This window comes from Epargyreus clarus, unplaced genomic scaffold (genome assembly GCF_041222505.1).
Source record: "Epargyreus clarus isolate Ecla_fem2 unplaced genomic scaffold, WU_Ecla_fem_2.2 ptg000031l, whole genome shotgun sequence".
Lineage (NCBI taxonomy): Eukaryota > Metazoa > Arthropoda > Insecta > Lepidoptera > Hesperiidae > Epargyreus > Epargyreus clarus.
In genome coordinates, this window is record NW_027332236.1 from 3,772,133 (window position 1) to 3,826,198 (window position 54,066).

Below are 54,066 nucleotides of genomic sequence, written 5' to 3' on the forward strand. Positions count from 1 at the left end.
CGGCACCCGTGCGCTGCCCGCTCTCGCCCGCGGGTACATAGTTGCGTTATTATACCCTTAGGTAGCTATGGAATATATGCTTGTAGTTGTGCGCAACAACTCCAAACCGGTCTAGCAGTTTAGCGCGGAGAATACCTGCCTGCACTTTGCTAGTACAAAGCTGCTGCTGAGGTTACTACACACTATAAATCACACTTAGAAAATGGATGGGAACAAAAAAAACCACTATATTTTCAAAGTTTCTTTGCAAAAATACACAATCCACTTCACGTGTGTTCATATTGTTTCTTACACAAGGAACCGTCACAGCGTTCATACGTTTGTATTATATATTATTATGAAACTTAATATTCTTTATTAATTATGTCATTATTCACAATTTTTTTAGGTTTTTATTATGAGATTATTCATCTGGAGGACTTTGATATCCTCGAAGTATTCGTTAGAAGCTGATGAGTCCTGGCGGCGGCTCCGGCGGCATGAAGCCTCCGTGTGGCATTCCCGGATCTGTAATTGAAAAAAATGTGAAATCGGAGCAGGACAATATGTTTGTCCTGTATGTATTACTACATCACAGATACATTCTCGAAGTTATTCAGTACACTCCCTACGTAGGTTTCTGGCATAGTACATGTATTTTATTATAGGTGTTATGTTATATAAATTACAATGGAATTGAAACAAAGAAATTCTTTAAAATATTTCACTTTACTACTTAATTGACATAAGGGTAGTAGGATACTTTTCATATTCAGGATATTAGCATGATCTGTCGCGTCTGGAGCTGTCAGTACCGGGCGGGCGGACTGAATGGGTACGTAGCGGGCGGGTGGCAGAAGGCTGCAGGTCTCCTGTATGTACTGGGCAAGCGGCGCAGCGCCTGGCGATAGGAGACGGAGGGTCGCCAGGAGGGAGGTACGACGTAAGCACCGGACGGGTAGCAGGAGGAGGGGGCCGTTATATACCTGGCTACAGGAGGCGGGCGGGTCGCCCGGGGGAAGGGCACGGGGCGGGGCGGGGGGCCGCTACGTACCTGGCGGGCGGCGCAGCGCCTGGCGGCAGGAGGCGGGCGGGGGGCCGCTACGTACCTGGCGGGCGGCGCAGCGCCTGGCGGCAGGAGGCGGGCGGGGGGCCGCTACGTACCTGGCGGGCGGCGCAGCGCCTGGCGGCAGGAGGCGGGCGGGGGGCCGCTACGTACCTGGCGGGCGGCGCAGCGCCTGGCGGCAGGAGGCGGGCGGGGGGCCGCTACGTACCTGGCGGGCGGCGCAGCGCCTGGCGGCAGGAGGCGGGCGGGGGGCCGCTACGTACCTGGCGGGCGGCGCAGCGCCTGGCGGCAGGAGGCGGGCGGGGGGCCGCTACGTACCTGGCGGGCGGCGCAGCGCCTGGCGGCAGGAGGCGGGCGGGGGGCCGCTACGTACCTGGCGGGCGGCGCAGCGCCTGGCGGCAGGAGGCGGGCGGGGGGCCGCTACGTACCTGGCGGGCGGCGCAGCGCCTGGCGGCAGGAGGCGGGCGGGGGGCCGCTACGTACCTGGCGGGCGGCGCAGCGCCTGGCGGCAGGAGGCGGGCGGGGGGCCGCTACGTACCTGGCGGGCGGCGCAGCGCCTGGCGGCAGGAGGCGGGCGGGGGGCCGCTACGTACCTGGCGGGCGGCGCAGCGCCTGGCGGCAGGAGGCGGGCGGGGGGCCGCTACGTACCTGGCGGGCGGCGCAGCGCCTGGCGGCAGGAGGCGGGCGGGGGGCCGCTACGTACCTGGCGGGCGGCGCAGCGCCTGGCGGCAGGAGGCGGGCGGGGGGCCGCTACGTACCTGGCGGGCGGCGCAGCGCCTGGCGGCAGGAGGCGGGCGGGGGGCCGCTACGTACCTGGCGGGCGGCGCAGCGCCTGGCGGCAGGAGGCGGGCGGGGGGCCGCTACGTACCTGGCGGGCGGCGCAGCGCCTGGCGGCAGGAGGCGGGCGGGGGGCCGCTACGTACCTGGCGGGCGGCGCAGCGCCTGGCGGCAGGAGGCGGGCGGGGGGCCGCTACGTACCTGGCGGGCGGCGCAGCGCCTGGCGGCAGGAGGCGGGCGGGTCGCCGGGCGGCGGCGGCGGCGGCGGCAGCGCGTCCCACAGCGGCACGTGGTCGGCGTGCGACGCGGGGCACGGCCACGCGCAACCCACGCGGCGAGGACGACGACGCTGCAACACAACATTGCATTAGGCAACGTGCACGCTTATCAACTTTAGGCAAGATGTTGATGAGTTTCGCTCAACATGTTAACAAATATCTCCAGTCAACATTGACATAATTTTGGCAACAATTGGTTACGTATTTTGAACTATTTATAAGGTTGGCCATAGAGTGGACGAGTAATAAAATTTTGCCTTATTTAATTGCCTAATATAGCTACCTATTTCTCTTTTTTTTTTCAAAATTAATTACTGAGTTTTACACGTGTTAATAAAAACAAAGAATACTGCGCAAAATACGAACCTTTTTAATAGGCGGCTCTTCGACATCGGAGTCCTGTCCGGGCTTGTAGCCGTCCGCGAAGCTCACGCGCTTGCCGCCGCGCCCCACTTCGCCCGTACACACGTTGCTACGGAACATTTGTTGTTGCATCAACATTCGCTATAGTTACATTCACATTTTATATCATACAAAAATTACACTCATATATTGTATATGTTGATATTAAAAGATCATTGAAGATTATACCAACAAAGGTTTTAAAATAGAACCCTATTTGTTTTGTTTGTTGCTGCTTTACCGCTACACCTATTTTTCTTTAGCAACGTTTGAAAAAATTCTAGTATCTGTTCTTTCTAGTATTCAGTCGAGTAGACACACACATATACTTATATGCTTTGCTACACTTCTATATTGGTAGATGGGATGCAGAAAAGTTTTTTACTTCCATTATTTATTTGCTTCATCCTCAGTACAAAGACAGTCAGCCAGTCAAATGCAGCGATGCATTGACGATTCCTCTGGTGTTGCAAATGTCCATAGGCGACGTTGACTACTTTCCATCAGGTAGCACGTGTGCTTTATCATTAAAAAAATGAAATGGATATGGCCTCTATATTATTATTTTTAATCTTAAAATAATACCCATCATACAATGGTTCATTTTTTTTCTTTCTTAGTATGTAAACTTACGTGATCAGTATGCCCTTCTCAGGTACATCCTTCTGCTCCTCTGTAGTCTCAGCCTCCTTCGCTACTTCACCAAGAACTGCACAAAATCATTCAATTCAATCAATCAAATCATTCACTCATAATGTTTACAAGATATGTCTTATTTCTATTATAATTTATTGATTATTGCCTTTATTCGACAGATCAGGGTCATTGCGATATGGAAATAAGGATATACACATAGTTTTTTAGGTGGTAGGTTAGATTATTTATTATAATTAGTCCTAACACCTAACATCAGTTTTACATTAACAAGAAATATTCACTCATTTTAAACTAGGATTATTTAGAAAATACTTATGTTACATTATATTCAATAACATTCGATGACAATTTTTTGATAAAAAATCAGTGCATTCCCGTATGAAACAATCAGGAGGCACGGCAGTGCCTCCGCCAAGTCGAGCCTACTTTTTTCTCTCATAGATTTTTAGATTTTTTTCTCTCATAGATTACCTAAAAAATACTAGGAATATCAAAAATTGATAACATACCAGTTTCCCTCAAAGCCTGATCGATCCTGGCATCGAGTGTACTCCTCGCAGTCTCTGCATGGTCTGGAGACACTTCCTTTGGGGGCGAGGCGGATGGGAGCGGCACCATCTCGATGTTCGTGATGCATTGCATGGAGGTTGGCGCCATGCTGGTCATACTGGTCATGCTGCCCATGCTGTCGGCCGTCATGGAGTCGGTGGCGAAACAGTCGCCGTACTGGAGACGGTCGGAGGCGCCGTACATATCCATGTAGGCTTCGTCGTAGCTGTTGAAAGCCAAAATTAGTCAGTAAATCTGATGTGTTTTGGTTGTAGGGTCAGAAGGCAAACCTTTGAGCAAACATATTAAGTCGGCTACAGACTCACGCGAGAAGTCTCGCCGAGAAATTGCGCGGGAACCGAGAAGGTTTTTACACTCTCTACCTTTACTTTACCGTTCTCTTTTCTCGTCCGAGAAACCCTTTGAGGCGGGCAAAATCGGACACCGATCCAAGAACAGGCGAGCGCGAGAACGGGAACGAAAAGGCAAGAAAGCGTTCACATTCACGTTTCTCGGGTGTTCTCGGGGTGAGTCTGTAGCCGCTATTAATCCGCTATTTAATATTCTTCTTCGATATGAGTGCGAGCGTGACATTGTATGTAGTTGTGTAGGTAGGTAGAGCCGCCGCACTGTCGTCCATTCCGGATAATGGTCGAGAATGCGAATGAAAAGGTCGCATGAGTGTAGATGTATTCTTGGTTTTGCGCGCAATTTCTCGGCAAGTACACACACAATAATCATTTTGATTTCTTGTTTTGTATTGTTTGTGAGTGTTGTTGAGTGTTAAAGTGATGAAAAGTGTATGTCTCACTCAGTGGGCAGGTCGGTCCTGTTGGCGAGGCTCTGTATGCGGTAGACGGGCTGCGGAGAGCCTTGCGCAGGGTACTGCTCGCCGCCCGTCAGCACTATGTTCACCTCGTTCGGCTTCAGACCTGGAAATATTTTGAAAAATGTTATATTGACAATTGATATTCATACGATTTTGGATATAGAGTGAATTGAGATGAATTATGTGCAGTAACTTGATAGTATTTAACAATTGAGTAAGTTTATAAAACTAAGGTACGATTTTGGATTGTTTGAGCTTGAATTGCCACTGGTTCTAGGGATGGCGATGTCAGATTGGTTAATAGAAAAATCCATTTTTTGGACTAAAAAAGTCGATTATGTTAATCGATCTCCAGTAATGCATCGATTCAGTGAACCGATCTTTCACCCAAGCAAATTAAAACTCAATTTTTTTAACTTGATTAATTTCGTTTTTTGTTAAGTTTGTTAAAGTTTATGTTTCTGGTTAATTTTGACAGTGACATTTGTTTGTTTACATTTTCTATCGAATCAGACTATAGTGTCTGTTACGTATATTCCGGGGGTCGTACGTACCCCAGCGCGAGGGTCGGTTGGCGGGCGGTGCGGCGGGGGGGTGGTCTGCGCGCCAGTCGCACTTGATCTCGCCGCGCGCTCGCAGCCGCACCACCGTCTCGATGCGCTGCTGAGCGCCCGCGCCGTCTGCACCGCCTGCGTCCTGGCTCGTTGACGCCTGGACGAACATAACAGGAAAACATGTTACCAAAATTACAATGTTTTTAGTAATATTCATAATTCCATTAACATTCATATTATTAACACATCAGCAACGCATTTTTGATGTGAAACATCTATAGCCGCACGTAAAACCGATTTCTGACGTGGCGACGCATGCCGTGGCGACGCGTCGCCACGCTATACGATGGTATATATATACAGTCTATATGCAGTAGTGTGTACGGTGTGGCGACGCGTCGCCATGCGCAAAAATCGTAATATTTTATTTTATCATTATGACATATTTAGTTCCTATCACAATATGTTCTTTTCTGCATATTACTTTTACAAAATAATGTCGATGTTTCACATCTGCCAGGCGTCCCGTGACGGCTCACATTGTTTTTTTTTTTTTAATCTCTTCGAGCATTGACTCGTCATTATAATCTTAAATCTCTTCATTAATTAATTATAATCATAATTAATTATCTCTTCATTAATTATAATCTCGTCATTGAATCTTAGTTCTAACGATGATGAGATGATGACTGATATCGTCAATACGCACTCAATCGGCACACCAACAACATGACGACGATCATGCAGCTTCTCTTAATTACGATACAAATAGAATGGAATGCTACAACATAAAGTTTTCAATATTTATTGATAATGTAATGAGAACTGAACATGGATAAATATTGAAGTGAAAATTACGTTATTTTATCATACAATTTGTTGGTCTTATAACCCTAAAAGTTATAAGTATAACTATAATTAGAGATTTGAAATTTAACAAATACCCCAAAATAAATGATTAGCAAACGGCAGTCTGAAATAAAAGAAACTTTTATCGTCGAATTTTTTTTCAAATATGTTACAGCCCTCCAAACGAAATACAAATTTTTAAACTTTAACAAACACAACTCACCTGACTGGCCACATCGCTCTGATAGGCCATCGCGAGCTGCTCGTACATCTCGTAGTTGCCGGCCACGTGCTCGTAGCTCTCCGCGTACTTCTCCTGGCTGTCCACTATCGTCTCTATGCTCTTCTGGTAGAGCCCCCCTTGGCTCGCGATCACGTCGTTGAAGCTGTAGTTAGAGTTCTGGGAGGACGGGCGGAGGTGGCTCTCGTCTTTCTCGTACATTGGCGCTTCCTAAACGATAAACATTTATTTATAGATAGCAAAATAGCAAGAAAAGCCAAGTCGTAATGTTTAGGGTCACTTTAAATTATGATAATTTACGCCGGGGGTCAGTATACAATTAGATATGTTTTTAATTTGATTTGAAAATGAAAATTTATCTATCAAATATTATTTGCCACAATGGATGTAGATTACGATTTTTACGTGGATATATCCTAAAGAATACCTTAAAAAATTAAAGTATGAGAAGTACTAGTCAGTTTATTGGGATATAACCAAAACACTCTATTATAAAAGGAGCCCCATAACCATCAGTAGGACAATAATGTTTTTTTTGTGTAGAACATTGAGGTAATTAACAGAAAATTGAAATAGTTACCTTAATACTACATACAGATTCTTGTGATGAGCACTGAGATAAATTGGACTCATCCAGCATTCTCATCGGAATAATGCCTTTGGTGTCCTGTGGTTCCTGATAAACAAAATAACAGATGTTAGTGACATAAAGGTCCGTAACAAAACAAATGTGTAGTGACCTCATGAGTATCTGTAGCAAATTCCAAATTGAAAAAAAACTTTGAACTTCTTTTTTAATAGTAATATCAAACTAGCATGCAACGAATTTGATGTTAAGTGCTCTGCAGTCAATGAATAGTCAACTTCATATAGAATATGTGTACGTACTATTAATATTGATTGGTATTGCCAACTCTGGTCAATAAGTCAGAAGGCCTATGTTACTTATGTTACCTGTTATAAGGTAAAAATATATGTAGTAATGAGTCCTCCATAGTCCAAAGACAAATGCTTCTATTATATTTAAATAATTATACATTTATATTCAATACACTTCTGACACGCAATGACGTTATCAACTTATACGAAGAACCTAATTACGAGGTGTTTGAAAATAAATTTAAACTCGCCTTAAATTCCATAATTTCTTCTTTTTCAACGACCATAACTGTTGGCGGTGCGACCGGTTGCGGCGGCAACGCAGTCACATTTCTCTCAACCTGTTCATCTTCTACGATCTTCTCTATCTGACTCTTCTGTTCTACGCTCTCTGCTTCTACGCTCTCAACTTCTACCTTCTGTACATTGAGCTCCACAGCTTCCTTCTTTATGTGTATATTGTTACCAACAAAATCATTTTGCAACTCCTTCACGTTGATTATTTCCCGGGGTTTGTGCTGGATCCTCGGCGAGAATTCTAGAAGCTTCTGTGCTTTTTCATCATCAGTTAACCGTTCCGTTTTGATGTTGTTTAAGATGTTAACATCGAAGATATCCTCGCTGTTCGCGTCAGATGACGATCTATTTCGCTTCTCCCGCTTCTCGCGCTTCTCCCGCTTCTCTCGCTTCTGCTTCTTCTCTATTCTGCTTCGCTTCTTGGCCCTGACCGCGGTATCGGTCTCAGAACTGCTGCTACTGGAAGAGCTAGTGCTCGTGGAAGATTCCTTCCGTTTACGCTTTTGACCTTTCTTTTGCTTCTGTTGCTTTTTATTCTTCTTCACTCTTTTCAGTTCTTTCTTCTTCTCTAAATATTTAATGGAATACAATTTATAGTAAAACTATACTTACATATTATGTAATTAAAAAAATATACAAGTATTGACAGCAAAACAAAAAAAATACAACAAGAGAACATTTAAAATGTAATAAAAATATCCCTATTGAATTAAAATTTATTATTTCATTCATCTTTTATAAGTTACTTAATTTTCTGCGCCTATGGACCAGGTTTCCAATTACATGTACTTTTGATTTTTTGCCATTGTAGAAAAGTAATTCAAAGGCACTATAATAATATTCTCACCTTCTTGAAGCTCCAGCTCCTCCGATTCCTCTTTCTCCGCTTTCTTCTTCTGTTTCTGCTTTTCTTTCAACTTCTTGAGTAGCTTCTTGCCTATACGACGGCGCTTGGCTTCTTTTGACTTTGCTTTTTTGAGTGCCTGCAAAAATGTGTTCTAAGTTACATGGAAGCAGTGATAGCGCAGTGGTTGATAAGTGGGTCCTCGCTCAGGATCAAATCACTTTAGAGTTTTAGAAGATTTGTGTATTAGAATTAAATTATCAATTCCTTTAACGGCGAAGAAGAATATCGCGATCAAACCTGCATACATGAGAGATTTTTTAACGGAATAGTTCACAGAGATATGTGAAGTTTACCAATTTCTTACTTAGCTAGCGCGGTGAAATATGGCCTAATCCTTCTCATTATGAAAGGAGACCTGAGCCCAGCAGTGGGGAGAAATAACGGATTGATGATAAAGATATATCATTTCAAGAGACTACCCGTGACCAGCAGTAGGACAATAATAGGATAAAGGTACATACAAAAGATATGAGCAAAGTGAATAAGTAAAGTTCTTCACGAGTACCTTCTTCTTCATTAGCTTCCGCTTCTTCTTGGCGCTGGCGTCGCTGTCCGACATCGAGGACAATGTGGATGTAGATCGTTTTCTTTTGCGGGTTTTCTCTTTTTCCTTGACTATTTTCATTTTTTTCCTGGAAAAGGAAATTGCGCAAATAAACATTTGACCACCTACGTGGCGGAGCGGTCACCATATCGGTCTGACGCGCAGAGGGTCCCGGGTTCGATCCTAGTATGAGGATCTGTGAGTGTAGACAGCGAAACATAATATGTAGTTCATTTTTGAAAAACATTTTTCTCTATAATTATTTTAAGTTTCGAAACGCATCAACAGGCATCAACGTAAGTATCGTGTAATAAAGCATCAAAGAGAATTTTGTCTATAACAATAAATTGTGACGTCACAGATCGCAATGTTATCGACTGTGTGATCGACTGTTTTCGTGCGACGTTTTTTTTAATTACAAACTAAATACGCATTTTCACTATTCAATACATCTTTTAAGAAATAGATATAAAATCATAAATTTTAAACACTTTTCCAAAACTGCTAAATAAACAATTCTCTTAATAATTTAAAGCAACAAAACAATTTTCCATATATTATTAGTAAAGTTACAGTGTACAAAAATTAATCGGTTAACCTTTTATCGGTGTCTTCTTCTATATCAGACTCCTGGCTCCATCCTTCGCTGCTGAGCTTAATCTTCTTCTTATCTTCCTTCTTATCTTCTGTCTCCTTCTGAAATTCTTCTTCCTTCTTCTTCTGGACGGTTTCCTGCTGCACGGGAGTCATACACCGCGGTGATTCGGACACCTTCGCTTCAGCAACTTCAGGCCATACTGCTGCCATGAACCTAAAGATAATAAAGTAATGTTACTTGCTTACTTTACAATTTCTTTCTTTTTCTAAGGGCACGCTAAGCTGTTAGTCCTAATAATCATACACTGCAAAGTTATAGAGGCCTTATGGACATTTGGTACGGTGAGATAATTTACCAAGTAAGATGGTAATACCGGAAGTGGTTTGTGATTATTTACTTTAATTAGGAAGATTGTATATATTTAAGATGAATGACTTAGAAAACTTCGCTAGTGTCATTTAGGAGAAGAAGAACGATCTGGCGACATTTCTTGCATACGTTAACCGGCATTTCATCAAAATATGCTTCACGCGATCTCTAGTTGTGCAAAGTTATATGCATCCAGCAGTGGGACAAAAAATGGTGAGGTGGTGCACTTCTCCACTGTCCCGTGCTGCAGTTCTATTTAAATATAGTCTAGGTTTTACGTGGGCATTAAAAAAATGGGTTGTTGTCCAGACCTACTTCTGCAGTACCGTCGTTGCATAGCGACCGTCACTGTCACTAGCCCTATACCCAGTATGTACTCGCGCCTCGGTGAGGCACTGCCACTAGCGCTATACCCAGCAGGGGGTGACGTCACACCTACCGCTGGTACTCCCTGTCGAGCAGCACCTCGTCGTTGCGCAGCGGCGTGAGGGCGCGGCGCGGCTGGCTGTCGTCGGCCTCCCACTCGCTGGCCACCGGCTGTACTCGCGCCTCGGTGAGGCACTGCCACTAGCGCTATACCCAGCAGGGGGTGACGTCACACCTACCGCTGGTACTCCCTGTCGAGCAGCACCTCGTCGTTGCGCAGCGGCGTGAGGGCGCGGCGCGGCTGGCTGTCGTCGGCCTCCCACTCGCTGGCCACCGGCTGTACTCGCGCCTCGGTGAGGCACTGCCACTAGCGCTATACCCAGCAGGGGGTGACGTCACACCTACCGCTGGTACTCCCTGTCGAGCAGCACCTCGTCGTTGCGCAGCGGCGTGAGGGCGCGGCGCGGCTGGCTGTCGTCGGCCTCCCACTCGCTGGCCACCGGCTGTACTCGCGCCTCGGTGAGGGACGCCGCGCTACGGGGGTACCACGCGCGGGCGAGCACCGACGGTGTGTCTGTTATCCTGGTGGGATATTGTATTGGTTATTCTGGAGCAATGACGTGTAAAGGAGGGAGGGGTTGACCGAAATGTCACACACTTTCACATATTATTTCACCAAGAAACAGTGTAAAATTGCGAATTCACTCGATTAAATTAACTTTTTCACCCAAAACTCAATCACGCCCAAATTAAGTTTTACAATTATATAAAAAAGTCGAGACAAATCTCACGACATCTCACCAAGAGGGCAAGAGAATTTCAAAAAAAATCTAAAATAAATGAATAATTTACGGACGCCCCCTTTTAACTTTATAACGAGAAATTCCTCCATATGCCTCTAAGTGAAAAAGTAAAAAACTTAGGTATCCAGATGGATTGCTATCTGTCATGGGGCCCTCAGGTCAACGAGGTGAGCAAGAAAGTGTTTTCGGCCATGGGATCCCTCCGGAGGCTTCGCAACTTCCTACCAATTGCGACCAAAATCTCACTTTCATTATGTCTACTGCATCCTGTCCTTGACTATGCAGAAATTTTCTATCTAGATCTAACCGAGGAGCAATTAAATAAGCTTGAGCGCATCCAAAACTTATTTATCCGATTCATATTTGGAATTCGTAAATCACGTCTCTGAGTATCGTAAAAAACTCAAGTGGCTCCCAATTCGTCTTCGTCGGAATACTCATATACTTGCTGCTTTACACTGCATCTTGTTTAACCCTAACACACCTAATTATTTAAAAGAGCGTTTTCATTACTTGCATCTGTCTCACGATACGCATTTACTGCGCTCCAATAAAAACCTTTCCCTATTAACTCCTTCTTCTTCTTCACCATTCTTTAGCAAATCTTTTACTGCAGTGGCTGTGCGCCTATGGAATGCCTTACCGGTTGTTATCCGACGTGCGCAGTCACTGGAATCTTTTAAAAATCAAGTAAAAGAATTTTATCTATCATTATAATCTGCTTCCTAGCTACCCTGTTATTTTTATACTATTCTATTATTTCCTACTTTATGTATTCTCCTCTTTTTCTCCTTTCCTTCTATTCCTAAGTACTCTAGCTGCTGATATATTTAAAATATGACTCTCATGTACACACCTACCCTGGATCTCTTTAATATAATTCTCTCTTTCTTGCAATAAGTAAATGGTTGCCTGGAAGAGATCGCTATTTAGTGATAAGGCCGCCAGTTGAACCTTTAATTATTGTAAATATTTTGTATTTGTTACCATAAATTTGGTGTACAATAAAGAGGTTTTTTATTGTATTGTATTGTATTTCCTTATGCGTTTACGTGTACGTGCCGTGCATACATGTGCGGGCGCGTGTTACATATATGCGTTTGTACATGGATAATTATATTCATATGAATGTAAATGTTTCAAGTGATATTTTCTAATTTTCCAATTAGAAGTAGAATATCTTATATATAAAATTCTCGTGCCACAAAGTTAGTTACCGTACTCCTCCGAAACAGCTTTACCGATTTTCACCAAATTTTATATGCATACTAGTTTTTGCCCGCGGCTTCGCCCGCGTTTAAAAGAAAATAATATGACATACTAACATATATAAAACTGAAAATTCGTACTTTCATTGGAATGGCAGTGGCGAGAATTGTTCGTACCAACTCTGAAACCTTCGTGGGCTCGTGGACATCAACTTTGCTAAAGATCATCACTTGATCAAATGCAAAGTTTACGATTCAATCCTTACCAATATCGATTAAAATAATCGATTTGTTTGGTTCAAAAGATCGATTCTCCGATTAATCGATCTTAGATCGCCATCCCTAGATCCCGTGGGATTTCGGGTCTCAGACTATCTTTGTACAAAATTTCATTAAAATCAGTTCAGTGGTTTAGGCGTGATGAAGAGACAAACCAGACAGACAGACAGAGTTACTTTCGGATTTATAATATTAGTAAGGATAAGGATTAGTAAGGATTTAGTAGGTCTGAGAATCGGCTACTATCTAATTTTCATACTCTTAAGTAATAAGGGTTGTTCGCCCTTAAAAATTTTTTATGTATATGGCAACACAACGGTTGCCGCGTCAGCTAATATAAATATATGTATGTCACAAGAACAGAAAAAAAAATTCAAGACAAATTAATAAAGAAATTATAACGAGAGGAATATTTAATTCTGTATGATTTGAATAGAATGCTTTAGCGATAGAATACATTTTTATATCACGGCGTGCGTAAATTGACGTTTTACGCACGCTTCGCGTGCGCAAAACCCCCATTTCCGACCCCGTAATATAAAATTTTATACAACACGCGGACGAAAAATGTTTTTCTGACTCGTGTGATTGCAGTCCTCGCCTGCGGCTCGGCCTGCAAACTCACACTTGTCAGAAAAAAATTTTTCGTCCTCGTATTGTAATGTACTATTTTCATCAATATTTAATATTCAAAGAATGTTTTAGCAAATAAATGAATTATAATAATTTGATTTGTACTCACTGGTCACACCCATACAGACGATCAACCAAGCCCATTTTCAACATCTCCAATTCCTCATAAACAATAGCTCTGTCTTTGACACAGAAACACCCCCTTGGATTCTCGGTATACCATATTTTAGGGGTGGTGCGAGTTTCCCTAAAAAAAAAACAAAATATTCACCACAAAAAAATTTCGAAATTAAAAATCTATGCCTTATTTATGAAATAAAGTCTTACTCAAAGCTTGAATCACACAATGGTATTATATTATTAAAAAACTGACGGTGATGCTGTTAATCCATAGAGAGATCTTAAAAGAAGGTTTATAAAAGCGTAAAAAGAACCAACTTATACCATACCTATAACATTTATTCTTGTCATGTCTAAACAGCAATGGTTGGCAGATCTTCAGCACAAAACTCCAAGTCTCAAGCGATTCCATTGTTGACTTATTCATACTCTTCTCCAACGCTTCGTCGAGTTCCCTCTCAATCGACAACCGAAAATCTTCTGCATATTTTGTATTAGTCTCATTAGTATCACTAGTTTTGTAACCACTTTCAGAGGATCGGCCACCATCAGAATAGTCACTTCTTCGACGAATGCGTTGTTTACTATCTAAAATTTCGTCCAGTTGTTTTGTCCGTTCCTTTCTGTCATGGGCAATCTTCTCCATCGTTCGCTCTCTCATTCTGTCGTCTAATTCCGGCGTCACTGACTCTCGCTTTATCTCGGTCACTACTTTTGCTATATTCACCACTGGACTTCCATAGTCATCTTTCATTGGAGACTCGTCGTACTCTACTAAACGCTTATCTTGGCTCGTTTCTTCACACATATTGTCATCTGCTTTGATTTCGTTTATAACAGATTCTAAGAATGTGTCGTCATTCATCCCGTCCATCGACATATCCTTAGTATCCTGCTCATATATGGGAACTAGTTCAGGTGAATTGTGTGACGGCGTTTTTGGCTTCACTTGTGAATATTTCTCTAAATTAGAGTCTTCATCGAATATGTCTAAAACTTCTTCATCATTAGGATCTATTTCGAACTTAAAACAATCTATAACTGGTTGAAGTTTTTCAACTTTAATTGCCTTATCAACAGGACTGCTAATGATACATTCGTTTATGACGTCATTTTTCTTATGGAGACTCTCTTTGAGCTGCTGTGATGGATCTTTGGAAACTTTCATAAGTATTTTTTCTGTCACTTTTTCCTGCGGCTTTACTTCTATCTCTTTAATCTCAGGAGATTTAGGAGCAGGAGGATATGGTATCTTTTCGTTTTTGGGACTGCAGCTGTTTGTTTTATCATCATGTTCTAGGGACCAACTGTCACAAACAAAAAAGTCCTTAAGATTGACATCGGTTTCTCTTTCGGTACTTTTTTCTACATCCTTTCTGTCCTCCTTTTCATCTTTAATTTTATGTCTATCTTTGTCTCTTTCTCTAGATTTCTCTTTATCTCTATCTTTGTACTTATCCCTGTCTCCTTTTCTGTAATCAGAGTATCTCCTGGAATCATGCTTGTCAGATTTCTTATCCCGTTTCTGTGAGATACTCCTGCGACGGTTAGATTTTTGATGATGTTCCTTCTCCTGATCATCTCGTTTTCTTTGAAATGGGTTGTCATAATCGGGCAATAGCTTCTGGTAATCGAACTTAAACTCCCTTCCCTCAAATCTTGCTTTCTTAGCTTCACGAATGATTTCATCTACTTTAGCTGGATCTAAAATTAATATTTTACATTACTAATTAGATTCTATAATTAATTCACTACTTTGCCTCATTACAATCTATTTACTTATTCTACACAGACTTCTAATATAATCAGATGATAATAATATGAAGTACTTTTTTCACCAAAGGATATTCCTCTTTTATAATGTAAAGCTTTAAATATTATCCTTATATTAATTCAACAGGTTACCTCTCAAAATCTCCCGCTGTTTACACTACGTTACGTATCTACTACGTTATACTTACACATAGACAGGATCGAAATAATAACTCAATGGTAATCTACCAAGGAAGAAAGAAAATTACACAAAAGCTTGAGAAGAAGCCTGTCTTAAAAGATCAACAAATCTAAATACTAACTCCGTCTAACCCCACCTTACTTGTTACGTAATATGAGTAGAGAATGGGCATACAGTTCACATTCCCGCACACTTATTCATAATTATATCATACATATCAAAGCACCTACTTATTTATAAGATTGGAGTACCAAATGAGCTTGGAGACCGTATGGAAAGTATCACTGCACCATATGTACAAAAAATCTTTCCAATTCCTCGGCAAAGTACCCTTATCTCCCTTACGACACCCTTCAAACCATAACACAGCAGTGCTTAAGCACTGCTATTTTTAGGCAGGAATAGGTGTGGCGGTGGTTTTAAAGTTTTATAGTCAACTAATCTCAGGTGAATTATATGCATATTCACTACTCATCACACAAACAACAAATACCCTTGCGTTGAGGAACTTACGATACTCCTTTCTTTTTGCACGTTTCTTACTACTGACGTGTTGTTTCTGAGATTTAAACACTCTGAAGCGTCGACCTACATGCAAACAGGCAAACACGGGGGCAAGCAATGTTAGAAGTGCAAGGTGGAAAAATATACAGATGATTTTTTTAATATGATTTTGAAGTTTTTAAGTCAGGTTTATAGAACTTCCAATATTCGATACAAACTACGTTTTTGTTGTTTGTAGATCGATTTTGATATACAATATATAAATGTGTACATGGACATAGCTATAGGTTCAATAGTAGTCCTATAGTCGCATATTCGAGATCAGCTAAAAACGGGCGACACAAAATGTCTGTGTAATAAAATGTTTGCTTTTTGGTTTGATAAAAATGACAATCATAAAGTTTCTTCAAAAATTTTATAAAATGACCTCATTTGGAATATATGGTTTTGAAGAACATAAAACCGCAATTTGTAAAGAATATTTGAACTTCAGGTGAGAATAAAGTTGAAAATACTGTTCATAAAATAAAGTTCGAAATTTTTAATAAATGTATAGAGGGTACATCTAACATTTTTGGCATGTAGTATTTACAAATCCATCATTTTATTACAGACCTTTTTTTTAAATAGTGTTATGCCAAAGAGGTTAGTAGTAACTAGCAGATATTACATATGAGATACATGCAAGAATTTATTTATTTTTGCATGTAAGACATAGATGTAAGCCAACTTGATATTCGAAAGCATTAGAAAAATAAATAAAACTTGAATCAATACAAAATGGCGGATTTGGTATATGTTTCTCGCTTACACACTGACTCGTATTAACGTCGAATAGTTATATTTTAATATTATACAAATGTGAACTCACCCAGAAAAGATTTTATGGGCGGCATCGCCTTAGTGGGCATTGCCTTCTCGCTGGTGGATGATGGGCAGATGAGGCCTAGTGGAATGCCCAGCTCAACCAGCTCCATTTTGCGTTTCATGTCTTCTATCTCCTTAAGAGTACGCCTCTGTTGTTCCGGATAAGATTCTGTAAAAAATAAAAAATAAGTGAGCATTTGAAGGTAGTAGAACAGTTTGTGGTTTGACTACCGTGGTTCCACCGCCATGCCTATTTCTGTCTCATAGCAGCAGCATAAGCTCTGCTGTGTTCTGGTTTGAAGTGTGTGGTAAGGGAGATATACTTTTCCGAGGCTTTCCAGCTTAGTGCTCAGGGGTAGCGGCGCATCTGTGGCCGACCTCAAGTAGGAATAAATAATCGTATCTGAGGTTGATTACAGATATCCATGAGCAGCAGTAGCCACTTACCATCTGGTGAACTGCATCCAACTGATGATGATGACCACCTGTGTGGCAAAGTATTCACCATACTGATATGACATGCAATGGGTTCCGGGTTTGATCCCTGGTCAGATAAATGCCTAAATTGTATTCTGGGTGATTATAATATAATTTAGATATTTGTGTGTTTATAAATAAAAAGATTGATCATATAATTTAGATAAACTATCTTTGTGTGTGATTATTACACCCAAGACAAAGTAAAAAACCTACTTTAAGTAATAATGTATATCTAATAATGAACTAGTATTACCTGGCAAACACTTCCTGATAGATCCTGGTTTTGGTGGCTTTGGTGGTTTCTTTTGCTCTTCCTCCACCTTGGGTGTTGTCTTCACGCTGCTGAGCTTCCCGATCAGTACTGTGGTATCTGGTAGAAAACACATAAAAGAACTTCGTAATACATAATATTGTAGTCGACAGTCATACTCCATTTACCAATGTTAACATCATGCCTGTATCAATGTAGACACAAGCAGTGAATGTATTACAAATACAAAAAAAATGGTTTCAAAATGGTATATAAAAATTAATAAATGTAATAATTTGATATTGTAGGCTCATATGTGTGTCAGCTTTTATCACATCTTTAATGAAACACAGGACTGTTTCACACTAGAAATTGGTTTGGTCGTAATACCTCAGGAAGTCAGTGGGTCTGACTTCCTGACCTTTCAATCATAAGTTGATAGAAGTCATGAAGTCAAACACATAAATATGTATTATTTCTGAAGTATTTATTCCTGAAGTTGTAATTCTTGCTACACAAGAGAGGAATTCAAATACAGCTAAACTTTGACAAGAATGTTATGGACTTACTTCCAGTGCTGAGTGGCTTAGGAATTATCGGTGACAAAGGAGTTGATTTCTTCTGAATGGAGAAGGCTCGCAGTCTCTTCTTTGCATTCTCCACACCTTTAGCCGATGCCAGGGATTTGGGAGTCTCAGGGGTTGGTGCGATCAGACTATTGGTAAACTGCAAAGAAATATATGCTACAGTGCTTTATTTGGTCTTATATTATACTACAAATTCAACATAAATATCAATAATAAAAACATATACACATAAACTGTATATAGGGCTTTTTCGTAGGTTTAAAGAAATGTGGTTTATCTAGTAGCAGTAGCAGCAGTCTTTTCAGCTATGCAAGTTTTACAACTGTGACCTAAGACTTGACATGATGTCCAAAGCACTAATAACATTAAAATTCGAAATAATCGAAACTCAAAAAATATATGAAATAAAAAGTCCCTAAAGATAAGTTATCAGTTAAAAAAGAAATGTTTTTGTCCTTCAACAAATTTTGATACAGGGCCCTACAACACTTTGCCACTAGCTACCAACAACAGTATTAACAAATCAACAGTCCATTGTCTAAGGTTTGTATTGATGCATAAACTACAAATAGACGCTGAGCAGTTTCACAGCAATATTACTGGTTGTATTAACCAATATTTGATCACTATCAGCTGCTTAAGAGGGAAGAGTCAATGAGCAGTCAACCTGAAGTCACCTTATGACCAACTCTTACTACAGTCAGCCCATTGGGGTTGATTACATTTATAATATAGGATAAGATTGCAGACCTGAACTTGGCCATAGATGCATTGCTATCCAAAAATATGATGCTTACATAATTGATACATACATCTTAATTATATAAGTATACCAGCATTCACTCCCATCCACTAATATGCAAGGACTACTTCATGCTAGAAACAAATAGCAAACTATTCTATTCTACCACCTTACAGTTATGATGCAAAATATACTTATCAATAACACCATTTCGCAAGGCATACAGCAAGGAATTTCCATGATACAATCATAGATTAGTTAAGATACTTCGCCGCCTTCAAATTCAATGAAGCCACAAATGGCTTATTATCATAAGTTCTTTTTTTGAATTCTTGACAAATAAAAACATTTTTAGAGAAAATTTACGAATAAATAACTAATACTGCGTAATTTACATGAATTTACGTAATAAATAAATAATTATTTCAAATATTTTAAGGATATTTTAGCACGTAGACGTGGCAAAACTTTTTTACGCAAGTATTTCAATTCTCAAAACTGGGCACATTTTCTAGTTAGGAGTGAGTAATCTTTACTAATCTATGGACACAATGTAATATTCCTTTTGAAAAGTAGTTGATGTTAACATTTATCTAGAATTGTTTTTTTCTTTTATTTTTCATTTTACCCATATTGAAATATATGATTGATCTTACCTATATGATTGGTTTTACCTATATGCTTAAATATGGTGCACAAAGGATTAGTATAACAGGTGGTTGTCCTATACAAACATATGTAGAACACTTCAAATAACATTACGTTATGCAAGTGAATACAAGATTGTCTGTCCTGCACTTCTCAGTTTTAAAGTAGGAATAGATAGGAACAGACAGGAAATATTAAAAAGTCCGACATCATGTATGCTGCACCGGACCCTACCAACATTTTAATCTGCGCAAGCGTATTAATTTACCAATGGCATCGAATACGATTTAAAATCTACAGCGCTAGTAGCAATAGCACTAGTGCAGATACATTACCTACACAATTATCGAAAATACATTAAGTTTGTTATAGTAAGTATTCAATTGTATTTACCAGTGGCGGCGAAGTCCCAGGGGGAGCCGGTTCGTCATAATTTGACGATATAAAGCGATTTCCATCCATGATCACAAACAAATACACTCACAATAATATTATTAGTTAATCCACACAATTATAACATTGTAGCTAAGAGATTTTGTCTATTTGTAAACGTAAAAGAATATGATTGTGATGTAGGAAAAACCGATTCAATTATAGTTAAGCGCTAAAATAGAAATAACACTATTTCACATAAGATGAGTGCATTTTGTGAACTCTGTAATAAAACCTTGACTTGCATTGAATGAATTGAATCTGAAATGAATGACACCGGTAATGTTGCTAGTTTACCACCTTGCCACATTTAGTTTGAGTTTACAACTATAAAAAAAATAATAGAAAAATATTAAAATATCGTACAATTTTGTAAAATATATATTATTAATTGTAATTGTGAGCTTTCTGTGATTTTTTATGCAAGATCTAAGTTATAAAAGGCTCTATGTGAAATATTATACTATATTTACTGGAAATGTTTAGTACTGCCTACGATGCTTCTAGTTCTTTCTCCGCGACTTTCGGCGCAAATCAATGGAACATCTTTGTATATAACGCATATTGTATAATCTTATGTGGCGATTACATATTTATTCGTCATTACTCAAGCATATTTCAGAATGTAGGACAGATTTCATAGAGCCATTTGTTGTTTATTTAAAAAAGTATAATTATCTACGATTCCACACTACAGTTGATGTTAGGCGGGCTCTTCTGTTCAAAGCAGATAGCTTCTTTATGCTAATAAGTTCTTAAAATTTACAAATATTCGGAAAAATTGGAAACAATTTTATTGGCATAGAAGAAAATAAAACTTCAATTTGTGTCATGAGTCAACATATTATATTTTATATTAGCCGGACCCATGAAGTTATAGGTAAATATGGAGAACACACTTCGAATACCTACTTGAAGCAAAACCTATGTATCACCATCTCGCTCTCTGTGGGCAGACCCTCTCTGTCTAAGTAGGGTAACCTTTATTTATTTTGGCACATAGGGCCAATGTTGCCACATTACCGAATCCTTAAGAAATGGGATTATAATTCGTTGAATTGCCAACCCAGATATGCATACGTGACCTACGATTTTGGGATTTTCAATTGAACTAATCATAGTTCAAGTATTTATTTAAAGGTAAATTATTTGACAGTGTTTAACTTCTGGTTAGGCTAGTGTGGTGACTAATTCTAAGAATTTTCTAGGAGATTTAAAGAAGAAGATAGCAATACTATAGTCCACACTAGAAAGAGAGGTCGGCCCACAGAAAGCGGGATGGAGATACGTAGGTATTTGCCTCAAGATTTTGTTCTAAGTGTGGCCTCCATATTTACCTATAACTTCATGGCCGGACCCGGCAAACGTTGTGTTGCCATATTAATAAAAAAATGTTAAGGGTGAACAACCCTTATCACTTAGGGGTATGAAAAATAGATGGTAGCCGATTCTCAGACAGAGTACGGTAACTAATATGTGACACGAGAATTTTGTATATAAGAAGATAAAAAATCGAGTTCATGATTCCGTTGCATACCCAGATACACATACATACAGGTCAAAAAATCATTTTCATTAGTCATTACAGTTAAGTTAACATCAAACATACTTTTAAATCTTCGATCACTAATAGTGATCGAAGTTTTAAATACTTATATAATGACTTTAAGTTTGAATCATTGGAGCGAATTTAAACTATATTAAATATTTATTTTTCCTTTGACTACTTCTCAATATAGAAATCGAATTGTAATATATGTGTTACATAAATAACAATCATAATATTTTCAACCAATATTCAATACCATAACATAAATTTACTAGATTTACCAAGTCATTGACGACATCTACCCAAGTCTTCCTAAGCTTTTAACTTAGCTTACAAAATGATATCAGAATTTTGTAAATCACACGATGGCACGATTGTTTCGTGTTTAATAACCTTATCCAGCTTTATATCACCGACATCAGCAAAAGCCAATTCTTGTACTTGATTTAAAAGTGAGTCTGCTTCCTCAATATTGCTTGATCCTTCTGTCCTCAATCTTTTACTAGTTTTATTACTTTCTGAAGGCCTCTTTTTAGATGGTTCTTTTTGTTTTTTAACAGCTTTTATGACTCTATCAACTTCTTTCCGAATTGATCGTTTTATATCATCAGATAGATCGACTCCGCTATCATATGACTTTGCATATTTAGTGATGGGCTCATCATCACTTGACTGGTAGCCGTTGTCATTATCGCTGGCATTGTCATCAGATATATCTGCAGCTTTCAGCTGATCGCGCAACTTGGTAATTATGTTGTCTGCTTTTTTCTGTGAAGTAATTTTGTCGTGTTCATTTATATTTACTAGCAAATTCAAGTTAGAGATAACATATTTTGAAGTTTTGTTAGTAGAATGATTAAATAACCTTCCAGAACCTAGTAAGTAATCAATGGGAGACAAAGAATTCAACAATAACCAACCCATAGAACACAAATCTTACTATTTTATGAAATTTAGAAGTATAGTCTGCGCTAAACTGCTAGTCTGCTCTGAAGTTGTTGTGAGCAAGTGTAGTCACACAATTTGCTATGGTGACGCGATTCATTTCTATATTCAGACCGGACTAGCAGTTTAGCGCAGACTATACTACCATTACTGTTACATTTTAGTACAAGTTTAGAAATACATCAGAAGGTCTATCTGACATCATTCACAGACTTATTGCTACCTCCAACAACTGATTTGGAAAGCCTCTTCCTTTCCGCACACAGCAAACAGTAGATCTCAACACTCCTGTTATTAGGCAGAAATAAGTGTGACAATTGTACCAATTGTACCACAGTTTACAGAGTTACCTAATCAGAACACAGCAATACTTGAGACTATAGTTATCAGACCAAAATATTTGTTACATTAGCTGTAGAGTTTTACTCCTAAGTTTTTGAGCAATGTTTATTTTGTTGGTGAAGTAATACTTTGATGTAATAAATATAATTAAACACTTACAAATTTCTTAGGCTTGGCTATCCGCATCATGAGATGATTGGGATGCACCTCGAGCTTCTCACATTTGTGGCACAGATCAAAGTCGGGGCACACAACACACTTGTATCTGAAGCCGATTATACCCTCTGAACAGCTGTTACAAACAACACCATCATGTTTTTCTGGTTCTAAGTCATTAATATCTGAAAGAATAGGAAATTGTCATCTATATTAATTATTCCCCTGAACCCTGCTAATTGTGCCGAAATAAAAACATAGTTTTCTTTATAATATAGGAGTATCCCCGGTCAGAGTGGTGCAGATTAGGGGAGGCCTATGTCCAGCAGTGGACTAGTAAAGGCTGATGGATGGATGGAGGAGTACCACCAACTGCATGCTGATGATGAAGTGCTACTTCCACCAGTGGACATCTATATTCAAACCCAGATAGTAATACGTTTTTGCCTAAGGTTGGCAAACCAGACCACAGCAGCTCTTAACACCACTGTTATATAGCGTAATTAGAAATGATTTTGGTACTGGTGCCGCTGGAGATGAATTAGAAAGGGTACTACCACTTCAACTTTGTTTATATGTAGCAAACTGCGATCTACAGTTGATGTTGTTGACGCAGCTTTAATAAAGTGCTCTAAAGTTGACAGTCTGCTTTTAATTGCACATTATATGTGACCGCAAATCAATTATTCACACTGGGTAGGCACCTATGGTGGGCTTATAGGTCCATACTAGGATATACCGTTTATAGTGCCTAGTACATACAGTAAAATAAACAAACATCAAGATGCAGACCCTAAATTCATCAAACAAACATCTGTTAAAACCAGTGGCGGATAAAGATCGTCAGAGGCCCGAGCTGGAAACTTGAATGGACGCCCCCAAAAGTGTAAAAAGTTTATTTGATTTTACAAAATCACAAATGTGTCTAAGAATTATTTGCCTATGATTTGGTGACTTTTTTTTTGCTAATTGATACACATTTCATAGATTGTTTGGTTCTCACAACCTTTAGCAACTGTGTTTAGAGGCCCCCCAAGATCATAGGCCCGGGGCGGACCGCCCCCTCCTCAAGCCGCTAGAGCTGCCATCTATAGTTGTTGTTGACGCTGCTTTTAAGGAAGACATAAAATAGAACATGTTCAGTCAATCACATCTGTAATAAATTGCTGTAATAGTTGACAGTCTGCTTTTAACTGCACATTATCACACATCAATTACTTACACTGGGTAGGCAGGCACCTTTGGTGGGTGTATAGATCCACACTATGATATACCGCTTATAGTGCTTAGTATATACACTAAAATAAACAAGCATCAAGATGCAGAACTTAAATTCATCACACTAACATCTGTTAAAACATAACAGTCATTACCATAATTCATAGATCCTGGGAGGTACAGAGAAGGGACAGCATCAGGGGTTAGGTTCTTCTTTCTAATCTGTGCAGGGGGAAAGTGGATAGAGCAGAATCTCGCCGAGCTGTATTGAGCCCTCTCCAGAAGATCAAGCCTCCCAGCAGCAAGAAGCCATTGCTTCCGACTGAAACATCGATAAATGAATCTGATAATAATTGCTGCATGATTAGAACTTTACTATTTTTTTTTTTAAAAAAGGTGGCAAAATAGCAGGGCTTAAACATCATTTGCTGCTGATTTTGTAGGTACTTTGTGCAGAAAAATGTATATATTACCATAATAACAAAAAATAAAATTAGGTTCATATGAATTTGTAATAAATTCTGGATGAAACCCTACCGTTCTATCCCCTTAGGAAGACTGTAGTAAGTCAAATTCTTATTCACTCTGCTATTCCGGCCACACGCATATACACAACAATAATTTACCATTTTATTTAGAACCTGACATTAAAAATGTTTCAAATGTAAACAACTAAACAAACAAATCTGCATTATACCAAAAAAATTACACAAATAATAATTATATTGTCTATGTCATATTCTGTCAATTGACAGTGACACATTATGCGCATCCAAAACTTTCGTTCTTTTCTTTTGCAAAGATATCATACGTGAACATCCAAACAGTTCAATATATCTAATTTATTTTAGGTACATAGGTGAAAAGAAATTTGTTTAAATCTGGATTTTGTAAATCACGTGAGAGCGAAATTGTTTCTCACTTTATAATCTTATCTAGTTTCCCCATTATGACTATCAGCAGCCAAATCTTATACTTGGGATTTTAAATATTGGTTTATTTTGACTTGATTTCTTCAATATTGTTAGATAACAGATTCCTCAGACTTCAATCTCTTACTAGTTTTCTTACTTTCTGGAAAAGTCTTTGTACAGTTGCTACACCTATTTATCCAACCATGGAGGTAAATGTAGGACGGAGCCATCTGTTGTTTATTTAAAAAAGTATAATCACACGACAATGCTCCTTTATTCTATTAAGTTCTTAAAATTTACAAAGAATTCTAAAAAATAAGGGATACATATTGGATATAATTTTATTGGCATAGAAAAAAATAAAACTTAAATTTGTGTCATGAGCCAACATAATATTTTATATTAAAGGAACAGAGTTCAAAGATAATGTGACATACCCTTATACACACAGGTCAGAAATGCAGTTTAATTACAAAAGTAGACATACTTTTAAACACATAATGATAACTATTATAAATTATTTAATTATTTATTTTTCTCAATATAGAAATGGAATTGTAATATGTATTACATAAAAAACAATCACAATATTTTCAACCAATATCCAATCTCGTAACATAAATGAAAGTAATAAAATTAAATGTAAGTCATTGATGAGATCTACCTCCAGTCTTCCTAAGCTTTTAACTTAGCTCACAAAATGATATCAGAATTTTGTAAATCACACGATGGCACGATTGTTTCGTGTTTAATAACCTTATCCAGCTTTATGTCACCGACATCAGCAAAAGCCAATTCTTGTACTGGATTTAAAAGTGAGTCTGCTTCCTCAATATTGCTTGATCCTTCTGTCCTCAATCTCTTACTAGGTTTATTACTTTCTGAAGGCCTCTTTTTAGATAGTTCCTTTTGTTTATTAACAACTTTTATGACTCTATCAACTTCGTTCCGAATTATTCTTTTCATATCATCAGATAGATCTACTCCGCTATCATATGTTTTGGCGTATTTAGTGATGGGTTCATCGTCACTTGACTGGTAGTCGTTGTCATTATCGCTGTTATTGTCATCAGATGGGTCTTCAGCGTTCAGTAGATCGCGCAACTTGACGATTATGCTGTCTACTTTTTTCTGTGAAGATTAATAATTCTGTGTTAATCTTATTTACAAGCAAATTCAGGTTAGAGATAACAAGTATATCTATTGCTCGTTTAATTGTCACTTTCTAAAACCACACACATTAAGTGAACACTGGGACCCAGGCTTCAGTAACCAACCCATAGAACATAAATGCTTTTTATTTTATGAAACTTAGAAGTGCCACTGTCATTGGTAGTTTTTTAGTGAATGTAAAGTGGCCAGCGAATGTGTAGACTGCGTAACAATTAAATCATTACCATCTAAGAACATCTGTAGCCAACCACAAATAGAACTGAAGGTATATCTGAGGTCATTCACCACCGCATTGCTACCTCCAAGAACTTATTTGGAAAGTCTCTTCAATGCCAGTCTTTAGAACATAGCAAGTTTCGAAACTATTATTGTTAGGCGGATATAAATATAAAGTAAATTATAGGACTACACCTGCTCACAACAACTTCAGAGCGAGCTAGCAGTTTGACGCGGACTATACCCCTAATGAGAACACAGCAGAACAGTATTTTCAGACCAAAATATTTGTGATGTAGCCCCTAGAATTTAATTCCTATGTATTTTAACTTGTTTTATTTCATTGGTGAAGTGATATGATGATGCAATAAATACAATAATTAAACACTTACAAACTCCTTAGGCCTGGCTATCCGAATCATGAGATGATTGAGGTGATGTACTTCGAGCATCTCACATTTCTGGCACAGATCAACATCGGGGCACATAATACACTTGTATCTGAAGCCAACTATACTATCTGAACAGCTGTTACACACAATACCATTATGTTTTTCCGGTGCTAAGTTTTTAATATCTGAAAAAACAGGAAATTGTCATCTATATTAATTGTTCCCTGTGAAGCCTGCTAATTGAAGACATTTTTTTATAAGTAAAAAGACTTTTTATCATAATATAGGAGTAGCACATGAGCATGTAAGCCACTATAATGGTAAGTGGCTACTGCTGCCCATTTGCACATCTGTAATCAACCCCAGATAGATTCCTAACTGAGGTTGACAACATATGTGCCACTAGCCCTGAGGACTAAGCTAAAATGCCTCACGACCTGCCTTGACGCCAATTTTAAAGAAGACATAAAATAGAACATGTTACCACAAGTAACAGATCCTGCGAGGTACAGAGAAGGTGCAGCGTCAGGGCTTAAGTTCTTCCCCCGTATCTGTGCAGGGGGAAAGTGGATAGAGCAGAATCTAGCCGTGCTGGTTAGAGCCCCCTCCAGTAGATCAACCCGCCCAGCAGCAAGAAGCCATTGCTTCCGACTGAAACATCGATAACGGATAAATTAATCTCTTAATAATTGCTGCAAGATTAGAGATTGGAAAAAGGTGGCAAAATAGCAGGACATTATCATCACTTGCTGCAAATTTTTAGTACTTTAAGCAGGAAAAGGTATACATTACCATAATAATAAAATCACAATTAGGTTCATATAAATTTGTAATAAATTCTTAATGAAACCCTACCGTTCTATCCCCTTAGGAAGACTGTAGAAAGTTAAATTCTGATTCTCTCTGCTATTCCGGCCACACGGCCATACACAACAATAATTAACCATTTTATTGAGAAAGTAACATTAAAAATGTTTTAATATTTAAAATATAAACAAACAAAACGAAAAAATTGACACAAATAATAACTATATTGTCTATGCCATATTCGGATTCTGTCATTTGACAGTGACACATTATGCGCATCCAAAACTTTCGTTCTTTTGTTTTGCAAAGATATCATAAGTGAACATCCAAATAATTCAATATATTATCTTATTTATTTCAGATCTTCGATCACTAATAAGAACTAGATACACAATCCCATACAAAAAAGAACTTAAAAAGTGGCGTCAAATTGACGTCAAAAACAAAGAAAAAAAAAAATTTACGACCGTGGTTTGTCACTTGGACAAGGAATTAGTGGAGACGAACTGTCATTACTTTTAATATTTTTATTAGGTTGAAGTAATTAATTTTAATGAACATAATAATAATTTATCAATGAAAGTAAGTAATATGCAGTCACAATTTATTATAATAAAAATATAATAAGTTTAAAATTAAAATATAACCAAATACAAGTAATTTAATTAAAAAATCAACAAGCTGTTTACGCCGTTATCCAACGAAATGGACTAAATAAATATGTAGTAAACCAACATTTATTTCAATTATTTTTACCGACTGCCAAGGAAGGGTTATGTTTTTCGCGCGTATCTTGTATATTTCTCTTTATTTATTTGATCGGATCTAACAAACGGCTGGATGAATGTCGACAATTAAGGTGTCATTATATTCGTCTCAATGACCCGAGTGTCCTTAGATAGGGGTTAGAAAAAAAAATCAAAATGGCGGGTTTTTGGCGCGTAATAGTAATATTATTATATTTGTATATATATAAAATAGCAAGGTGACTGACTGATTGACGGACTAAATTATTTTTTAATTTTTCAGAAATCAACGTACAGCCAAAACCGCTTAATTTAGAGTTCTGAAATTTTGCACATGGGTTTGCTATATAGCGTAAATAAGTACTAAGAAAGCCCTTTTGGAAATTCTACCCTTAAGAGGGTAAAACATATGACAGTTTTTTTCAAATCCTTTAATTTTGAAGCAACTACTGTAAAATTTAGTATTTGGCTTTCTGGATAGAAATAAAGACACACCTATTCATCCCTTTCCGAAAAATCAACCCCATAGAGGGCAAAATAAGGGTTAAAAGTTAATTTGAACAACCGTCAATTTTGACGCAAACACTATGAAATTTTGTATCTGGCTTGTTGGATAAAAATAATGAAATTCTACCCCTAACGATATAAAATAATTACCAGAACTTTGAATTACTGAAGTTATATATTTTATAAAGCGTGGATGTTTTTCCGAAATAGTAACACGTTTTTAAAAAAAGTTAACCAAAACTATGAGGTGGGGTCTTCGATCACTAATAAGAAGTCTGTTGTCTATATTTTGTTAAAAATTTTGTTTTTTTTTCAACACCTATCTAAGGACACTTTGGTATTTGAGACGGATATAATGACAACTTAACTGTCGAAATTCAATATCTTTGAAGATATAGATATTGAAAAAAGACTGTAAAATATTATCGTCGAAACTCAATGAATCCGAATGTAGATCTGAATAGTGAATATATAGTGGGATATGGAGCTGGAGATTTAGTACGTTATGTAGTCAAAGCTACGAAATGTGACGCATGTGTAAGTAGTTTGTTAGCCCACGATAAATTGTTCTTTCACAAGCTTATTGATGTGAAATATTTAGGCGGTCTGTTTTATTCATCTCTAGACGTTTTTGTGTTTGCAAAAAAACAGAAGTTACAATTAGGCTGTACCAGATGTGTCCTAAAAAGAATTTAGTTTCTATAATTTCCACCAAAGTATTATCATCATTTTTGGGTGATGATGTCTTTTCATCCAACTGCCACGACAATAATCATAGAATTATTACAATAAAGTCTATTGTTGAACGATACACTAAAATAAGATTGCATTACATAACCAAAAACGAAAAAATAAAAATCCATCGATATTATATTTTGTGCTCATATTGTGTTGTGCTGTATATTGTGTTGTGTATGTTGTGTTGAGCTCATATTGGACTTTACGCTGTTTATGTCGTTATCCAACGAAATATATTGCCGCCGACTTCAGAAATATGTACTAAATCAACAATTATTTGTATTTTTTTTACTTTGTAGTGACATAGAAGTCGGAAGTATATGTTTTGTTGAAAAAATTGATTTTCCAACACCTATCTAAAGACACTTGGGTATTTGAGACGAATATAATGACACTTTAACTGTCGGAATTCACACAGCCGTTTGTTGAATTCGAGGGAATAAAATGCAGTGCAGCTAAAGTCAGCTTATAAAGATACATACAAGATACGCGCGAAATACATAACCCTTTCTTGGCAGTCGGGTAAAAATAAAAATACGGAATCAAGAGGATGTCATTAATTTCCTTGAAATAAAATGAGTTTATTGTATAACAGTCTTTTCGATGGATTTTTATTTTTTTCCGTATCTTTTTTGGCTATATAATGCATTCTTATTTTAGTGTACCGTTCGACAATAGACTTTATTATAATAATTCTATGATAATTGTCACGGCAGTTAAGTGAAAAGACATCATCACCCAAAAATGATGATAATACTTTGGTGGAAATTATAGAAACTAAATTCTTGTTAGAACACGTCTGGTACAGCCTAATTGTAACTTCTGTTTTTTTGCAAACACGAAAAACGTCTAGAGATGAATAAAACAGACCGCCTAAATTTTTTACATCAATAAGATTGTGAAAGAACAATCTATCGTGGGCTAACAAACTACTTACACATGCATCACATTTCATAACTTTGACTAAATAACGTACTACATCTCCAGCTATATATCCCACGATTTGATCAACATATTCAGACCTACATTCGGAATCATTAAGTTTCGACGATAATATTTCACAGTTTTTTTCAATATTTATATCTTCAAAGGTATTGCTGGAGTTGATTATTTCGTTTTCATTTTCTGCGCGATATCCTACTGAAGTATAGTTAAGGCTGGGTATTGTATTTTTACCACTTAAAATCGGAATATTTTCCAGGGGTATAGTATTTCCTGTAAATTTATTACTAAGTTCTAAATGCATTAGCATTTTTTTATAAGCGGACTTTAGCTGCACTGCATTAGGGTTATTGTTATGACCTCCATGACTTCGTAAGTGGCTAAAAAACAATTCGATATGATCTTGGCTAAATTTGTAACTTAGAAGAAAAGAAAGGGTATCAGATTCAACTAGAGTCCTAAATAGATATATCAAGCTTTCAATGCAGACTAAAAGTCCAATCACACCAGTATTGGCTTGACATTTCCATAACGGAGTATTTTCCGAACTGTATACAACCCTCGTTTCGTTTTTTGTTTTAACAGTTTTTTTCCTACGGATATCAACACTTAAAGATATTAAATATTGCTTAGCTTTAATTAAATATGGAATAATTTGGTCAGCGTTACTAGCACTTAGTGGTTTTTTATATCCATGATGTTTTAGATTCCTAGTATTTAATATATCAAAAATATTATTTAAAATTAAAATGAACTCTACTGTTGCACTAACGTCTTTAAAATCGGTAAGTTTAAGGCTTTTTTCACAAAACTCAATAGCTTTAGCCACACTTCGACTCAAGACCTGAGTAGCTAATTTTACCTTCATTATTTCATTTCTGAATGCTATATGACGATGAGATAATTTGTTGGCAAGATGTAGTCCTTTTTCTTCCTGTAAGTTGTGAAGGCGACGGATAAAATCCCATTTTATAAGATTCTGATTGGCATCCTTGATATTTTTTTTGGACTCAAATGTGTTGCGCATTAGTTTTATCATGTGGCATGCATCTAGAAACACTGCTACTTCGTAGTTGCTTGAAGGATGTTTGAAATGGGTTTTCATGTTTGAACAATTGTCTATTTTACAACCGAGGATTCTCATACAAGAAATATTTGTTTTACACCCATCAAAAGTTAACGATATCACTTTTACACCAACAGAATGACATTTTTCCAAAGCAATTTTAAGTAAATTTGCCTTTACTTCAGCTGTCAGGCTCGATATAAAAAAATATGCTAAAGGAATTTTAAATGAATCATTTACTCCTACTAACATTATGACATACACTTGACTGGCTATATCATTTGTGTCATCAATGTTGCCAAAACCCATGTCAATCAAACCTTCATAGCGTTTACCAGTCCATATCTTTTGTTGCCGAATCGACATTTCGTCAGCGATAATAGCACCTATTATTACCTTATTTGTTACTTGTGCTTTTTCTTTGAGTCTGTCAAATGATTCTCCTGTAAATCCAGGCTCTGCGTTTATACTTCTGTACCAGTTACATAAAGTATTTGGGTGGGGTAGACAAGTGTCAAACATTTTTCGTATGTATTTATATGCTGCGGGCGAATAAAAGTGTAGCGTAATTGCGAATTTTCTTGCAGCTGGAGGATATTGAGCAAAAGGTCGTTTCTTCCCTTTTACGTTCTTTAAATACATAGCATTAAATGTCTCTGTTACTTCTATGTGTTTTGATAGATCATGAAGTAAAGACTGATCTACTGTTTGACGTTTATTTAATTTAGTCATGATACCCTTCAAACTACTATATTTTTTCTTTAGTCTACTATTTTGCTTTCGTAAACTAGATAACTTAATGTCTTTTATTTTTATAAGTTTTTTGCAAGCAAAGAGTTCCTTTTTTATACGACTTTTTCTTGGTGTGTCCAGAATCGAGCCAATGCTTAGTGATGAAGTTGGACTTTTCGAAGTGACAGCAACTGTTGTTTCATTTTTTTTCTGAAAATAAATAAACTATAATAAAATATGCGATAAAATATTATCTTGTAAAATATACAAAATATTTTTTGCAGATTGATATTATGATTACATTTTTAAAACACATACATGTACTTGCAAGCAACAATGTTCATTTTCTGGTTTTTTGTCAACAGAAGACTCATCTCCATGATTATCAGTTCCTTCCTATGAACAAAAAATCATAAATACTAATCCATGTTAAAGGCTAATAAGTGAACACAATATGTATATTATAATTTTACATACTATTTGAGGGACAGCGGTTTTGTGTAGCCTTTTGATTCCTTTATTGGTAATATATCCATCACTTTCTAGAAAATGTTTCGAACATATAACGCTGTATTGAGATGGCTTAAAGAATTCCTCGCATCTTTGTTGTGCTACAATAGATATCCATTCTTCACAACGCAAGGGATCTCGAGGAAAGCTAAAAATATATTATATAATATTTTACTTAATAATTTAATTTTACTCATTTCCTATTTACATTTGGTATCTAAAACCGCTGCTTAACCTTTTAGGTAAACCAGGCATATATTTGATTATTATACAAAACAAATATTTTTATAAAACAAAAAAAAGAAAAAAATAATTAAAGAAAAAAATATAAAACAATAGCGACTCCATTCAAAATAGAACAGAGTCACCATGTTATCCGAACAAATCAAGTGGGCATGCAATAGTAATAATTGTACGCTTAGTAACAGACTTTACAATTTACATGGTTTATACATTCTGTTGACAATTTCGAAAACTTAAAAATAAATTAATTACGCACGATATAGCAGTATTTATAATTAAGTGATAGCAATTACATACTTATAATAATAATACTTACCGAAAATACGATATTCCATCCTTTTTTAACGTCCTAGACGTGTGATTTTTGCAGTTTTTAAACGAGCACTGAGGCATGTTTATTCTCCGATCGTTCAAACACTACTAACCTAAAATCGCGCCCAAATGTCAAATTGGGCGCGCTTTTCGTCGCGTCATTCTGTCGTCGCTGATTGTGTATCTAGTTCCTATTAGTGATCGAAGTTTCAGATATAGGGAGAAAAATAAAATTGATCTCTTGAAATCTTAAAAATAAAGTTGATATTATCAAGTCTCGAATCAACAGTTTTATTTTATAACGAAAATATAGTAGTTATTTCGATTATGTTAGATGAAGTTTTAATTCTTTTCTACATCAACTATGTACACAGTACACATTTTCATAACATTAATAAAATTCGCAGATATTCTGATCAACAAATTCAAGATTTTTTTTGTAAAATTAATAAATAATTAGTTTTACCTTATTATAATAAAGAATTTAATAAATTCTATGTTATTTATGTTAATAGGCTTACAAAATAATCTCGATTTTATGAATCGCACGGCTCGCGTTTAATAATAATTTCTAGCATATTATCAACATCATTGCAAGCTGCTTCTTGTCCTTTCAGTTTTAAATCTGGATTTTGTAAATAACATGAGGGCGAAATTGTTTCGCATTTTATAATTTTATCCAGTTTTATATGTCCATTATGAGTAGCAGCCAAATCTTGTACTTGGGATTTTAAATATTGGTTAACTGATGTTTCTTCAATATTGTTACATTCCTCAGACTTTATTTTTTTACTAGTATTCTTAATTTTTGTAAGCCTCTTTGTACATCTTTTTGTGCGATTCGTTTTTTAACTGTCTTTATTAGTCTTTCACCTCTGTTGCAAATTATTGCGTTATATGCATTTTCATTTTGGTAATCATTATCATTATCATTAGCTTCTTTTGTGCCTTCAGCTTTTAGTTGATCACGCCATTTAGTTATTATATTGTCTGCTTGTGTCTGTAAGATTTATTTACACTAGTTAATTCTATGTATTGTCTTACATCCTTTATTAATAATCAATTTATCATATTTTTACCTACCAAAGATTAAACCAATATCTGATATTATCTGATTGAAAGAATTGTTAAATGGTAGGTAAAACACCTATTTCAAATTATCATTTAATAAATGGCATATATCTAACAGCATAATTAAATAATAATCTTAGTGTATTGATCTTGAATACTACCAGAGGCAATAAGTGTACAGTCCACACAAAATTTAAGTTATCACTTAAATAACAGATACAAATACCTACAAATTTATGACTCCTGGATATGCGAATCACAAGGTGATTGGGATGTACTTCGAGCATCTCACATTTCTGGCACAGATCAAAGTCAGGGCATATGATACATCTGTATCTGAATCCAACTATATCATCGGAGCAGCTGTTACATATAACATTATGTTTCTCTGCTTCTAAGTTGTGATCGTCTGAAAAAAGGAGATTCATTAAGATTTCCAATTCACACTTAGAATATTTTTTAGTAAGATTGAAATAGTAGTTTAAATTTAGTAGTAGTAGCTTAAGTTTCAAGGAAATTGTCACTCTTGAGAACTAATATGGTTGTTTTATGTGTAAGTTAGATGGCATTCATACCTTACTATAGTTATCATAAAACTGCAAGTGCGCTCTGAATAGAGAAATGAATCGCGTCGCCATAACAAATTGCATGACTACACCTGCTCGCAACAACTTCAGAGCGGACAAGCAGTTTGGCACGTACTATACCAAATTATAAGAATTTTTCACATTACAATTAGGTGTAAAATCTCCTCGATCATATCATTGTTCTACTACCCTTACTGATGTGTTGGCAAAGCATAATTACTGTAAATTACAAATCCTGGGAGATAGAGAGAAGGTATGGCTTTAGGAATTAAGTCCTTTCCGACCTGTGCAGCAGGGAAGTGGAGCGAGCAGAATTTGATGGAGCTGGACTGAGCCTCTTCCAGTAGATCATCTCGCCCAGCAGCAAGAAGCCATAGCTCCCGACTGAAACAACGACAAATGAATCTGTTAATAATTGCTGCATGATTAGAGCTTTTTTATATTTTTTATAAAAAAGGTGGCAAAATACCAGGACTCGAACATCACTTGCTGCTAATTTTGTTGGTTATTTGTGCAGGAAAAGGTATATATTACCATAATATCAAAAGTTAAAATTAGGTTTATATGAATTTGTAATAAATTCCGGATGAAACGACTAAGAAATAAATTATTGTTATTTATTACTGGTTTTTAAAAAGGACTAAATTTAAAAGTGGTATCTGTATAGCGTATACAGTCTTTTTTCCTTAGAATTAGGACTATTTCCAGGGTTTTGTAGTTGTATTTTCAGATAGTAGATCCCAGAGAGTAGATATTTCCATAATAACACGAGCCTAAATTACATTGTACTTTTTTATAGTCTCAGTATAAAATCCTACCGTTCTTTACCCTGAGGAAGACTGTAGTAAGTCAAATCCTCATTAACTCTGCTATTCCGGCCACACGCGTATACACAACAAAAATCAATCATTTTTGTTATGAATAAAATTTTAAAATGTAAACAAACACAACTCCATACCGAAAAATAGTGAATGACAAAAAAAATGTGTATGATTTTGACAATGACACTTTAAAGCTTGCGGTGTAAGGGCCAGTTTACACTAGGTCGATTGGTAGTAGCATGTAGTTTTACAGGGACGATAACATATATCATAATACATGTTTAAAAAATATTGCCATTGGCTAAGGCCTTATTAGCTTGAGTCGTAATTAATTGATGGCATTGAGTAAGTATAGATATTGATGTCGATTTTAGATTTCGATATGGTGTGCGTGCGCATTACATTATTTTTATTCTCATAATTTCACTGCTCAAGTGCAAGTCATATTACAAAGATCCATTAAAATCGTTCTAATGTGAATTTTGTGATATTTTTTCCTGTATAGGCTACTATACTCTTTGAATATATTTCATTATACCTGTACAGGGCCGGATTTAGAGGTCTAGAGGCCTTGGGGCAACAAAGGAGTGGAGGCCCCCTGGCCCCAAATTATTTTCCGAATAAAATGAACAATTTTTTCAGTTGAGTTTTTCAATAAATATTTTATTGTGAAACGCAGGTAGATTCTTCTAGTATTCATGTTTGTACAAAGTACTGTAGATAAAGGTAAAACAGCGAAAAAAAATATCAAAGGAAAAGATATATTTTTTTACTAGTGTTTACTAGTCGGAATTTAAAAAAAAATCCGACGTCTCTATTGTGGGGGCCCCGGGGCTGCCGCCCCGGTTGCCCTCCCTTAAATCCGGCCCTGTACCTGTATTAAATGTCGGGCCTACATGATGTGATAATGTGAACTCGCCCGAAGACTTATTCCTCCAAAGACTCGTTCAAGAACTAATCTATGTTCAAGAAATGTCTACAATATTCCTCGGGAAGAATATAAATGAATTCTTGAAGTTGAATGAATTGAAGTTAAGATGTTAAATTTTATAAAAACAGTAAATATTCGAGAAAAGTTGGAGATTAATTTAGATAAGAGCTTACTGTAATATCGATAAACAATCTCAGTGTAAGTAGTAATATCGTAAAAAAGATTATTTTTAACAATGACATAGGTAATACGTCTATGATTATTAAGAACAGAATATAATTTTAATAAGTAAGTAGTTAAAATAAAACAAAAGTACCTTTGTTTTTAAAATTTATTGTAGAACTCAGTCTTTTAAAATGAAAGTAATTTCACTGTGTAGTTTAGATTGTGACAAAAATAGCACGAATCACCTTAAATACACCTATTTAAAAAATCATACATGAGAATCACGGCACAACTTACAGTTCTTATAGTAAAGCGGTTAAAAATTTAAGCATGAACTAGTTTAACACTGACTTCAGAATTGTGAGATTATGCGTTGCAAGTTTGGCACGACCCTTCAGGATCTTCCTTTGCCTCTTTCCGGACGGGTCCAGTTTGAGTGATTGGCACCACCCTTTCGCCTTTATCATCTATTTCCTTCCTCGGCGCTGTTACGGTCAGAATGCCATCGCTGGATAACTGAGACACTACATTTTCAGATTCGGCGCCTTCAGGCAAAGCATAACGTCTCACGAAACTCCTAGAAACAAAGCCATGCTCGTCCTTCTTTTCCTCGTGATTGGCTTCAATAACCACGTACCCGTCCGAGGTCTTGACAGTGATTTCGTCCGGGGAAAAATGTTGGACGTCTAAGTTGATCTGGAACTTGTCCTTGTCGGTCTTAATTGTAGATCCCAAATCTCTTGCCAATGCCTCCATGTGTCTCCATGGTCTGTAGTAGTCTCGGAAGATGAATGGTGACATAATGTTGGTTAGCAAATCGTCATGGTCAAGCTCCAGGCCAAAATCTTGATCAACTAAGCGGTTACCTCGTTTTGGTTCTGATCTCTTGTCTTCCTTTGAACACTTGTCTCCATATACTCCAATCGCGATGACTAAAACCACCGCAAATGTAAGAAATCGTTTCACCATTTTTATGTTTGCTTTTGCAGCTGTTGTTGATATAAAACTTGAAGATTTTGCAGTACTGCGCAGCGTCTATGTCAAGATGAGTTTTCAATTGAAATACGCGCGGTTCGTATTTCACGCGCCTTTTATATCAACCCTGCCATCTAGTGACGGATAGATTATTCTGGAATGCACTCGGCGCGTCTGACGTGTTATCGTGCCAAAATGCAATTGGGCCACGTAAATATTTTGTAATTGATATCTCTTGATTACAAAGTACAAATCTATTTCAGTAGATAACGTATAAACGTTTTGACTTATCATTCATTGACATTTAAAAATAATCTTAAAAACATGAAGTGTTTAAGTTTTGCTTGGATAGTGCCATCTGTCGGAGAGTAGTTTGAAATGAAATCTGTAATATATGCGTGTAGATATTGTTTACCAATGTCACTGACCTATCTCATACCTAAGTTCCCGGGCAGGTCTTGTACATCCTATTACAAATTACGTACCTTTGTATATTTCTCCAAACTTCCCGAAGGTTCCACGCTCTCTTGGAACAGCTGTACAATATTATAAATTCGTGCGTTTTGCGTATGCGTGAAAATAATTATTTAAATAGTTGATTCCTAATTTGATATTAGATTCATAATTTTAAAGAATATCTAGATAATCGTCTTTAGGGGTTTTTGGGGTAGAGTTTAGGGTAGAAACCGCCATGGATGCACAATATAGTCAATTACATAAATATAAGAACAGGAGTTCTACCTGGCGTCGATTATAGATGCGTTAGCACTCATCTTAAGATTACTAAGATGCTGGCCTCATGTAATGTATGTAAATCAATCTTCCACCGAAACCAAGGCCTGCTTTATAGGCATATCTCTATTGTATATTTAAAATTTTGAACAAGGAGAGTTTATATGCTCAATGTAAGTACGTAGTCTATTCAAAATCTATTTATAGTACCTAAATCAATTGCAAACAGTGCCTCCCTCTCAGTCCTCCCACCCTTGCTACCCCCGCGGGCTGGATACTCGATCAATAGACACTCAGTGCAGTTCAGTGAGGTAATTTTAATGGCGCAGATATATTTATCAAGAGTCGAATACAATTTTAAAGGTGCTAGAACCTAGATGCTATAAAAATCGATATAGTTTTACTCTATTTATCCATTCTTATCTTTGATAAGTAAAGATACTTCGCCATCTTGAAATAGAATGAAGTCACAAAAAGGCTGATTTGTCAGTTATTTTATTGAATTCTTGATAAATAAAAAACATTTTTAGAGAAAATTAACGAATATAATTAATGCTGCGAAATTTACATAATAAATAAATAATTATTTCAAATATTTTCGGGACACTTTAGCACGGAGACGTGGCAAAACCTTTTTACGCAACTATTTTAATTCTCAAAACTACATTTTCTTGTTAGGAGTGGGTAATCTTTACTAATCTATGAATATTATATTAAAGGTTCACTCTTACATATTTGTCCTCCTAAGGGCCCGCGCTGACTAATAAATTTTAGCATCGGCGATCGACTATTTAACTGATTATATTAAGCTTGTTGCAGTAATAAAAGGATACACCCCGCATACATTTGAGCGTCTCTGTCATCTACTTTTGTTCGCCCGATGCAGTAAGTGCGAGTAGCGATTGGACGCAATATGTCGTCAAAATATGATATGACTTCGATGCAATCGCCAAATCGCTGATGCCATAAGTAAAATATCTGCTAAGCCGTATATTGATTGCCCCTGTAGTTCAGGGACCAGAATAGGGCTACGGCATCTAAAAGGCGACTAAAAGGGGGCTTCCGGGGTTGCGGACGGCAAGAGTGGGAGCTCGAACTGCCCGGCCAGCAACCCCGGGATGGACGGTATGTAAGAAAGAAGAAAGAAAGAAAATAGTTTATTCGGCAAAAAAATATACAATGAACACAAATAGAAAATTGCATACAAAAAAAAATATTATAATTATTTTTAACCGAAAAGGTCTCCACTCAGCTTTAATGTTTCAGATAAGCTTAGTCATCTGAAACGCTGGTATTCTGTGGAGCCTGTGTGTGGTCGCATACCGTCGTGAACACCAGATGGTGTGGTGAGTTCCAAGCTCACCTGGGCGGAGCCCGACGGGGCAACGCGCCAAGTGGACTCCGGTTGCGGACTCGTTTTAGTGCGGTAAGAATCCCACATAACCCCGTGCCGCTCCCACGGCATAGGGTACCTTTTGAAGGTTTCCCCCTTGAACGCAAAAAAAAAGCCGTATATTGTTATAATAATACTCCGGGTTAGGGCGGAACCAGAAGATAGAACTGGTTACAGAATTACATTTTCGTTGTCATTACCCAAAACCAGGTAAGTACTTATGGATTTGATTTGAATAAGAAGTTTCCAGCGCTTCGACCAGTGCTGGATATAGCCACTTACCTACCATCAAGCATGCTTGTATGCTACTTCTGTAATAATTTATCTACAAAACCATATTCAACGGTGGTAGAACTCTCAGTGGTTCGACTCCGGGAGCATCTCCGCCACGCTTATTTCTGAGTTGATTGCAGCTGTCAATGGTCTGCTACTTCTGAAAAAATGTATTGTCAGTAAATAATAATAGTAATTTGGTAAGGGACAGACTTTTCCGAGGCGTTCCAGCTTAGTCCTCAGGGGTAGCGGCACATCTATGGCAAACCTCAGGTAGGAATATCTAATCCAATCTGGGGTTGATTACAGATATCCATGGGCGGCAGTAGCCACTTACCATCAGGTGGACTGCATGCTCGTCTGCTGCTCCTATGTAATAAAAAAAAAAAGGTAAAGGCAAAGGTCTGGAAAGTTAAAGCACATTGAAATCACACTTCAATCACACTTCCACGTTATTGACATAGGTTTACGTAGATAAGGTACGCAATTATTCATGTAGGTACAACGATGGGTATAGGGCTTACAAAATTTAAACCGGCCATCTTCCCTTATATGGTGTTCCCCCACGAATCGATAAGTCTAGCCAGTCTGTCTGGGTGGCAGGGATTATTTGGGACCTCAGACCAAAAAAATTAGATAAAGCCTCTCGAATATCTTATATATCTCTCGTGTCACGATGTTAGTTACCGTACTCCTCCGGCTTTACCGATTTTGACCAAATTTTATATGCATATTCAGTAAGTCTGAGAATCGACTACTATCTATTTTTCATATCACCTAGGGGGGTGATAAGGATTGTTCACACTTAACATTTTTTAATTATATGGCAACACAACTTTTGCCGGGTCAGCTATTGAGTATATAAAATTTTGCTGATTCACGTAAAACATCGTATGTTTATTTAAAATGTCACAAAATTACATGCCTTATTTTAATAAATTCTCCATCCCATAAAAAGTTACGATGCCCATCATTATCAAAATCCATCAATCAATCAATGTTCCTCAAAGTCACACGAGTCACATTTTCGGCCTTCCATTAAATGTTTTATGACGCTTCGTATATATTTTTTGATCTAGGTAGAAGTCTTCAAGTGTCTTTTCACACGTACTTACCATAACGACACTTGCATGCGGGTGCTTTGGATTTTGGATGAAAATGCGCATTAGCACACACATCCACATCAACGATGTGAACGATACAAATGTCACAAACACAATGCAACTACAAATATATTGTAGTATGAGATGCCAGCTACTTTTTGGAGTTTACTCCTTAAGAATCGGTTTTTTGGAGGAGTAAAATCTACTGAACGAATGACCTCGTTACGTTTTTGGTACGCAACCTATCGTGCGCAACTTTTTTTAATTTGGTGTGAGCAGTGCAGCTAGATCGTGGGTAGCATAGACTTAGATTTTTTTCGCTACGCTAAAGACCAACAAAGCATGAGAAAGACATATGTCAACTCATATAGACAATCTACTAAAAAGAAAGAGATGCCAAGAAAAGTGACGGCGTGTCAATTTCTCTTCGAATAAGCGGCCTTAAGCTCCCCCGACTACGGCGCGTTTTATTATTCTTTAGTAAGTGGTCACTGCCGCCCATGAACCTAATATAAAAACCAACACCACATAAAAGCCGATTACAGGCATAGATTAGTAATTACAGATGCGATGACACTCCTGAGGTCTGTGATGTCTTCATATCTACATCATCTTAATATTCATTTATCAATGATTTATTGTTGTTGTCTTCGTACGTGTGAACAGACACTGAATTTCAATGTGACGCAAATATGATTTAACAGGGTTATGTGGACATTATTGTGTGCAGTATAAGTTTCCCTGACAATTTTTTATGATTTATAATGTCATAAAATCGTGACAAAAATTAACTTTTAATCTAAAATCTAGACCGATTAGACTAGAGAGGATTTTTATATATTGGGGATATGATAATGTAATGCCGCACAACTTAAGGATACCACTTCTTATAAACACAACTTATCTACTTGTGATGTAAATTGAGAAATAACTTGATAGATTGAATATCTAACCGACATATGGTCATTGGCATTGCGGTTTAACGTCTTAGGAGTAACGTTACAAGTATTATCGTTTTGCTATTGGATATCGAATGACGTATAGTCTGTGATGACGAGAGAGAGACGCAAGGGTCAAATCATCTCTAATGGACCCGGATTGGAATCCCATCTGAGGTAATTGAAAGCAAACGACGATCTTTTGTTAGTTATTTTGTCAACAGAGTATTAAAATTTTAAATTTAAAACGCCCAAGGCCGTACTTGATAAAGTACAGGGGCCCCTGAATTTAATTACCCAAAAAAGTTTAGGATGTAAATTAATAGAAAGGAATATTTACAAAAAGGCGTTTTAGTTAGTATTTTTAGATCAAAAAATATACCCATTACTTTACCTTAATATTATTTTGTTCTTGATCAAACTTAAAGGAAATTAAGAACTAACGACTGTGTCGACTAGTACAGAAAGTGAGAAAAAGCTACACGCCTATTATTTATTTTTTTAAAAGTTTTTTTTTATACCAATATAAGAGTAGCAGACGAGCATGCAGTCCACCTGATGGTGGCTACTGCCGCTCATGGACATCTGTAATCAACCCTAGATAGGATTAGATATACCTACCTGAGGTCGGCCACAGATGCGCCGCTACCCCTGAGGACTAAGCTGGAACGCCTCGGAAAAGTCTGTCTCCCTTACCACACCCTTCAAACCGGAACACAGCAGCGCCTAACACTGCTGTTATTAGGTAGAAATAGGTGTGGTTGTCAAAAGCGTGCAAAGACTACCACTTCGCACTTGGCTAGGTGGTTTATGGCCTAATCCCATCTCTTTGTCTCTGGGAGGAGACAGACCAGCAGTGGGATACTAATGGATTGGCCACGAAATACGTACTTGTTAAGCTTAATAATTTACTTACAAAGAATTCGGGACTGAATATCCTTTATTACAAAGCATTTTCATAAATTTTAATAGAAGGTGGTAGAACCCTTTATGGTTCGATTCCGGCGGCACCACCGCCACGCTTATTTCTGCCTCATAACAGGAGTGTTAAGCGCTGCTGTGTTCTGGTTTGACGGGTGTGGTAAGGGATGGATACATACTTTTCCGAGTCGTTCCAGCTTAGAACTCAGGGGAAGCGGCGCATCTGTGGCCGACCTTAGGTAGAAATATCTAATAATAATGATAACTGAGAATGATAATAATAATAATAAAATAATGGCTTATCTCTAAATTGACAACGTGTCAATACTTTACACATGTACCTATGCAAGTATGAAAGTAAAAGGGGTGTATGGACAGGGTGGCGAACTACGCGTTGCCTGGGGGATGAATTCCACCCTCTTAGTACCGAAGCGTCAGTTAGTGTTCATGTTGGTTTCAACATATATGCATATACTTACTTAATGTTTATCTGTTTTGTCCTGTTTCCATTTTTTCAGCCTATTTTGGTATGAACTGGTGTACCTATAAGAGGAACTTACCCTACCTAACTGTGCCCTTTTAAAAAAGGGTGTTGGTCAAATTGTTAGCGAGATGGGTTATAATAAAATTATGATAGCAATATTAGTTTGAGTACAATGGGAAATATTAAATTATGAATAATTAATTTCATTTTGCTTACATTCAATACTACACAAGTGTTTATGTAACACATTAATGAATTGATATGTATATGTTTTTTAATATAATTATGTGTATTGATTAGTTTCGGTACTATACGATGAAGCTTAATTATTTAGAAACTAATTAAACCTGTTTGTCATTGTGTTAGTTCAGTTATTAATTGTATTAGGTATGTGATCTTTTCTAATAAGCGATTGATAAGCAGGTATCAAGGTTTTATAGTTTCTGACTAATTAATTTTGTATTATGTGTGTGTGTGTGTGAGAGAGAGAGAGAGAATGAAGTAAAACAATTATGTTATATCAGTGCGTAATTTTTAAACATTTTAAATCGTCATTAGGAAAGAAAAAACAAAAAAACTAGACAGACAGGAGAATTTTATTATATGTTTACAAATAAATTCTGTCGGCGGCCACCGCTTCCAATTAATAAATTAATAGATAGGAACAAATTAAATAATATACAGAATACACAGAACAGAGAGCGTCGACACTTTACTTTTCAGCACCGTTGGTGTTGGCGTTGGTGGTGGTGGTGGTGGTGGTGGTAGCGGGGGGCGCTTGGGAGGTCTGGTCCTTAATCTCCTTGCGCACCGGCCCGGTCTGCGCGATGGGCACCGTGCGCGCGTTGTTGGGCTCCGAAGCAGCCGTCGGGGCGATGATGCTCAGCACCCCGTCGGATGACAGCTTAGACTCTACCAGGTCGGGATTGCAGCCTTCGGGCAGCATGTAGCGGCGGGTGAACTGCCGCGAGATTAATCCGTGCTCGTCCTTCTTCTCCTCGTGCTTCCCTTCGATCATGACGTAGCCGTCGACGGTCTTCACGGTGATTTCCTCTGGAGTGAAGTGCTGAACGTCCAGGTTGATCTGGAACGTGTTCTTGTCCCGCTTAATGGTAGAGCCGACTTGCTGGTGAGCCTGCTCGGTGATCACCCTCCACGGCCGGTAATAGTCCCGCGACATTAATGGGTTCATGGTGGAAGCGAGCAGGTCGTTGGTTGTCATGGGCAGGCCGAAGTCTTGGTCGAGAAGGCGATGGGGATGATTTTCGTAACTCAGGATGAATGGTAATAAGGACATTTCTTTCGAATGTTTACTGTTGGTAAGAAACTAGTTATCGTTATGATTTCCAGTTCCAAGTGACATGTCAAAACGCCGGCCGGCAGGCTTTATATACCAGCGGCGGACGACATCTAGTGGTGAGTAGGGCCGTGGTGTAGATGCGCATGTGTGGGTTCAGGCCAGACAGCTGTATCGATCGTTCGCGGTCCGCGGTCGGTGTCGAATGTTCCAGTGCATTCGAGATGCCCTATACCTAAGTACATACATAGACTAGGTATATGTTTAAAAATTTATAACTTTGCCCCTTATTCGCTATGCTACAACTTATATACAAGTCAAGCTTAGTGAATTAAGTTAATTTTCGAGTTCATACTTATATTCAGTTTTTGATTTAGTTTTTAAGTACATTTTTGATCATCATTATTTGTCTTCCAACAGAATCAGTAGTGTTTGAGTCACTACCCAAATCTCGTCTAGAAATTACAACTAGAAATAGTTGTGAGCCGGTCTTTTTTTATATTTGGTAAAATCATAATCACTCCTCACAGGGACGGGAGTGGTTAAACCGGACTCCTAAAGGCTAAACTCTCAGGGTCCTTGAGACACCTTATGTTGGAACTACAGATACGCTCTCGCATTCTTCCGTAGTCCCGACGGCGAATTCCCTTTAGGGCCTTTCTTTTGTGAGATAGAGCTGGAGATTCTCCATCTCTTTCTCTCATGACTGAGGCACACGAAACACCGCATGCGCCATCTCGAGGCCTTAGTTGACCTACGGAGGACACCCTCGTATTCTCCGCCAAAGCCTTCGTTATGGAGGATGCTGGAGGATGTGGTAGATTCTCCTCCTACACCCAGCTCTTCAACTGCGAATAGGGAGATTAGACAACCTATCTCTCTCCCTCTCCGCAGCCTCCTTCTTCAACATAACATATACGCAGAAGGCGGCGTGGCGGCTTAGTCCTCAGGAGTAACGGCACATCTGTGGCCGACCTCAGGTAGGAATATCTAATCCTATCGGGGGTTGATTACAGATGTCTATGGGCGGTAGTAGCCATTTACCAACATGTTAAAAAAAAACTAATAAAGCTGAGTTGAGTAAATATAATTAAGTGGTTATTTATATGCCTATAGGTTGATGTGTTGTTAGCCTAACTGTACATATCAGAACCTTTGAAAAATTTGTTACCAAAAAACATGTACCTATGTGGCGCATAGGGTCCATTCTATCTCATAAAAACCTGTAATACTATCTTCCGTGGTATACTACCGTTCTAAGTAATAAATCTGGCATTGTGGTAGGTCCGTTCGGTAGAAACGGTGTATTATTTCCAAACGACCATTTGATATTAAACACTAGAAGTCACTTGCGGCTGGCAACAATATCACGACCGATTTGCGGTGGTGGTGTAGGATTTGTAAAAATATACGTATTATAGGTACGCTGTATGCGATTTCCTTTTATACATTTCTTACTTGTGCCATTAGGCATATATATCTTTACGTGATACTTAAGATCAATTCAGTTGTTCAGAATCTCATAGACAAACAGACAGACAGACAGACAAAAAAAAATTTACACAAGGATTAGATTCTTAACTAACCCCTATTTTTTCACTACGACAACTCAGTTAAACCCCTTTCAATGGTATCTTTAGTAAGCAATGCTGAGCAGTATTATATATTTTTTTGTATTTCATTTCAAAGTCAGTCGAACCTAAGCCTATCAAACTGCACTTCGCTCACATTACACTTATTAAATAAAAAAATAACATGAAGGGTTAACATTAACCTAAGTAAATAAAAGCCATCATTTCTAAATAGTGGTATATTTTCAAAAATATTGTATTACATGACCTGCATTATCTATTTACAAAAATAAAACATAATGAACATAATATTCTCCATTCTGCCAATGCTTAGGTACATAAATAAACATACTGTAGACGTCGAGTTTGCGCGTACTACTTACGATATATTTACAAATAAGCAATCTTGCGCTTTTTTAGAATTTTGGTTACACAAATTGGAAAATTGTTTTTCTTAAAGTAGTTAAAAGTAAAAATGTAAAGGTCTTACAAAAAGTAGGCGTAATACAATGGTTAGGTTAAATAGCGAAGGATTTTTGGAAACTCAAGTCTCATAAAACTTAAAAATTATAAAAGGTACTTTTTTATCGAAATCTACACAAAAATTGTAATTTACTCGTATGTCCGTAATTTAAAAATAACTGTCATTTTGTATAATCATTTTCATTTTTCCAGAACCCCTCGCTAATTATTATTAAAGTGTAAAAGACTAATAAAACTCGCGTGAACACTACAAATCAAGACACTACGCAAGATTCGTTTGAACATAAACATTGACCCACTAACGAATGGACATCGGGTATATCCAAAAACGTCAGTACTATAAGTCCTACTCGAGGGAAAAATTACTACAATATCTCCTTTAAGTAGCCCGAAATGTCGTTGCGTATGAAAAAAAATTAACTACAAATGTAATTTATATTTTAGATACATATAATTAAGTTGCCAAACTTCGGTTGATTTGCTAAGCAACCACATTTTTTCTTCAATAGATAAAAACACATTTTATAAGATACTTGATAGTATGTCAGCTGGTATGAATTTCAATACCTTTCCACAAAAAAGCAAGAAGTGCTTTACAATCGAAATGGTTTAGCGGTGGTACCTCCCCGTCGAACACAACACTGGCTCACATACATACATTTTGAAATATGTTTTCTTTAGAGATTTTTCTCGAATTTAATAAAACTCGATGTCCATTCGTTACCAAGTCGATGAACACAAAGCATGAACTAATTCACTTGACGACTAAACATGAATATCTAGACAACGGTTTACTCTTGAACAATGCTGGCTTATGTGTTTAAGAATAAGAAAAATAAATAAATAAATCGATAAACGTCTCTCGAAATTGATTTTATGGCAGATTTATGTGTTTTTGACGATCGGTTGGGGTGACACAATTTACATTACGTACTAAAAATATTTGGTCATTAAAATAAAACCTTTTCCAGTCAAAATAATATAGCTCCCTTTTCATACCAGCATTGCTCAAAAATAGACACGACAAACACAATAAAACTAATAAAGAATCATTCAGTTATTGAAATGTAAGAATTGTTGTAAACGCGTTCGAAGACTAGAAAAACTTTTAATACAAAAGCGTACGTGTCAGCATTCTATTAAGTTACGACCGAAATAACGACGTACGAAACGTTTCCTATTGATATCCGATGCAATATTGTCCGGATTCCGTTTTAATATCGGAGCTTGTACATTATTAAATTTTATATTTGCACTGGAGCAGCGTGATAGAGCATGGTCTATCACTACTGCTACATTTATACAACATAGGTTATTGGCAGTGTAATTGTAAAACAAACTGAAAAAAAAATAACAATTCATGTAATTAATGTATAAGAGTGTTTTATAATATTTTTGAAACCTTTTTACGTCGTTATTAGGGTCATACCATAAATCGTTCCGTTACATAAATTGTTTACGTAGTTTAAGAATACTTTCGTAGTTTTAAATAATTCAAAAGATTTTCATATTTAACTTTTATATTTTACTTACAAAACACTGGGATTTAGACGTCATTTGTAATTCTTTTTACAATGTAAGAAAATCTTGTTCGTCGACCTATTAGTCCCTGTACTATTAGTACATATATGCCGATCACAATTTACATAACGAAACGACATCAGATACATTCAAGCGGCCTGATCATTTATCAAAAACAATTTCGCGCTCCGGAATGGAGTCTGTCAAACGACTGCAAAGGATCTTTTTAAGATATAACCGTTAAAAGATAGATATAGATAACCGTAGACAGATCGTACGTTATTCGAGTGATTACATATCAAAAATTCCCTTTATAGCCGACATATCCCAGATTGTTCACCTATGCTATCTTAGAAACTATATTCTTTATATAAAAAAGTCGTAACATTCCTACAGCTTACATTTTATATAGATAGAAGCTAGAAACACATCAGTCGCGCGCTCGGGGCTTGCATGCGTTGAGAATCATTACAATAGGGAATATGCATGTGATTTAGATTTGCTTGTTATTTTTTTCCTTGGTACATTACGGTCCTGAAATTACATCTAAACCATTATTTCTTCTTTATTTCGTATTAAATTGTTTAAAACTTTAATCAAAAATCGTAAATTATGCGCGCGAAATTCAAATTTGCAAAACGCATTCCCATTGGTCGAATCGAAAAATGACGTCACATAGCGTGTTACGATGTTTATCGGCGTCAATATTCAAACTGTTTGAGAGAAAAATTGTTTTTGTCTATATTCCTACAGTGTTATTTATTACGATTTAGTGCGATTTTTCTACATAGTATTATTAGAAATAATCAAGAACAATGATTGAAAGTAGTTTTGTCAAAGCACAATCGGACTATCTACCTAAAATATGCAAAATGAATAAACTGGTTTTATGAATAAGAAAATGAATAAACTGGTATTATTTAATTCAGAAATATTTAATTGATCATAACTTATTTTGTTAATATTTATAATATAGGAGTAGCAGACGAGCATACAGTCCACCTGATGGTAAGTGGCTACTGCCTATCACCTATCTTCACCTTATAATGATTATAATGTATTTTGTGTGTTTCAAATGATAGCCTTTGATGTAGAAGTCGATAAGTACCTAACGAAGTAGATGATCAATGCAATATTTTAAAATTATTTACCTAAAATTATTGTTTGTTACAGTAAATGCAAATGTTAATGCGATTTTGAAGATACTTTATCTGTTTCCTATAATCTTGCACCACATTTTCCGTATTTTCGCATCTTTTGCAAAGGATTAAACACTATATAATGTATTTATAGTAGTGGTTTTGCACAATAACTCTAGGAAATATTTATAAAGTGGTTATTTAGCCTTTCCCATGATGTAAATAGCGATGAAACCTGAAAACGTTTAATAATACCTTTATGTTCATACAGTTATCATCATTATCAACACAAATCACGCTACGTGACGTCATTCAAAGAGCGCGTAAAATGGCGGCGTTCAAATGTGTCAAATTTTATTGATACTTTAAATAATTTTTAAAAAAATATTTCAAACACTAATAAAATTGTTTATATTTTTTACTATGTTAAAACGATGTAACAAGTGGTTTAAAATAATAAAATAAAAATGTGCATATTCCCTATTAACATTGAACACTTTTAAGAGATCATTTGTTGGGTTACTCCGTGACCCTTGTATTGCGCACTTTATATATTTAATGGCGTGACTTATTTTAAACCTCAAATGATTTATTTTTTCAGAGAGAATTTTTCAGTCTCCGTTCAACTTCCTTGGGAGATGATTTTCAAAAAAATTAACTGTACTAATTTACAGTGTAAATTTCAGTGGGCTTCTGTGAAAATTTCATTGTCCGACATTTTCAGATGCACCAATTATATAATAATAATGTATCTTTATTTATCTCTTCACAAAGCTTAGATTCTAGTAAATAATAATTAAAATTGTAGTTAACTAGTAATTAAAATTGTGAATTCCTGTTGTCTATTAAGAGTTTTTTAAATAAATTTGCAAATCTTATGCACATGCCACATCTATAAAATATTATTATTATTTTAAATTTACGCCAATACTGACAAAAATAAGGAACTCAAAAACGTAACAATACTAAAGTGAATTATCATACGGCAGTCATTAATACTTTCAAAAGTTTTTCAATTTGATCCCGAGCCTCGTAAAAAATTGGAAAAACCACATGCAAGCCCAAAAATACAGCTCTCATATTACGAGACAAACATGATTAGCAAACCAACCACGACATATGGCAGTCCATTTGCGTTTTAGGTAATTTGTAGGTAATAGATTATATTCTTCAAACTTTAAGCTATCTACTGGTATAACGGGGACATATTTCTGAAAATGCATATTTTTAAAACGATTTCCCAAGTAAAGTAGTAGTTTGTGATAGAAGTAGTAAAATAATATGCCGTTCATCTAATATTAAGACACTGCGGCTCATAATCGTTTGTCGTCGTCAGGTCATTCCAAACTCACTGTTCTAAACGTATTGGCTAAGTGCGAATTGTTCTTCAAACCAGATTTCCTATGTTTTATGGCTAACAATAAATTATCTTTTTAATTATTCGCTATATGAATTAGTTTGTACTGACACATTTTTTTTAATATAAATGTTATCATTATAGAAGTGGTTGGACATATAGTGTAGACATACTTGAATATTTATGCTTTTTTCTTAGAAATATGTCCCAGTGTCGCTAGATTTAACTATTATAGAGAAACGTAGTGTGCGTATCTAGTATGTAACATTTAAATATTTATTTCGGATTTTATTGTTAATTATCTTATCTATTCTATATAATATATGCTTATACTATATACGCAAATGGATTTCAGGATGGATTCAATATACAGAGTGAATGATATAGTAATATAATGTAATGTTTCGTCGTGGTTAGTTTTAAACAAAGATAATTATGATGTTCGGTCGTCATTTATTAATTTTAAAAATTATTTTAATTACACAATTTCCTTATGAGATATTTAATATGTTTGAAATTAAACATTTTTAGAGAATAACAAAAGACGTTACAACATTAAATAACAAAATAATATGTACATGACGATTAAATAAGATTTTTCGTTTGGGAAGTCGGTCAAAATATAACAATTTCATAGTTTTGGCTTAGTTTTCAGTGTTATGTAATGTACGTTTAATAACTAACAGTAATTGCCTACAAAAGTATAAGTAGTCACGAGTCCTTACTAATATTGAAAATACAAATATTAGTATGCTTGTTTATTTTAATTTTAAGAATTAACGAATCATCTGATCTTCGAGAAATATGGCAAACGTGAAATACGTAGATGACATAAAAAATTAAAAATTAAATCCCTAAAAATTGTACATATCTTGGAAAAAATATAATATATTGCTTTTACAGATTGCATAATAAGAACTGTCATTTCATAATAAAAACAGGCGGAGTCATGAGAAAATAGCATTAAAATGAGACCGAACACCACAACACCGCAACAGAATACCTCGCACACACAATATCAACATAGTATTGTATATTTCGTTATTCTTATACAAAATCTAATTACACAACTTAGCCTACATACAAAATATATGTTAGTCGCTCAGCACTATGCAACACATCGTATTTGTAGCGAATTCTCATCAAACTAAGGATGGTGTTCGCGCAAAAGTTCCATCGAATGTTGCACAGTGGTGACGACTCGTACAGTCGTACACGTTCAAGACATAATACTTCGTCTTGTATTGTACACAAAATAAAAATCTAAACAAATAGTAAATACATCAAAAATTTCGGTGAGGAGCCGTGCACACTGGCGCGTGGTTTTTTTTTTCTACGTACACATATATTATTGCGGTCATCACACTGACTTTAGTAGTTTGTTAAATAGTAGACCCGCGATAATTTGATCTCTAGGGCATCTTTTAACCAGAAATATGCGAGGTTACTAAGTTATAAATGTTATAGAAGTGACAAATCCACCAATAGCATTGCTTGATTTTCAATCAATGAAATTTCGTTGAATTAAAATCAATCAATTGGTGGTTTTTACATATTATAACCATGACTTAGTTACCTTGCACATCTTTGGTGGAAAGTCATCCTAATTCGGTGTATCCTGTTATCCGGAAAGTCAAACATTCGCTACTTTATGATTTAAATAATAATTATTTCTTCATGCAGTAATCTGCATGTATTCTTTGTTATGTATGATATATCGATTTCCTTTTATTTGTTAGATTACAAAGTAATTTTTAAATTGTCAAAAACAATTGTCAGATTACGCGGGTCTACTGTAACTTGAAAGAAACATTCAAATTTAGATTTTACAGTCTTTAATACGGCGATTTTTACAACTGATTTTTAAAAATACTGGACGGCTTAACGTCCCCGCGTGGTTATTGTAAAAAGCATTTTATAGCAACCGTTTTACTCTAAATTTGAATGTTTCAAATAATAGCAGTGATTGGGTATAGTACGCGAAAAATGTCCGCGCTAGTCCGCTCTGAATATAGAAATGAATCGCGTCGTCATAGCAAATTGTATGACTACACCTGCTCGCAACCACTTCAGAGCGGACTAGCAGGTTGGTGCGAACTATACAAAAGGGGAAAATGATCGGTGATGACCCTCTTCGTCCGATTTCACTTAACAATAATAATACGATTATTCTTTCGAGAAAAATGGAGTATTTACAAGGGGTTGATATATTTTCGTAGTAATGTTTAGATGACACAGTATGCACGCACCTTTATTTAAAAATTTGTGCTACCTTGGGGTAAATGTTATAATTTGGCCTTAAACTTTATCAACGAGGGTTTTTTAAACCTCAAAATCATACGAATCAAGTCTTAATTTCCACTGATATAAATAAAAATGCATATTGTATGGCTTAACGGGGTACCAAAAATAAATACATATAATCATTTAGTTTCTTTTTTTTATCAAAATTTCCACAAATACTCCGCGATAATACACTCTTCCCTCCGTCAATCATCTCTTTGGACAAGATTTTGTTTGGTACGTTATAATACCAAATACATATAACATAAACATTGTATATATTATTAAATTTAGGACACTTACAAAACACCCTGTATTTAAATTTGAATTTATAATTAAATAAAGACGAAATACATTATTTATACATATAAATAGAAAATTAAAATATTTTCTGTATCAGTAAAAACCATTTTGCATCAAGACAATATCATTGCCCATATCCATATTGCATTTGTATGAATTACAGTAGTTTTATATCTGTTCCTATGACATAATTTATACGGTGTTACCGGTGCAATATGGATTACATAAAACCATAATTATTGTACCTGGATATTAGTTATTACGATCGACCTTCAGTCTACTGTAGATCACATTCTGTTTGTGCAATATGGAACTTTGGGCAATATGATCATTTATATTCATATAGCACTTAGAAGTGATAAAAATTAATAAAAAAAACATTTATACAGGATGTTTTGTATAGTGAACGTGTAAGCAACTACATCTGATCTAACCTACTTATACGCAATGGGGTTTTGTTAGTTTGTTAATCGTCATAAATATAACCCAGTTTCAAGTTTAAGCTATACAACTTATAGTAAAGTTGAAATTATATTACCACTAAGAAGTAGAGCAATAATAA

The 54,066-nt window shown here is 36.6% G+C and overlaps 5 protein-coding genes and 2 long non-coding RNA genes across 7 annotated transcripts; all 7 read right to left on the bottom strand.

Moving 5' to 3' along the window:
* Nucleotides 1-243: 243 nt before the first annotated feature.
* LOC140754649 (uncharacterized) lies at nucleotides 244-19,908 on the bottom strand. The gene is made up of 20 exons (XM_073089654.1): nucleotides 19,610-19,908; nucleotides 17,809-17,965; nucleotides 17,243-17,359; nucleotides 16,514-16,678; nucleotides 13,514-14,888; nucleotides 13,174-13,311; nucleotides 10,547-10,723; nucleotides 9,407-9,619; nucleotides 8,770-8,896; nucleotides 8,205-8,340; nucleotides 7,312-7,925; nucleotides 6,762-6,857; nucleotides 6,164-6,391; nucleotides 5,092-5,248; nucleotides 4,520-4,640; nucleotides 3,669-3,934; nucleotides 3,136-3,211; nucleotides 2,467-2,572; nucleotides 2,024-2,171; nucleotides 244-507 (listed from the first exon to the last, which is right to left on the bottom strand). Exons 1-20 carry the CDS (start codon nucleotides 19,676-19,678, stop codon nucleotides 443-445), a joined length of 4,551 nt encoding a protein of 1,516 aa, XP_072945755.1. The 5' UTR covers nucleotides 19,679-19,908; the 3' UTR covers nucleotides 244-442.
* A 1,134-nt stretch (nucleotides 19,909-21,042) lies between these two features.
* LOC140754731 (uncharacterized) lies at nucleotides 21,043-24,564 on the bottom strand. Its single transcript, XM_073089811.1, has 4 exons — nucleotides 24,396-24,564; nucleotides 24,014-24,180; nucleotides 22,644-22,825; nucleotides 21,043-21,965 (listed from the first exon to the last, which is right to left on the bottom strand). Exons 1-4 carry the CDS (start codon nucleotides 24,485-24,487, stop codon nucleotides 21,528-21,530), a joined length of 879 nt encoding a protein of 292 aa, XP_072945912.1. The 5' UTR covers nucleotides 24,488-24,564; the 3' UTR covers nucleotides 21,043-21,527.
* Nucleotides 24,565-25,287: 723 nt separating this feature from the next.
* Nucleotides 25,288-27,712, bottom strand: LOC140754869 (uncharacterized). The gene is made up of 4 exons (XM_073090029.1): nucleotides 27,409-27,712; nucleotides 27,038-27,204; nucleotides 26,554-26,738; nucleotides 25,288-25,903 (listed from the first exon to the last, which is right to left on the bottom strand). Exons 1-4 carry the CDS (start codon nucleotides 27,498-27,500, stop codon nucleotides 25,466-25,468), a joined length of 882 nt encoding a protein of 293 aa, XP_072946130.1. The 5' UTR covers nucleotides 27,501-27,712; the 3' UTR covers nucleotides 25,288-25,465.
* Nucleotides 27,713-32,168: 4,456 nt separating this feature from the next.
* LOC140754873 (uncharacterized) lies at nucleotides 32,169-33,358 on the bottom strand. The gene is made up of 4 exons (XR_012103718.1): nucleotides 33,161-33,358; nucleotides 32,569-32,749; nucleotides 32,410-32,487; nucleotides 32,169-32,301 (listed from the first exon to the last, which is right to left on the bottom strand). It is a non-coding gene; the product is annotated as an uncharacterized LOC140754873 (long non-coding RNA).
* A 676-nt stretch (nucleotides 33,359-34,034) lies between these two features.
* Nucleotides 34,035-35,819, bottom strand: LOC140754872 (uncharacterized). The gene is made up of 4 exons (XR_012103717.1): nucleotides 35,633-35,819; nucleotides 35,099-35,198; nucleotides 34,458-34,636; nucleotides 34,035-34,156 (listed from the first exon to the last, which is right to left on the bottom strand). It is a non-coding gene; the product is annotated as an uncharacterized LOC140754872 (long non-coding RNA).
* Nucleotides 35,820-36,882: 1,063 nt separating this feature from the next.
* On the bottom strand, nucleotides 36,883-37,809 carry LOC140754870 (protein lethal(2)essential for life-like). The gene has a single exon (XM_073090030.1). The coding sequence runs from the start codon at nucleotides 37,698-37,700 to the stop codon at nucleotides 37,098-37,100; it is 603 nt and encodes a 200-aa protein (XP_072946131.1). The 5' UTR covers nucleotides 37,701-37,809; the 3' UTR covers nucleotides 36,883-37,097.
* A 6,319-nt stretch (nucleotides 37,810-44,128) lies between these two features.
* Nucleotides 44,129-44,925, bottom strand: LOC140754871 (protein lethal(2)essential for life-like). The gene has a single exon (XM_073090031.1). The coding sequence runs from the start codon at nucleotides 44,845-44,847 to the stop codon at nucleotides 44,263-44,265; it is 585 nt and encodes a 194-aa protein (XP_072946132.1). The 5' UTR covers nucleotides 44,848-44,925; the 3' UTR covers nucleotides 44,129-44,262.
* Between the last annotated feature and the right edge of the window lie 9,141 nt (nucleotides 44,926-54,066).

What these genes read in the sequence shown, in the direction of transcription:
- LOC140754871 (XM_073090031.1), bottom strand. Translation starts at nt 44,847, where the DNA reads ATGTCCTTATTACCATTCATCCTGAGTTACGAAAATCATCCCCATCGC.
- LOC140754731 (XM_073089811.1), bottom strand. Translation starts at nt 24,487, where the DNA reads ATGGTAAATTATTGTTGTGTATATGCGTGTGGCCGGAATAGCAGAGTG. An exon ending in CCCAGGATCTATGAATTATG is followed by an intron (nt 22,826 to 24,013) that starts GTAATGACTGTT and finishes CTATTCTTTCAG; the next exon opens with ATATTAATGACTTAGAACCA. An exon ending in TAGCCAAGCCTAAGAAATTT is followed by an intron (nt 21,966 to 22,643) that starts GTAAGTGTTTAA and finishes ATTACTTCACAG; the next exon opens with AAAAAAGCAGACAACATAAT.
- LOC140754869 (XM_073090029.1), bottom strand. Translation starts at nt 27,500, where the DNA reads ATGGTTAATTATTGTTGTGTATGGCCGTGTGGCCGGAATAGCAGAGAG. An exon ending in CTTCCTAAGGGGATAGAACG is followed by an intron (nt 27,205 to 27,408) that starts GTAGGGTTTCAT and finishes TCGATGTTTCAG; the next exon opens with TCGGAAGCAATGGCTTCTTG. An exon ending in TAGCCAGGCCTAAGGAGTTT is followed by an intron (nt 25,904 to 26,553) that starts GTAAGTGTTTAA and finishes TAATCTTCACAG; the next exon opens with AAAAAAGTAGACAGCATAAT.
- LOC140754649 (XM_073089654.1), bottom strand. Translation starts at nt 19,678, where the DNA reads ATGGATGGAAATCGCTTTATATCGTCAAATTATGACGAACCGGCTCCC. An exon ending in AGAGCGATGTGGCCAGTCAG is followed by an intron (nt 5,249 to 6,163) that starts GTGAGTTGTGTT and finishes ATGTTCGTCCAG; the next exon opens with GCGTCAACGAGCCAGGACGC. An exon ending in TCAGGCTTTGAGGGAAACTG is followed by an intron (nt 3,212 to 3,668) that starts GTATGTTATCAA and finishes GATTTTGTGCAG; the next exon opens with TTCTTGGTGAAGTAGCGAAG.
- LOC140754870 (XM_073090030.1), bottom strand. Translation starts at nt 37,700, where the DNA reads ATGGTGAAACGATTTCTTACATTTGCGGTGGTTTTAGTCATCGCGATT.